This window comes from Cricetulus griseus (genome assembly GCF_003668045.3).
Source record: "Cricetulus griseus strain 17A/GY chromosome 1 unlocalized genomic scaffold, alternate assembly CriGri-PICRH-1.0 chr1_1, whole genome shotgun sequence".
Lineage (NCBI taxonomy): Eukaryota > Metazoa > Chordata > Mammalia > Rodentia > Cricetidae > Cricetulus > Cricetulus griseus.
The window spans coordinates 193027919-193100007 of NW_023276807.1; the positions used below are offsets into that span (position 1 = coordinate 193027919).

Consider the following 72089-nt stretch of genomic DNA (forward strand, 5'->3'; position numbering starts at 1 on the left):
TACATGTAACTTCTAACTCCTTAAAAGGGTGCTAGGAACTGAACGTAGGCCCTAATGCTTGTACAGCAAGTGCACTTGCCCACTGAATTCTCCAGTCCCTTGCTCTTTCCAATAGCATCTAACTTCATAGCCCAGAACTGACCTCAAACTCAAGTTCCTTCCGTCTCAGCTTCTCAAATACTGGGGCTATTACACACCTACCTGTAATTAATTATTCTTTATAAGATCTCTTTACTTACAAATGTAGTCCTTTGGATTTAACACTGGAAATATTTCTACCAACTGTTCCACTACATTTAAACCTATTTAAGAAACTAGCAGGGTGCTGTGGTACATAGTCTAAAATCCCAGATTGTTTGGAGGCTGAGATAGGAGAATTGTGAACTCAAGACCAGCCTTAGCTACATAGCAAAACCAAAAACGTTACAAAATTTCTCTTAAAATTTTAAACATTTGAAAGAATACATACTATAGTGCTAATATCTAATAGCAGTAATAAGTAGTTATAAAGTATTACAATATGCCAAATATTGCATTTAACATACATTATCCCATCAATCTTCTTACTTTCCCTAGTGGTCACATAACTTGGATAGCATGCATGAGGCTCTGCTCAAATTCCAGTACTGCAAGTAAATAAAACTTAATCTCAATATATACCACTCACTGTTCAGAGAATACAAGTGACTCAGTTCACTAATTAGTTGCACAAACAGCAAAATTTTGCCCTTGCTTTCCCTGGGCTCTGTAAACTGTATCATCAATTTCATTGTCTGATTTTAATCCATTAATCGTCTTTTGAAAAGTCACAAGGCTGGGCAGTGGTGGTGCACCCCTTTAATCCCAGCACTCAGGAGACAGAGGCGGGCAGATCTCTGAGTTTGAAGCCAGTCTATTTACAAAATAACTTCGAGGACAGGCTCTAAAGCTACAGAGAAACCCTGTCTTGAAAAATGTTTTTAAAAAGTTACTTCTTCTGAATATTATTTATCTTTAATAGTAGAAAAGTATCCATGGTACTATGAAGAATCTTACCCACTTATTTTTTCTTCTGTAGGCATCAGTGTGGGAATTTTCTGGACTCATTTTTGGTTGTGAGCCTAGCCTTTAACGGCTGAGCTATCCCTCCAGACCAAATTTCTGGAGTCTTTAGGTAGCCCAACTTGTTACTTTCAGTAACTCTATGAATCTGTTATACAGTTAAACCCTCCCTTAGTTTTCATGATTTTTATAGTCATCTCTCTTTGTTCTTTTTTAAAATTTCTTTTTTATTTTATGTGTATGGGTGTTTTTGCCTGCATCTATGTCTGCTCATCATGTGTATGCCTGGTATCCAGAGAAGCCAGAGGAAGGTGTCCAAGCCCCTGGAGCTGGAGTGACAGCTGGCTGTGAGCCACCATGTAGGTGCTTGGATCCCATCTCAGGTTTTCAGAAAGAGCAGCTGATGCTCTTAACTGCTGAGCCATCTCTCCAGGCTCCACTTTCTTTACTCCTCTTTTAGCAAGATGTTTTATTTATTCCACATGATCTTGGGAGAGGGTTATATTTATCTGGATCTGAGCTTTCCTGGAGTCAAGGTTGTGTTTGCTCTTTAATAATTTTGGGAAATATTGTTGACTTAGAATAATACAGTCTGTTGACTTTACTAAGTCCGAATTTACCCACTTCTCCAACTGAGGGGAGGTACTAACTCTTACTGCTTTAGGAAGAGATGTTATATATGCATTAAACTGTTTTAACATTTCTTAGAGGATGTTTTTTATTTAATAAATTATTCTTTTCTTTATTTTCTTTTGAGAAAGAGTTTTTATGTAGCCCAGACTGGCTTCAACCGTACCAGGTAGCTGAGGATGACCTTACTTGTGATCTTACCTCCAGGTGTCTAGACCCATTCCAGTTTATGCTGGGCTTGCTGCATGTTAGGCACCAGCTAAGCCACATTCTCAGCCTGGAAAACTTTTAAAAACAGAGTGCAACTACCAAGCTGTCTCCTTTTAGAATTTATAGCAGCCACATCCTGACTTCTAGAAGTTTCCTCATGTTTTAAAGTAATCTTATAAAGAGTATACCAACTGAGGCCACTGTTTCCAGTATTCTATATGCCTCTATAAAGGTTCCAGTTAGCCAGGTGGTGGTGACACATGCTTTTAATCCCAGCACTTGGGAGACAGAGGCAGGAAGATCTCTGTGAGTAGTCTGCCAGCCTAGTCTACACAGTGAGTTCCAGGACAGGCTCCAAAGCAACACAGAGAAACCCTGTCTAAAAAAACAAAACAAAATAAAATAAAGGTTCCAGTTAAAGAAATGGAGGCAAGAGGAAAGAAGAAAGGGGGGGCAGGGGAATCAAACCCATGCTTTGCACATTAGGTTGTTCAAAGCTAAATGTCGAAATCTACTTACTATGGACCATAGCAATACTAATGAAAGGAGGTTATCTCTCAAAGCTTCCCTTCCCACAAATCTATGACCTTTGTGTGATATGGATGTTTTCTTTTGTTTTTATTTTCACTTATTGTTTGAGACAGGGCAACACTGTAATCCAGGCTGCCCTCCACCTCATTATTTAGCCCAGGCTGCCCTCAAACTCATAGTAATCTTGCCTCATTACAGGTGTGAGTCACCATGCCACCCAACACAAATGTTTTATATGCTTCCAATTATTGAAAATATCCCCTATGCTTCAGAAAAATAGGAATAAGCTACCTAACAAATGTTCCCCAACACTCAAATTATATTTAATGAGTCACTAATCCTGTCTGGTTGTGACAGTGAAACAATTACCTCATGTTAACAGGATGTGGTCGTGCAGATATGTAGTCCTGACATTCAGAAGGCTGAGGCAGGAGGATCAAAAGTTTGAAGTTACCCTGGGATGGCAAATTCCAGGCCAGGCTATATAGCAAGTTACTATATTTTTAAAAAATCACTTACTGTTAAGTTTATATGTTCTCAAATTTTAAAACTTCTCAAGCCCAGAAGCCCATTAAAACTAGATTGCTAGGTCTTCTTACTAGCAAAGATCAAGGAACAAGGATCAGATTTATCACCCAGAACAGCACAAACATCAAACCAGCAACATATGTAACAGTGGTTTTAAGATGCTGCATGATCCCTAAAAGACAGGAAGCAGGTACTGGAGACATGGCTCAGTCTCCAGTGCTTGCCACACAACCAATGGCATCTGAGCATCAATTCCCAGACCCACATGAAAGGTGTATGTATGTTCCTAAGGGAGAGGAGAGGTAGATACAGAGCATCTCTGCAAGCTCAGTGGCCAGCTACCCTGGCAGATCTACCCCACATGTGTGAGTAAGTGTGTGCATGTACACACATACACACACACCCCAAAGATAAAAAATTAAAAGAACCCTATAATTAGTATTGTACTTGCTTAGAGACTGCATATTTTTCTTTAAGACCAGGAAGAAAATACCCTTATCAATAACGTTCAGTATTGTACTACAAATACTAGCCAATACATTTAGGCAAGAAAAATTAATAAGCCATCCAGGCTGAAAGAGAAGTAAAGCAGTCCTTATTGTATATGGCATAATCTTTATATAAAAAGTCTGAAGCTATATTAAAACTTTATAATAAAGGAGTTGTCAGACTACAAGATCAGTATATATCCAAATCAGCTACTCTTCCACATTAGTATTTTAACTGAATTTTCAGATGAAGAATTCCAAGTTGAAAACTAAAATTTTGGGGGGGGAGGGGCATGTTTTGAGACAGGGTTTCTCTGTGGCGTTGGTGGCTGTCCTGGTACTAGCTCTTGTGGTTCAGGCTGGTCTCGAACTCATAGAGATTTGCCTGTGTCTGCCTCCCGAGTACTGGGATTAAAGGTGTGTGCCACCACCACCTTGCCGAAACTAAAATTTTAAGAATAGAATTTGCAACTTCAAAAATATGACAGGCTTAAAGACAAATCTGACAGAAATGGAAAGACTGCATCCTGAAAACTACAAAATATTTCTGAGAAAAATTAAAGAATACATAAATAAATAAGAGACACTCTGTTTGTGTTTCAAAACCTTAGTGTTAAGATGTCAAGTCCCTGTCAGTTACTTTTGGAATCCCAGAACTTAAAAGGTAGAGACAGGAAGATCAGAAATTCAGTCATCTTTGGTGATATAGTAAGTTTGAGTCTAGTCTGAAAAAAAAGATAAAGACAATTTTAATAAATGTTAATAAAATGGGGGAGTTACAAACCCAGGAGAAAGGCAGGATAGCTTATAAAATGCATCTGTAAACTATAACTAAAATTTGTCTTTTGGGCCAGGCATAGTGGTTTATACACACCTTTAATCCCAACACTCATAAGGCAGAGTAAGGTCTATACAGGGTGTTCCAGGCCAGCCAGCGCTACATAGTAAGACCTTGTCAAAACAAATAAACCAAAACTGAACTGTATTTTCCAAGCTGGTAAGATGGCTTTTCAGACAGGCATTTGCTGTGCAAACCTAGAGACCTGAACGTCATTCCACCTCATTGAACCTTACAGAACCTACATAAAGGTAGAACCAGTTCAACAAAGTTGTCCTCAGACTTCTGCACACACACAAACACACCCATACATACAGAATCATTTAAAAATTTAAAAAGAAAACAAACCCTAACCCAAAACTTTGTCTTTGGGGGCTACAAAGACAGATCAGAGAGTAAGAATGCTGCCTGTGTAAGCAGGACGACACATGTGAGTCTCAGCACCCATGTAAAAGCCAGGCATGGCCTTGCACAACAATACCCCAGCACTGGGTTAGAGACCCTGTCTCAAAAAATTAGGTGGAGAGTGATAGAGGAAGACACTGAAAGCCTTCCTCTGGCCTCTCTATGTGCTCATGCAAGTGCAATTGCACACATGGATGTGCATGTACCACACACACACACAACACACACACACAATCAGAAACTGTCTTTTTGTTTTCACTTGCTCATAACTTGATCCATTTGTTTCTACACATCTGAATTTTACTTTTTCCAATTTCCTCATACCTCAGAGGGAAAAAACATACTAATTTTTTAATATTAGTTCCCCAAAAAACAAGTAGTTAAAGGAAGCAAAGGGCCTCTGTAATTACAGATAATTTGTTTTAGACAAGGTCCTTCTGTGTAGCCAGGCTGACCTCAAACTCAAGATCCTCTTGCCTCAGCCCCCCAACTGTTAGGGATAAATATTTTAATGTAATAGATTAGCTTTTAAAAATATTTATTTATGTATATGAGTGTTCTATCTGCATGTATGACTTTATGCCAAAGAGGGCATCAGATCCCACTATAGATGGCTGTGAAATACCATGTGGTTGCTGGGAATTGAACTCAGGATCTCTGGAAGAGCTTAACTGCTCTTAACCGCTGAGTGAACTCTCTAGCCCCTAGATTAGCTTTTTAATAGAAACCAAGTTATCACATTGTTTAACATTTAAAATACAATACTTTATTTATACACCCAACTTGGCCCAAATATTATGATACCTCTATATTTTATGTAAGTGGAAGTCCGCATTTTTTAAATAAAAGAAAGCTCATAGAAGTTTTTCCAGTCACACTTGCTAGTTTTCAGTAGGTGAAGCAATTTGACGTGATACAGAATTATAAGCCAGGTGTGGTTTTGCATGCCTGTAGTCATAGCGTCTGGGAGGCTGATTGGGAGCTCTGAGATCAAGACCAGCCTGCCTAGTGAAGCCTTGCCCCCCCTCCAAAAAATAAACAAAAAAAGAACAGAATTATAATTTCTAGTAGGAATTTCCTATCTGTTTGGGAACAAACTTTAGGGCTAATTAAATAGGCTTCTTTCATAGCTTCTCTTATGATATATAGAGGCCCACTGTACCTTTTTCTCTAGTGCTTTTCTTGGGTTCCTAAGACCCATCCTTTCTCTGCTGTTGTTTGAATGCCATGACTTTCTCCATAACTGGCTCATAATGTCTCATATTGTTTTACTAGTTTCATTGGCAGGCTTGTCTGCTTTCTGCCTCCCTGTTTTCTTGATCATCAGAATAGTATTTCTGATTAGTCATTAGACAGAACTTCATGGATCTTTGTTTTCAACAATTCCTTGGTTTTTGTTTGTTTGTTTTTATTGTTTCACCAATTCCTTCTTTTTGTTGTTGTTGTTGTTGTTGTTTTTCACTCAGCCAGAATACTTTGTAGTATGAACTGCTTCTATGGTAGCTCAATTACTTTTTGAAAAACAGAACTTTACATTCTACATTAGTAATTGTGTTCCTAGATCAATGAATTGTGCTTCAGAAGGAAAGTGTTGAAATGATTAATTTTATTTAATGAGGTTTTTGTAGAAAGGTTCTGGTTATAGTATCCAATGTACTGTGTTTTTAAAACCAAATTTATAGACATAGAAACGGAATATATTTAAAGTATGTGGTTTGTTAAATTTCATTATTTTACTACTTTCCCATAAAACTATTGACACAGTTGAGATAATGAGCATACCCATTACCCCCAGTGTTTCCTTTGTTCCTGTGCACACCTTCCTGACTCCTCCCAACCAACTACTGATGGCTTTGATCACTACAGTTTTGTATAAATGCAGTCATACACCTTTATCCCAGTGTTTTTTAAAGACAGGACTTCATTCAGGATGTCATCTTTACACTAGATACAGTCAAAGATGATCCTGAACTCTTGATCCCTAAAACTCCACCCCTCAAAATGCTATAATTGCAGACATGCTCTACTTGGATTTTACTAGTAATCTTTAAAAAATGATGAAAGCCAAACAATGTAATGATTATCTTTTTAAAAAATGTATCAACTTGTGGAAGTTGGTTCTCTACTTTCACCATGTTGGGCCTACGGATCAAATTCAGGTCATCAGGGTTGGCTGTAAGGGTCCTTACTCACTGAGCCATCTTGCTTGTCCATGGTTACTTTTAAGATTCATTTTTCTTTCTTTTTGGTGATTCTAGGGATCAAACCTAAGATCTTGTATATGGGGGGAAAGTCTCTACCACTGTTATATCATAGTTGCTAACTTTAAAAAGAATAAGAAATGAAGGCAAACTAAAATTTAAAGGTGTTTATATGTTGTATTCATGTATGGGTACTTGGGTTTGGGGTTTGTTTGTTTCTGAGAAAGGGTTTGCTCTATGTAGCTCTGGATAACCTCAAACACATTAAATAGACCAGGCTGGCCTTGAACTCACAGGGATCCTCCTGCCGCTCCTTCCTAAGTACTGGGATTAAAGGAGAGTGTCAGCATGCCTAGCCTTATGTATGGGTGTTTGTATGGGTGCACATCAGTATGTGCATGTGTAAGCCAAAGATCAACCTTGAGTGCTGTTTCTCAGGAACCATCTATTTTGTTTCTTAATAGTTTTTTTTTTTTTTTTTTAAGAGTTTATTTATTATGTATACAGTCTTGGGCCTGCACACCAGCAGAGGGCACCAGATCTCACTCAAGGTGGTTGCAAGCCACCATCTGGTTGCCGGGAATTGACCTCAGGACCTCTGGAAAAACAGTCAGTACTCTTAACCGATAAGCCATCTCTCTGGCCCTATTTTGTTTTTTAACGACAGAGTCTCTCATTAGCGCTCACGGTGGCTGATGAGAAGGACACAAGGATCCACTGTCTCCATCTCTCCAATACTAGAATTAAAGGCATATGCAATTGCAACTGGCTTTTTAAATGTGTCCTTATGTTTGCAAAGCAAGAACTTTATCAAATGAGCTATATTCCCAGCCTCTAAGGGTATTTTTTTTATTAAAGGTAAAACAAAAATAAAATAATCTAACAATACCTAGGTAATGAAACTAAAGATTTTTTTTCATCCAGGCAAGGTCGTGCTATGCTGCCCAGGATACTCTTGAGCTCCTGAAATCAAGCAATTCTTCTGCCTCAGCATCCCAATTAGCTGGAACTATTGGCATATGCTACTATGCTTGGTTAAATTACTTACCAGATTATTTCATAATCTGTAATGTTGGGATGTTAAATTTATTAATCTCTTAGGACTAAGATACTAATCTTTTAATTTCACCCTGTTCATAGTAAAATAAATAGAAAAAGATTTTGATTTTAATTTTGTTTGAAAAAATCATCTAGAAATAAAATGCTTTTATATGTACAAGTTTTATTATGCATATTTTCCCAAGTATTCCAAATATAAGAAATACAAGTTAGGGCTGGAGATACAGCTTGGTTGGCAGACAGCTTGCCTAGAATGCATTAAACCTTGGGTTCAAACCTCAGCACCACAGAAACCAGGCATGGTAGAACAAGCCTGTGATCCCCAAACAGAGAAAGTGGAGGCAAGAAGATCAGTTCAAGTTCATCCTTGGCTACACAGAGAGTTTCATGCTAGCTGGGACACAAGAAAGCCTGTCTCCAAAACAAAAAAATGACCAGAAGAGAAGAGACATAACACAAGCTGTCCAAGTGTTTTAAAATCCAAGGCTTTAATTCAGCTTTTAGTAATGACCATAAATGCCTCCACAAAACCTCTTTTCACTGTAAATAGAAGGCACTAGGCATTACGTAACACTCTAAAAGCACTGATTCCTTCTTATGCTGGTGGATATAACAGATTAAATGGCAGGGTTTGAATATTAAACTCTTAAAAAAAAAAAGACAATTCTGAAAATCACATAAAAAATTAAGTTACCATTGAGTCTTTCTTGGGTTTCCAATGCAACCTTAAGCTATTCTTGCAGGTACATAATTTGAAGTTAAGAGATAAAGTAGTTGAATATGATTTGGCTTTCAACATGTGTTAAGTTCTGTTATATGTGGGAAATGTAAAGACAGCATTTTCATGCTAATTGACATCTCATGTTATTCTTTAGGTGTGAAAAATAAATTTCAAATGATATATATCATAGAATTACATTTCAAAATATCCTTGATATAACACTAATGACTTTCATATTCATGTCACAAACCGTATATAAATTGTGAAATTATTAAAATACATTGTTTTAAAAAATAATAAGATGACCATTTCTACCTAAATAAAGTTTCCCAGAAAGTTGTGAAGTACTTTAGCATATAAAAGTAGTTGCCCTTTTTCTGAAAGGTCAGTATTGTTTCACAAAATAACCCATACGATCCACACAAATGATTTCAATCAAGCGCCATTCTCTTTCTATGACAGTGGTATGCTTCAAGAGACTGTATCCATAACTAAAGGACACACTTGGATATGAGACCACAGTCACAAGCACAGGGAATCGTTCTTAGATCAGGAATGCCCTTTAACATCAATAGACAACAAGAGATGGATGCTGAAGCCATTCTTTGACAAACACATACACCTAATTTTGGCTGTTCAGAGGGTACTTAAGACACAGCTATTTACATATGTGCTACTTCCTGTGTGCCTATTTGAACAGTGGCTTCTGCAGACACTCCCATTTAAACATAAAACAAACAATCTTAACACACCAAATGATACTATTCTACTTTTGGCAAGGTAGTATACACAAAACAAAGAAACAGACAAAACTATAATATTGATTTAGACAAAGTTTTCATATCAAACAACAGCAGGAAAAGTATTCTGAAAATCATTAATTTAGGGGAAATAGTATCACCCAACAAATAATGTTGAAAATTAAAGTTAAAATTCTCATGTAATTATTACATGAATGGCTTATGAATACTTTTGACATATGAATAATTATTTTTTAAAAACAACTGACTATGACGTTCAAAGTGAGAATGTCTTCAAAACACATTCAAGCTAATTAATTTATACAGGCCCAGTTAGTAAAAGGGAAGAGGAAGTTCTGTAACTAGAACTACATATGTATGCCTCCTTTCTCTGGAAAAACTCATAAGACTTCATTTTGAAAATGGTAAGGAAAACAGTGAAATGAAAACCTACATGATACTTTAAAACACCCATCAATAAACATGAGGGGTAACAAGAAACAATTTTCAGCAAATCATTACTTGAAATAATGCCTCATAAAGTTGTATATCATAATTAAAAAAAGGAAAAGCTTTACAATTAGCAGCTGGACCCTGTGAAACATATAGGACAATGGAAGGCACTACATAAGCCTCAGTTATAACTAACTATAATTGGAAAATTCAGTTATTCCTTCTTAAGAAGACAGCCAGTGTGAGAATTATTTTTATATTCCCCTGAGTTTCAACATGATTGGGCAAAGCAGCACCAATTTAAAAAAATACCTGCAATGCCGGCACTGCAGCTTGGAGTCATTTATACTGATGGCCCCACAGGTCTCTCATAAGAGCACTTCAGAACATGATTAAAAATATGGAAATGCCTTTCGGTATTTCAGTATTGTGGAACCACCACAGAATGCACTAAAATGTCTTTATACAGCTCAGTCCTTCCACCTGTATCTAGAATTGCTGCTGTTTTCCATGTTCCTGCTGCTCAGAAAGCTCCTTTGTGCGTCTGGATGAAATGTCAGTTTGCTTCATGGTACACAGCCTGGCTGGAAAACTTTGTATCATGTCATGCCAGTCTTGAGCAGTATGCCTTGCAGGTCCTCTGGCAATGCTAAGATAATTGCATCTATATGTGTCCGTAACTTCGCCACAGTGTCAGGTTTCACAGGTAAATTCTCTCGGTCAGCCTGCAACTACATAAAGAATAGTTTAAGTAAACCTGTAATAATGCATTGTGCTTACTATATAAAACCTCTTTTACAGCCTGATCACTTGAAACTTTAGATCTTAGTCTAGAATTTACAGAAAATAAAATGTAGAGAACATTACATTAAGTGGGGAAGTGGGTATAAAGGGACCTCAATAAAAGGTTATTATTCTATAAATTCACAAATGATGCCTGAGGATATCATGTGCATAAACTCTGAGATGATAGTTTTGTAGCTTTTAAAAGACTCCATTATAAGTATTTTTAGAGGAGAGATAGCTCAGCAGTTAAGAGCACTAGCTATTCTTGTAGAAGACCTGGGTTCGGTTCCCAGCACATACATTGCTTCAAGGTTCCAATGGATGGGGTGTCGTCCTCTGGCCTCTGTAGGCACTGCAAGCATACAGTGCACTTACATAAGTGCAGGCTGAACACTCATACATGTAAAGTAATTTTAAAAATTATTTAAATATCTTTAGAATAATTTGGATTCATTGTGATCTGTTTGAGTGATCAAATATTTCTAGTGAGACCTACCATCAATTGTGCAATCTCAAATCTTCTCTAAATGTTACTTCTGTGGTACAAAATAGAGTCAGCTCAGCTGAGAAAAACATTTTCACAAAAAGGTCCATTTTATATTATATCTTCATCTCTTTAGTACATACCAACTTATTTTTCAGCTTCAACACAAGGTCTACTGTTTCTACTTCTGTGTGTTTCTGGATCCAGAGAAGGAGGTCCTAGACAGTAAGAAAATCTCAATTTGGCACATACTCAAAAAAGACTTGAGCCTCTTTATTTCAACCAGTGAGGCTAGTAGAAAGGAAAGACAAGACAGGAAGAAAGACAGGGCATACAACTCCAACACACCAGTACAGTGCAAGAGAAATTTTCATGAAAATCTAAAAACTGTTAAGTAGATAATTTCTAACATTAGCCAAAACAATTGTAAACAAAATGTAAGAAAACTCCTTTCTGAGGTGGCCCCTAATCAAGAAGGAAAAACAGAACAGCAGCTCAATGCAATACTAATCTTTATTATAGGAGTAATTTATAAGGAATTTTTAACTAACAATCAAGACAACCAAATGTGAATGCACTACTCTATATAAATTTGTGTCTTCAAATAAGATTTTCATAGGGCTTACTTGTGGCTGCTTTCATCACGGTATTTTTCTAAAAGCCACAGTCACTAGGAGTTTATGATTAGAAAAGATAACACTATGACCATCCCACCTCAACATTTAAAGCAAAATACAAAAGAAAGTAAGATTATATTGTCTTAAGAAGTTGACTTTGAAGCAGGCTGGTGGTGAGTTACAAGTATAAAATGCAGCCCGACCATATGAACAAAACTGTCAACACTAACTGGAGATGGTGATTAAGTCACACTGGAAACAGCTGGAGTGAGATTGCAGGGACAGGAGTCCTGATCCCAGGTGTACTCTGCTTTATAGAATTTGCCAATTTCTGTGGTATAATACTCCCACTGCAGGTGACTTGATGCTACTAATTGAGGTCTGAACACAAAACTGGGAAGAGATGTGCACAATTAGTTCATGTAGACCAAAAAGTTCACAATTGGGGTGGTGCAAATTAAGGAAAGCTCAGTGAATCTAAAACCATGGCTGCAGCATAACACAGATCACAATACCCTTACCTCAATGAATTTTTGTGACAAGAGAGTCCTGGCTCATAGGACAAGATATGAGCAAGTTAGCTATGGGCACTATTTATAATAAAGCAGGGCTCAGTGGATAAAGACATTACTGCCAAGCCTGACACCCTTGTTTAGACCTGGGACCCTCATAGTAGAAGGAGAGAATTGGTTCCTGAAAACTGTCCTCTGACCTCCACACTCACACACACACATGCACACACACACAAGTAAGTAAATGTAATAAGGTGGATTCTAAATATTATTTTCAACCTCTAAAAATATTTTTTGTACTCTTAATACTTGTATCATACTAACATAGTTTTCTAACCTCTTCACAAAGAGCTTCTAGATGAAGTGCCTCCAATTTTTGGGTCATTTCTTTCCGACGGGTCTTGAACCAGCCATCAAAATTTGGAGACTTTAGAAAGTGCCTACAAAAATAAATTTTAAAAAAGCAAAGTTTGGTTAATATTTATTTCTTCTTTCAATACCCCCCTCTTTAAAATAAAACAAAATAACAACTACAACAAAACAAAAAACAAAAAAACAGGGTCTCAAGCAATCCAGGCTGGTCTTCAACTTGTTATGACACTGAGGATGACATTACAATGTGCCACCATGCTAGCCTTTCAGTCTTTTTGTATAGTTCAGAAATACATGTTACATGAATAATGTACATTTTACAACTAGTGTTTTCATTTTTTTTTAAAGTAAAGATCCACAGATGGGTTGAAAATAAGTAAAGAAATTAACCGATAAAGTCCAATCCAATCGCCCTTTATTCCAGATGTGAGCTGAGGTCCCGTTTTCTCAAGTGTTTTCATAAATTCTTCTGGAAGGAACTGTCTTAACTGCGGTGGACTCTAGAAAACAAGGCATACTATATTCAGAGATAAGGAACTTCTCTATTCAAAGAGAGTAACTATAGGTAGACAGCTTGAAGAGGAAATTTCTCGACTATCACATACCTTCCATGGAGAAATACTTTTCTGCAAAGGCATCAAGCTTGCCACGTATCTTTCCTAAAGCCAAAATAAATCAAATAAATAGATAAGATAGAAAGATAGATAGATAGATAGATAGATAGATAGATAGATAGATAGATAGATAGATAGATGTTAGGAGTTCTTACAGTCTTACTTAAGAGATCTTACTTTTTAATAAAATGGTTTTCCAAGTGATACTAGGACAGACACAATTTTTTTCACCCAGTTTCTGGCTTATAACTCCCTACTATAGGTAGTTTATAAAAATTAGAATTTCTCTTCCCCACAGTAGGTTATAAAAATCTCTTGTGTTCCCTGGCCTTGCTGATCATGAGTTTTCCTCTGTCTTGTTTGAAAGTAGTTGTTAAGACCTCCTTTTCAGAAAGGGTCTGAATCACATCTCAAGGAAGAAATCTGACAGATGGGCTTTGCTGACTTTCACCACCCAGTCTGATAGCATCCACCAGAATATGCAGTCTTTGTACCAATACCATTTGGACACAGACATGCATGCTTCAATCATGCTTATGCAATGAAGTCTCAGTAGCAATCCAAAGGACATGGGTCGGAGAGTCTCAAGATAGCAGAATATATGACATTTATAGAGGGTGGTACATTTAGAGACATCATGCAAGCTCTATGTATCTCCCTCAATACCCTATCCTATCTTTATCTGTACTCTCTGTAATGTTCTATATAATAAACTAACATCAAATGTTTCCCCAAGTCATTCAAGTAAATTAGTAGAACTCCAAGAAGGGGATTATGGGATTTAGAGTGGATCAGTAATAAGCACATTCTAGAGCTTGTGACTGGCATCTAACATGGAGTAGAGCAAACTCAAGAATCCAGCCCTCAGCAGTTGGGATGTGAAGCTGTCAACAGGTATATTGTCAGAATTGAATTAGGGGATACCTTGCTGGTATCTACTGCAGAACTGATTGCTTGCTTGTTGGTGGGGTACAAAACTGCACACGTCATAGAGTCACAGAAACGATAGGTCCAGTGAGTATATAGAAAGAAAAAGTGAGTCCCAGTGTTTTGTTTATTTACTGTGTGTGTTTTAGCATACATGCATGCACATGCACACATGTGGTAGAAGCTCTCTTCCCTTCTACCATGTGGATTTCAGGGATCCAGGGATGGAACTCAAATCATGAGGCTTGGCAGCAAGTGCATTCACTCGGTGAGTCATCTTGACAACCTGAACCTGAGTTTTCCTATCCTGTTCCTTCAATGATTTCATATTTTCCTACGAAAGACTGCTCCAGTTAAATTGAGTTGGGAAGTGATATTTCAACAAAATTTAACTAAGACTTGGATACTCAGATTACGATTTCTTTGTTTTGCTTTGTTCCTTTTTGAGATTGTTGGCTTGCTGTATTGCCCAAGCTGATCTTGAACTCATGGCTCAAGTGATCCTTCTGCCTTAGCTTCCCAAGTAGCTGGTATATGGCACTGTGTCCAGTTCATATTTTTGTTTAAAATAATTTATGAATGAGTGCACAATATATATGGGCTTGTGTGCCACAGCACACATGTGGAAGTCAGAGGACAGCTATACGGGCTTGGTTCTCTCCTTCCACTTTTACATAGGTCTCTGGATTTGAACAAATTGCCAAGCTTGTCCAACAACTGCCTTTACTTCTCAGCTCTCTCACCAGCCCTTGTTTGGTTTGTTGCAACAGGGTCTTGCTATGTACTCCTGGCTATCCTTGAAACCATATCCTCCTGCCTCCAGACAAATTGTTGGAATTACAGGAATTACAGGACTATGTTATTCTATCTGGCTCTAAGCTCAGGTAAGTATGTATGTATGTATGTATGTATGTATGTATGTATGTATGTATTTTGGTTTTTCAAGATAGGGTTTCTCTGTGTAGCTTTGGAGCCTATCCTGGCACTCATTCTGGAGACCAGGCTGGCCTCGAACTCACAGAGATCCGCCTGCCTCTGCCTCCCGAGTGCTGAGATTAAAGGCGTGCGCCACCAACGCCCAGCTAAGCTCATATATTTTTAAGGTTTTGTGTGTGTGTGTGTGTGTGTGAGAGAGAGAGAGAGAGAGAGAGAGAGAGAGAGAGAGAGAGAGAGAGAGAGAGAGAGGAGAGAGAGAAAAGGAGGATCTCTGTGAATCAGAGGCCATCCTGATCTACATAGTGATTTCCAGGCCAGCTGGGGCTACATAGTGAGATACTGTCTCAAACAAAATAAAACAAACAAAAAAACAGTATCAGAGGAAGAAACTCCAACGTGACTTTTTAAGGTACAAAATATAGGCATTACATGAAATCTCACAACAGACTAGTTCAGTAGATGCATGTACCAGGACAAATGCACTCCCTAGACCAACTTGGGCCAAGGCACAGCACACTACCCTGCACTGGCCTTGACCAGACAGAGACAGCTACCCCCTGGGTCCCTGTCATAGAGCAGCCTTTTTGCTATAAGAGGGAAACTTGCAGGGTTGCTGGTATATGCCACCAATAAGGGGAACAGGAACAAACTCCCAGCTTTGGTTTCTATTTATAAGGGTGATATCAGGGGAAAAAATACTTTCAGGAACTTAGTATGAATCTGACTACAGAAGTGCCACAAGCTCTCACTAAAGCAGACTCCTCACTCCCAGGAACAAAACAGGAATAAAGCTTCTGAAACAGCTTCCCCACATCAGTGGAAAAGATAAGAGCTTCTAGTCTGAGGAAGATGGTATTTAAGAGAAGGAAAGAAATAGAAAGCATCATGAAGAAAACCATACAGGATTGGTTGAATCATCCAGAAAACATCTCCCTACCCGACTCAAGAAGTTCCTCCTGAAAAAACCAATGAGTACAGCTCCTCTCAGTATAAGAAGCAGCAGTACTATGGTGAAAGAGGCATTTTTTTTTTTTTTGGCAGTTTTTTGAATGGTTTTTTCTCTTTGCTGTATCTGACAACCTCTACCAGTAACTTCCAATGAACAACTGGATCCAGCTTTGCCCACATAGTGGGGATTTCTATCTGAGTCTAAAATAACTAACACAAACCTAACCTCATCCTTGGGTGTCTGCATCACTTGTAATTATTTGTCCTATGAATGCCGTACTATAAATTCATAGAACAATCACCAAAGCCAGGTATGGTGGCACACACCTTTAATACTAGCATTTGGGAGGTAGAGGTAGGGGAATCATAGTGAGTTCCAGGCCAGCAGAACTATATATAAAGACCCTGTCTCAAAAAAATCAAACAAAAAATAATCACCAAAAACATCTATTATGCCTAGAGGATAAACTGGTATGCATGTTGGACTGGTTAATATCTAATGTAGCAATTTGGTAGTAAGTTGTCTTTGGATAAGTGACATAAGTATCTAAAAAAAAAAGTAGCTTCATTACACTAGTGAAGGTATACATAGTGATTTAAAAATTAATTCAGTTGAAACACTTCACTTCCTAAAGAATGAGTAACACTGGTACTAAAATCACTACACTCTGTGGTTGGATATAAAGTATTCTGCCAAAAAGATTCAAATATTGAAGGCTTAGTCCTCCTAGCTAGTGATGAAGCTGAGATGTGATTGGATCATAAAAGTACTAAATTCATCAGTGGGTTAATTCACTGCTAAGTTTGTATGGAATGGTGTATGTATAAGGTAGGGTCTGGCTAGAGGTTATTAACAGCACAACCCTGGATGTACACCCTGGCTCTGGCCCCTTTCTCATGAAGTGGGCATCCTCTGTTACAAGTTCACACTGCTGTGATAGTCTACCTTACCTCATGTCTAAAACAATGGTGACAGGCTGACCTTTCACTCAAGTCTCTAAAATTTAAGAGCCAAAATAAATGCTCTTTTCTAACTTTTTCCCCCCTCAGGAATTTGTCATAATGATAAAACCTCTGAATAATACAGGATTTATTGTTGTGGGATATTTGTACACTGTGTAAGAAGTAGTGATGTGACTGGTGTAATAAAAAGCTGAATGGCCAGTAGCTAGGCAGGAGGTATAGGCAGGAAATGGGTTAATTAAAAAATTACAAGAGCTAGTTGAAACAAGCCTAAGCTAAAGGCTAAGCTTTGGTAATTAATAATGTCTCTGTGTTGTTATTTGCCAGATGGCAGTCCCGATGAAAACGTACTTCTACAGTTTGTCTAAAATATTGTGGCTTTATAGTGATACATCTTTAATAATAATGTATTTAATGGGCCTTGGAGTACCTAATAAACAGTATACTTGGCCAGGTGTGGTGGCACAAACCCATAATTGCAGCACTCAACAAGGCCAGCCTGATCTGCATAGCAGATTCCAGAGCAGTCAAGGCTAAGGACCAAAGGAAGGACAGAGGGAAGGGAGACAGGGAAACACGGAGGGACTATACTTGATAAACAGTTCTTAGGTAACAAATACAAATGAAGATATAGCCACATGCTCCATTGTGCAATTTATAAACTAATCTGACCTTGCTTTTGCAGAACAAGGCCTTTTTTGTTGGTTTTTTTGGGGGGGTTTTGGTTTTTTTAAAACAGGCTTTCTGTGTATAACAACTCTGGCTGTCCTGGAACTCACTCTGTAGACCACACTAGCCTCAAACTCACAGAGATCTGCCTGTCTTTGCCTTCCAAGTGCTGGGATTAAAACCATGTGTGGCTCTATAAGGCCCTTTTTGTGGGTATTGGTGTTTTTTGTTTTGTTTTTGTTTGTTTTTAGAGGCAGGATCCCACTATGGGGCCTTGACTGACCTCTACTTCTCAATAATCCTCCTGCTGCTGGGATTATAGATGTGGACAATAATGTTTCACTTCAATATCTGATTGTTAGGTAATCACCTTGAATGATCAGTTTCTTCTTCTTTTTTTTTTAAAGTTTGTTTTTCAAGACAGGGTTTCTCTGTGTCCTAGCTATCTTGGAACTTGCTCTATAGACCAGGCTTGGAACTTGCTCTATAGACCAGGCTGGCCTCAAATTCAGAGATCTGCCTGACTCTGCCTCCCAAGTGTTGGATTAAAGGCGTGTGCCACCAATGCCTGGCCAATCAATCAGTTTCTTATAGGTACCTAGCTGGTATCTTGTATTGTTTATCACCTGAAATTATGGATCTTCTTGTTTGTACTCAATATTCTCATCTATTCAAGTCAGTGGTATAGTGTTAGGGATGTAGCTTAGTAGTGAGTGTTTGCTTTGTATATGTATGGCCTTGGGATCAATCCCCAGCACCATCCTTCCTCATACTGCTCCCCACATTGGCTTAATTCTATGCATTCTGTGTGGTGTTGGTGGTTGAATGAGAATGTCCCCAGAGGCTCACATACTTAAATACTTGGTCCCAACTGGTGAAACTATTTGGGAAGTATTAGGAGGTATGGCCTTATTGGAGTCAGCTTGAGGTTCCAAAAGCCCATGTCATTCCCAATTAGCTCTTTTGGCTTCAGGATTGTCAATCAAGACTTAGGCTCTCAGCTAGTGCTCTAGCACCATGCCAGTCTACATGCTGCCATGCTCACCTCCATGATGGTCATAGATTATAACCCTCCGCAACTGTAAGCTCCAATAAACTCTCTCTTCTATAAGTTGCCTTGATCATAGTCTCTTATCATAGAAATAGAAAAGCAACTCAGACAATTGTCTATTTAAAAAAAATGGGAAATAAAAAAATAATAATTTTTATGTCAAGTTATAAAAATTGTATCAGGATCTCAATTAAGACTTACAACACGTGACTATCCTTCAACAGGCCCACAGTCATGTTCTTAGGGATGTCTTTCTGAGTACTATTCTTTCTCTCTTAACCCTAGTGCTTGAAATGTATACTAAAGGTCTTTCAATAAGCTCCTACCCTACTTAAAAAAATTCACAACAAACTTAAAAGGTATTTAGGGACCATAGAAGCCACACATGGACAAGCAAACTGAGGATCGAGTGACTTATCAAAGTGAATGAGAACTAGAACAAAGAATCCAGGTTTTTAATAAACAGCTCTATTTTAAATCAATAAACACAACAACTGGTAAAGCATATAACTTAAGATTTGGAGGATAGAAATCACTATTTATATAGCCCTTAGAAAATCATTAAGATTAATAACTTACTAATGGAATGATGAAACTTTGTGTGAGTTCCAAAAAATAGCGTCGGAGAATAACACTTTGAGCCTCAGAAGGACGTTTCTGCTGTACACCCTTGAAAGGAGAAAACAGAAACCCATATTTTAGTGTGAGGGAATGTAAGATAACAACCAAGTCCAACTGCTTTGTAAATTGGCATTTAAATTTAATACCAACCAACCAACCAAGAAAAAAAAACAAACAAAAAAACCCTAGAATGTTCTATTGAAGGAACTTAATTAGAAGTTCATTTTGTAAACTTTGTAAAAGGATGTTTTAGCTGGAGGCTAGGGAGTTAGGATGGGGAGCGAAAGGCCTACCTGTAACTGTATTAAGTTACAGTTGAAGCAGTTTTGGTGTGTTATTATTGTATAGTAGGGTAACCACAGAACATTTATGTACTAAATATCTCAAAAAACATAGAACAAAGGATTTTAAATGTTTCACCACAAAGAAATAATAAATGTTTGAAGAAATAGGTACATTTAAGCAGATTTAAACATTACACAATGTATACATATCAAAATATCATAGTACTATACTGATACATATAACTTGCTCTTATCACTCAAATATAAATTTAATACCCTATAGATTTATTAATATTTATTCCATACTTAAGAACGTCAGTTCACAGTGAAAATAATCTTTATTTTGCATATGCTGCATTAATACTACTGACATCTTTAAAAAATAATCTTTTACTGTTAGATGCTACTGGAAATTTACAACAATGTCTAAGTTTCCAGAATGACTGCTGTTTTTCTATAGCGACAGAACCAATATTCAAGTCTATGACTACTGCCGCATTGGTGTCTTGATTATGTGTATGTGCACCTTACCAACTAAGCCATCTCTGCAGCTTCTAATCTTTTAATTTTCTTAATTAAAAAAGTTTTATTGCACTTATTTGTGTATATGTGTGCATGTGCACATGTGTGCCAAGGAGTGCTTGTATATATCAGAGGACAACTTGCAGGATTTGGTTTTCTCATTCTCCCATGTAGAACCTGGGATTGAACTCAGGTTTATGCATTTATTCTGTGTGAAGCAGTATGTGTGTATGACTTGGGAGGTAGGAAGTGGCACATATGAACCACAGCAAAATGTGTGGAGGGCAACTTGTGGGAGTCAGTTTTCTCCTCTCTACTTACATCATATGGGCCCCAGAGATTAAATTCAGGCTGGCAGCTGGACAGCCAACACCTTTACCTGTTAAGCTATCTTGCCAGTTCTATCTATTTTTGAGCCAGGTTTGTCTAGAACTTAAGATCCTCCTGTCTGAGTTTCCTAGTGCTGGTATTACAGGCATGAGCCACAACATCCAGACCTAAAGCTTGGGTTTAAAAGTAATTGAGAACTGAGGTGTGCAAGGCAAAAACCAAAAGTGATTTAGGGATAGCAAGATGGCTCAGTGAATAAAGACATTTTCCCCTGGAACTCACATAAAAGGTGGAAAGAGAGAATCAACTCTACACTACAATGTTTCCCTGACACCCCCCCCACACACACACCCATATGCCCACCCACCCCCTCACACACAGAATTTTTAATTTTTCAAAGAGAATCCAAGCCAAGGCACGATGGCACATGCCTATAATAATTCAAGCCCAGCCTGGTCTTCATAGTGAGTTCTGCCAGGTGACATTATAGGCTAGGGATATGCCTCAATGGTAAAGCACTTGCCTAGCATGCATGAGCCCTGGTTCAACCAATGGTATTGTTTTTAAGAAGTGAGGTTCCATTTTACATTAGTATACAAAAAAAGCCATACACTGCCTAGCTAAATATTACATACCTCAACAAGGAGATTTAAATTAATAATATGAGCAAGTATTTACCTTCTGGAGTTGTTTTATGATCTCCTCATCTCTGTTTAGATATGGCTTGTAAGAAGTATAAACGCCTAAAAAGATAAACAGAAAACCCAACCTAAATGAATACATACTTAAAATTAGTAAGTCTGGACCAGGATGACTTAACTGGGAAAGGTACTTGCTATGCAAGCCTCACTACATGAGTTCCATTCATCCCTGGAAACCATGTTGGAAGGAGAGAAATGACTCCCAAATACTGTCCTCTGACCTCCACACATGCACTATGACACTTTCATGCAGACATTCACAAATATACACAAAATAAAAGTCATTAATAAAGTCAATACCAGGTTTAGAATCCAGAGTTTTTAGGTTCTTCAATTTTTTTACTTTAACTTGCTTAGGAATTTCACCTGAAAGGAAAAAAAATGGTAAAAAATTATTATAAACTGGGCTGAGGATATAACTTAGTGGTAGAATATTTGCCTGGCATGCTCATCTTTAGCATCACAGTATTCTCAGTTACATTATACATGCTATAGAACTCATGTATTATGGCTAAAATGTTTTCTCTGTGTAACTGTGCTGGGGAGGGAAATAATTTAGCAGTAAGTTTTGTATTTCTTATAGTCACTAAGTTCTTTTTTTTATAATAATAGATTTTTTTCACTATGTGATTGCCAAGATATGCATTTATTTTTTTCTCCATTTTTATTTAAATTAGAAACAAGATTGTTTTACATGACAATCCCAGTTCTCTCTCCCTCCCCTCCTTCCCTGCCCCCCACTAACACCCTACCTATCCCATACCATTTCTGCTCCCCATGGCCTTCCATGGGGGTCTTCAAAGCCTGTCAGATCCTTTGGGATAGGGTCTAGGCCCAGCCCCGAGTGTGTAGGCTGAGGGAGTATCCCTCTATGTGGAATGGACTCCCAAAGTCCATTCTTGATAATAATGAAAATATACAGTCATCTGTATGTATTCTTTTAAAATGAGAAATGACAAAAACACACCAGTGCTGCAGGCTTCACTGTGATGCAGTGTAAGACAATATACTGAGCTCCAATCCTAGCCATTAGAGAAAGGAATGGCAGGTGGACTTAATCAAACACATTGTATGTATGCACAAAATTCTGAAGCAATTGTTTGAAAAACATAAAATAGATGCCAGAAAGCCCTGGGAAAAGGTCACAAATGTGAGGAAACAAACTGCAGTTCTGTGATTATAAATAATTTTAAAAGACCCTTATATTCAGGGTCTAATGTGAATAACAGACAAACAAGAGGGGCTTAACATTAGCAGAGTCATCTTAATGCACCTTTGCATGTTTGTACATAATCTAAACTTAGAGCGAACACTTCATCTTCCCAGTTGTGAAATCACCAAATTCACTTTCTCATTAGAAATGATTAGTTTCTAATTAAAGCCAATATAGACCAGTACACTTTGTTTCTTCCTTAGCGGACATTATTCTTAGGTTTTATTTTCCATTTAGTACAAAGTGGATAGTCCAAGTAGGTAAAACACAAAAAGAGAAACCTCTCAGCATTGGACTTAGGTCCTAATTCTCTTGCAGTGTTAAAACCAAACACACATTTCTAGAATAATTATAAACTTCTGAGCCCAAGAGACAAACTCTGTTTTGCCATGCCTTCCCGGGGGGGGGGGGGGGGGCTACAGGATATGCTTTTTCTGTAATTCTATAGATTCTGTCTGTTTTGAGTTTTCAAAGTCAGAATCCCCATCAGGGTTTTATGCTGCACAACTTGTGTAGCATATGTAGTAGGTCTGGTTTTGAGTTCAAGAAGCCAAACATTGATGGTTGTAAAGTTAAATCTGATTTCATGAATATGGCTCCAAATCCACAAGAAATAAAGGAAAAAATAGATATAATGAACTTCATCAAAACTAAAAAAGACAGTCCACAGAATGGTAGGAAATTTACAAAGCATGTCTGATAAGAGAACAGCACTGCCCCCCCCCCCCTTTTTAATAAAGGTCTCCCGATGAGAACTTGTTAAGAATATCAGGTTGGCCTTGAACTCATAGGGATCTGCTTGGCTCTGCCTCCCCAGTGCTGGGGTGCCGACATTAAGACATTGGCACAATGTCCAGCTCCCCTATGGTGATTTTGAAAACAAGTTTATCAGTTCATACTATGTCACTAATGGTTTCTGGAAAAAGTTTCCTACCTCTATCCCTAAGGGAATTTTTTTCATAGGAAAGAAAAATAAATAGCAACATACTGATTATACTCAATCAAAATCTAGATTAGTAAAAAACAAACCTGATGATAAGTATAAAGATAAAAAAAATTAAAAACCTCCCATGTCTTTTGTGAGTAGAGTAACTGCTGTTCTCTGAACTATCATTTGTATCTCTCAACAAACTAATGGAATGACAGGAGCATGACGATGTTAGGGGTATCATTAAATTGGCATTTAAATTAAACATCCAATCTCAGAATTCATTTATTCATATAATCAACACTTACTAACTTCCTACAACAAGCCAAACACTATATGGTTTTTTTCTCAAGGAAAGCATAACCTGTGAGGACTCCCTCAGTCAACACAATGAACAAGGCTACACAACACTTGCCTTAAGATCTACCTGAGACTTTCATGCCAAGTCTGGAATAATTCTAGCTTTTTGTTGTTGTTTTTGAGACAGGTTTTCCCTGTGTAGCCCTGACTGTCCTAGAACTCACTCTGTAGACCAGGCTGGCCTCAAACTCAGAAATCTGCCTGCTTCTGCCTCCTGAGTGCTGGGATTAGAGATGATGCACTACCACTGCCTGGCCTGAACTTCCTTATTTTGAGAGGAGGTCTCCAGTCTGTAGCACATGCTGGCCTAGAACTATGTAGTCCAGGCTGGCATTGAACTCAACAATCTTCCTGCCTCGGTCTCTAATGTGCTGTAATTATACACAGGCACTCTGACATCTGGCTATCATTTTAGTTTTCTATAAAACTTTCCTCAAGCAAAGTAGAATTCCCTATTGTATCTGGCTTATAAAATAAAATGCTCAATTTCCTTGGGCTTTATAAAAATGCTTTTGGGCGGGGCATATGCCCATTTAAGTGGGAAGCTGTAACTCTCCTCCAAAGGCACTTGTCTAAGCTGTCTCCAACAATGTTACCAATAATATAAACAGCAACAGAGGAACACAAGGGGAAATACAAGTAAGTGCTTAGTCCCATCACACACTGTGAACACCAAGTAGAAATATTACCTGCAGGTTTAAGATCTCCTATTCGAATAATGTGTGGCCAGTGCTGTAGTGTTTTAGCAAAAAAGGGGTTAGTTACTCCTAAGATGACTGAGGGCCTGGATAAAAATGAGACAAAATGAGGTGCAAAACAAAAAATTAAAAAGAATGTTAAATCACAGAAGAATAAGCAACAGTTTCTGAGTGAGCAATATACAGAATACATTATCATTCCCTTACTTGGTTTATTACATATCAACATAATAGGTAACATATTTAGTATTAGACACATGAAAATAAAAATATATGATTATTTTTATTAGATTTATTCATTAGATGCATTCATTTATGCATGAGTGTTTTGCCTTTATGTATGTCTGTGCATCACATGTATGCTTGGTACCCTAGAAGGTCGAAGAGGGCATCAGATCCCCTGGAACTGGAATTAAGGATGGTTGTAAACCACCATGTGAATGCTGGGAATCGGACCTGGGTCCTCTGAAAGAGCAGTCGGTGCTTTTTAACTGTGAGCCAACTCCCCAGCCCCCTAAAAACATCATTCTTAAAACAGCATATAGATATAAAGGTATACACACTCAATCATGATGACAACAATAAGAAGACATTGAAAAACAAAATGAGAATGAAATGCACAATAATCACAAGAACCTATGGTCTGCCAGGGTTTTAAAGGGCAGACGCACCAAAGATGTGATATAGACAAGACATGAAAGATGGGTAGTTTTTTGTCAGGTAGAGAAGAGAGGAGAGAGAACAATGCAGAATAGTACATGCCAAGCAATGAGGAGAGGTTAGTCTCTACCAAGAACCACACACATAATCACAGGTACTTCAGCACTCCTGAGTAGAATGGGGAGCATAAACAGAACAGTCAAGGGCAGCACCAAGCATGTACAATTAATATGTTATCTTGGGTTTTGGTTGGCTGGTTGGTTTGAATTTTCAAGACAAGGTTTCTCTGTATAGCCCTGGCTGTCCTGAAACTTGCTCTGTACACAGACTGGCCTCAAACTCAGAGGGATCTCCCTGCCTCTGTGCTGGGATTAAAGGCATGTATCACCACTGCCCAGCTAATATCTTATCTTGTAAGCAAAGAGAAGTCACAAAGAATCAAGTGGAGGTATGCCACATAAGGGTTATAGGTCACTGTTGGTGTGATTTGGAGGATGCCCTGTAAGGAAGGGAAGCTTGGGGAAAAATCAGCAGTGGACAGAGGAAAAACTAGTCTGAAGACGGAACTATGGAAAAAAGGCAATAAATAGGTTGAGAGATGAGCAGACAGAATTTAGTTAAGAGTTATTTCAGGCCAAGTTAAGAAGATGTTAATACTATGTTTTTGGTAACTAAGTCAAAACTAATACCATTTATCAAGAAAGTAATAGGAGATGAGAACAAAAAAGAGGGAAATCAGTTAAACATTCTTAGTATCAGATGCATTAAGACATATGGGTGTGAAATGGGCATGGTAGTATATGCCTGTAATCCCAGCACTTGGGAGGCAAAGGTAGGGGGACCAGTTCAAGATCATCCTAAACTACATTATCAAGTTCAAGGACACCCTAATATATAAGGTGAGTTCTAGCCCATCAGTGCTAGGGATTGAGATCCCATCTCAAAAAGAAAAATTAGATAATACATGTGTAACATTCTACACTACCAATAACATATGGGTCTGGGTGCTGAAGAGACCTAAGATACAAAGACATATTTCAGTCATTAGTATAGGATCTTTTAAGTTTTTATTCTGTAGTTAGTCCAGAATAGCCTTGAACTCACCTCAGTCTTCCTGCTCAACCCCTCAAGTATAGGAGTGAACTACTATGACAAGTTAATATAGAGTCTTTATTAATTAAAAAAAGAATGAGCCCAGGAGAGAGCACAAGATAGACAGATAGACAGATAGATAGATAGGAAGAGATAGATGGAGATGGAGAGAGAGAAACATACATGCTCTTGTACCATGGCATGCTGGGGTGGGGATGGTATCAGAAGACAATTTTCAGGAGTTGATTCTCTCCTTCCACCTTCCTGAAGCAGGGTCTTTCACTGTTTCTGCTGATGTAATGCATACTCCAGGCTGGCTAGCCCACAAGATTCCAGGGGTTTCTCCAGCCTCTGCCTCTCATCTAACTGTAGAAGAGCTTAGACTACAGATGTATGCCACTGTATCCAGTTGCGTACATGGGTTTGGGGGCTTGAGCCTCGATTGACAGCTTGTATGGCAAGTGCTTTTACCTGCTTAGCCACCTCCTCAGCCTTAGTATAGGGTCTTAACAGAGACCTTGGGTGCTGTTAACGTTATACAGAAAGTGATTTGTCTGAAAAAAGAACCCAGAAGACAATCTTTGATAACATCAACATTTAAGGGAATAGCAGAGAAAGAAGTCTACATAGAAGACTAAAATATACCACCAGGGAGCCAGGAGACAGGAGGATCAAGGATTAAGACATTCTGAAGATACATGTGAAGTAGGCCTTCAATCCTATGGGAGGCTGAGGTAGAAGGATCAAAAGTTCAAGGTCAGTCTGGGCTATTTATGGAAATTCTATCTTAACAATGGTATATCTGCCATCCTCATAGTTGGAACATAGCACCAGAAGGCTCAGAACTCCAAGGCCAGCCTATGTTACATGAGAGCCTGTCTCAATACACTAGGGCAATGGAGTTCTTGTTCATTACCTCAAGCAATGCAAATAAAAAATGTTGATGAATATTAAGAATTTAGCTTGGGGTTTGGAGAAACAGCTCAGAGGTTAAAAGCACTGTCTGCTCTTTCAGAGCTTCACTTTCATTTCCTAGTACCCACATGGCAACTCAAAACCATTCTGTAACTCCAATTCCAGGGGATCTGATGCCTTCAAGCCTCCATGAGCAGTGCAAACACATGGTACATAGACATCCATGCAAACAAAACACTCATACACATAAAATAAAAATAAATTTTAAAAAAGGAGTTTCTACCAAAAAAAAAAAAAAAAGCAGGCCTTTAATCCCAGTACTTGGGAAGCAGAAGCAGATGGATTTCTATGGGATTGAGGCTAGTCTGGTCTACAGAGTGAGTTCCCAGGACAGCCAGGGTTACACAGAGAAACCCTCTCTCAAAAAACAAAACAAACAAACAAAACCCAGAAGAGGAAGTTTGCCTGCAACAGATACTGTGACATTAACAGGAAAATCAAGAAGAAAGTAAATAGAAATTATTTTTGTTCTTCTAAAACTTTATCTAAGAAAAGAAGATAAGCAATTATAAAACAGGAGCTAAAATGAAGAAATACATTCATTTTTCCTTCCATAGATCAGAAGAAGTTTTCATACTCAAAGGAAAAATCTAAGGTAAAGTTGGGTAATTGTTAATAACAACACAGAGTCTAAAGTAAATGCTCAAAGAAAGTAAGCTGCTAATTCTTCAAATCTTACATTATTACCAACATCTCCCCAAACCTTGTTTTTTTTTGTTTTTCGTTTTTTTTGAGGCAGGTTTCTGGCACTCACTCTGGAGACCAGGCTGGCCTCAAACTCACAGAGATCCGCCTGCCTCTGCCTCCCAAGTGCTGGGATTAAAGGTGTGCGCCACCAACGCCTGGCTCCCCAAACCTTTTATAAAATTAATTTATCATTAAATCAAAATTTTAAATTAAGAATTTATTACACAACAAAATTTATTATACAATTCTACAAAATTTTGGAAATAAATTAATACTTAGTTAACAAAAGTTATTGTATTTACTCACGGAGCTTGAGTACGGGTAGTATATTCTTTGAATTCACTATCATGAATTGTGAAGTAAGGTCGAAAATCGCTAAAGTACTTCAATGGAGAAATACAGCTGTGGAACAGGAAGACACACAAATCAAGATTCTGCTCTACAGCCACGAGACATCCATATAAACAATATATACTTGATAAACAAATTATTCCAATATTGCCTTTAGGTAAGCACTGATGACTAATATTATTTGGAATCTATCTAATTTCATGTAAATGTATGAGTGTGTGTGTGTTTGTGTGTGTGTGTGTGTGTGTGTGTGTGTGTGTGTGTGCTATTCAAAGCAGCAGAAACATGGTTCTAGCTCTAACTGAACCTAAGTCAATCTTTTCTCCATTCTGAGAAAGTTGTTGCATGGATTAATGCAATGACTGGGGAACATCACAGACTGGAATACTTAAAGTATCAGCATCAAGAGCCCAATATACTTACTTAACAAGGGCCAGTACAGTTTCTGAAGACTCTGATGGTGACGGCGCCATAACCACAAGGGGCTCTCCCAACAGCACCAACTCCCATAGCATCTGACTATGAAGGAAAACTGGGCAGAAACACCTAGAAAGTGTTTACACAGTAGAAATACTTTGTTATTTATCCAACTTTGCCTTTCTAATCATTCTAAGAATTTCATATTGATAAAAATTCATCCTGCTACTGACAGCTTGACCTGTAAAATTAACCAAGAATGTGGTAATACATAGAAACTAAAGTCTCTCTCTCTCTCTCTTCCTCTCTCTCTCTCTCTCTCCTCCCTCTCTCTCTCTCCTCTCTCTCTCTCTCTCTCTCTCTCTCTCTCTCTCTCTCTCTCTCTCTCACACACACACACACACACACACACACACACACTCTCAAAGCCAGGTGTAAGGCACACTCTTGTAATACCAGCACTTGGAAGGGAGAAGCAGAAGGGTCAGAAGATCATCCTTAGATAGTGAGCTCAAGACCTGTCTCAAAAAACGAAAAGAAATAAAAGAAAAAGAAACCACCCCCCCCAGAAAACTAACCAATGTGCCAGTTTTATTTATTCCATTTTTTTATAAAATTAGATGCAACACACGTAGAACAGATGACAAACAATAAAAGCATATCATCAAACTGTGTTAATGTGGCAGGCCTATTTTGTTAGCAATCCTTTGTTATACTTGAATTTCTATTCCAAGTATTTTGAAGGGAACAAAATAATCTTCCAAGGGGACACTTACTGAATGTCCATAACTTACAATTCAGTGCTAAGCTGGGGGCACAGTTTTGCACAGAGTATGTGCTTTGCACAGTGCAAGGCCCTGGGTCCAATCTCTAGAACACACACGGACAAACATTCTATAAAGAGAAAAGCCAATTATTTAAAAAAAAAAAAAGTCAAGTGCAGAGAAAGAAAACGGAAAGAACAGAACAAGAAGTTCATCTGTGACTGATTCTGATTAATTGTACCAGCCCAAAAGCTGATGAAGCTTCCGATATCAAAGAATGATGATAACAAAACACAGGAGGACATCTAAGTAACAAAGGAATTAATTCCTGGACAAATCCTCTTCCAAAGAAAGACTGCCTATTTTTACAGAGGCCCTGGAGTTAGTGTGGGCTGTAAGGAGATAATTCCACTAGTGTGTTTCAGTCTCAACATTTGGTAACTTTTACTTATTTAGTTTTCTTCCTTGTTTGGTAACAATTTTTCCCAAGCACATTAGAGAAGAGAAAAAAGTATTTCTAAACATCATAACCAATCTCACTAGTTAAAAACACAAATATTCCCCCCAAACCAAAAAGAAAAAACATGTAAGTACAAAAGCATGAAATAAATTTATGAGATTAAAAAATAGACAGGCTAACTTAACTAATAATAACAAAAAGACAAATGCAAAGTAGGATCTCTTTTCAAAAATGGCTCAAGGATAAGGCAAGGAGCTATTCTTTTTCCCTTCCTAAGGGTCTCAAATCTAAAGCAGAACATAGTAGGCATCTCTGCCAGAAAAGCCTGGTGGTGGTGGTGGTGGTGGTGGTGGTGGTGGTGGTGGTGGGTGGTGGTGGTGGTGGTGTGTGTGTGTGTGTGTGTGTGTCTGTGTGTGTGTGTGTGTGTGTCTGTGTGTGTGTGTGTCTGTGTGTCTGTGTGTCTGTGTCTGTGTGTCTGTGTCTGTGTGCCTGTGTGTGTCGGTGTGTGTGTGTTGGGGGAATTTGAATAAGGAAAAGAGGTTATGGTCCATGAAGCTGGTGGGACTCAGCTGTGGTGAGGAGGGTGGGTATCTGGTTTGGAGTCCAGAGCCTAAGGCATAAAAATGAGCTCACAAACCAGAGGAGTGTCCTACTGTGTGGTATCATAGCTAAAGTGGACCAAGAGGGCCTGCCACGATGTACATATATGTATGTGTGTGTATCTAAAAGTACCTAATAGAAGCAACTTTAGATTTATGCAGTTTCACAGCAAAAGGAATAAAGTCCATTATGACAGGGAAGACATGGTGACTGGAGGTTCCATCTATGGGTAGGAGCTGGTGGAAGCTTTGTTTATTACTTTTCAACAAAGCAGGAAGCTGAGATCTCAGATGGTGAATGGGAACAGGCTCTAACTCACTCCCAGTGATTTACTTCCATCAGTCAGGAGACACCTCTTACAAGTTCTAGTCACCCAAAATAGTACCTACAGATAGGGCTCAAATGCCTGGGGTAAAGGGCATTTTACACTCATACTATAACAGTATGAGACAATCTGGCACAAGGGGTCAGAACAAGAGGAGGAAGATAACCTCATGGAGAGGTGGCTTGGAGTGGGAAAGTAGAGTAAGGAAGGCACTCGTGTGGCACTGAGAATCAGAACCCAAGTAAAAGAAAGCTGGCATTCACCTCTAGGTGGATAAAACATGCTGCATAGGGTGAGTATAAGGAATCAAAGACTGAGCATGGCAAGGAGGGTTTTCATGTACAAGGGTGGCTAGATGTGGGGTGACAGAGCCCAATGGAGAAAGGTATGTGCAGAAAGAAGGAACAGGATTACAGTGAAGATGGTAAATTGTTTACTAGCCAGGGGGTTGATCAAATCAGTAAATAAATTTTTACAATTGTAAAAGGTAATTTCTCAAGGAAAGGAAATACAAGCATGTAAAGGAAGTAAAAATAAACCCTATCAGATAGCATTGGAATTGAAAACATTTACTTTGACTGTGGTTTTTAATATATGTGGATAAAAAATACAAATATAAAAATTTATGTTTGTGTATCTGTTACATGTGCATGTATTATCAGACACTAAGAAACTCAGTCAGAGTCTGCCAAACTGCTTCATTCTGAGATTATGGGGGTGGGAGTGGGGGTGGGGTGGGGTGGGGGGTGAGGAGTAACTATATGCCTCCTACTGCACTAGGAATTACCTAGAGTATCATCAAGTAAAAAGTCCCTGACTTGAAGTGACTGTAGTAAGAGAATTGTAGTCTCTTTCATCTATTTTAGAAACTACCCTTTAATTCCTATTTCAACTTAAGAACTAAGAGGTCTATTTCTGTGATTCAGAGGAAAGTAAAATCAAAGGTCCAGTTCATAGACGGTAACATACGGAACAAGTCCTGACCTAGAGAGAGCAGGAGCATGGGCTTACCCTCAACTGCATCTCTACAACTTTAGGTTCTTTTAAGACCTCTGTCCTTTTTCTTAGTCTGAATGTAAAAATATCATTTCAACATAACGAATGCCACTTATATTAACAAACATAAAAATGAAAATTTGGGACAGGTACGCTGTAATCTCAGCAATTGGGAGGTGAAGATGGGAAGAAGACCAAGACCAGCCTTAGCTACATGGTGAGTTTGGGGTCATTCAGGGCTACTGGAGAATCTGTCTCCAAAAACAAAAACCAAAACAAAGAAAGAAAAAAAACCTCTACACACAAAGTTCTATTATAGGGAAGCATTGATGTGATCCTTAGATATTGTGCCTGAGATTATTTTTCATGGCTTAGGTTTTTTTTTTTGTAAAAAGATTTATTTATGCTATTTTATATGTATGAATGCTTTTGCATGGATGCATGCCCATAGAGGCCAGAAAGAGTGCATCAAAGCCCCTGGAACTGGAGCTATGGATGGTTGTGAGCCACAAGTAGGCTCTAGGAATCAAACCGGAGTCCTCTACAAGTGCAACAGATGCTCTAAACCACTGAGCCATCCCTTCAGCACCTATGGCTTAGATTTTTCTTTATTTCCTTTTCCCTTCTCCCTCTTCCCCCCAAATAAAAAGATTTAACACTCTGTGAAGTTCAAAAAAAAAAAAAAAAACTTTCTAGTACATCTAGGCACAATGGCACACACACTCTTAGCACCTGGAAGGCTGAGGCAAGAAGGTTATAGTGTCTCAACAAAACAAAATGAAAGCAACACCCCCACACAAAACAAAACAAAAACAAACAATAAAACCAAAAAGCAAAACAACAACAACAACAAAAACCCCACAATGACAAAAACATAGAAAACAAAAAAACTAGTAACTGAATTCTTAGTTAATTTATACAAATTATTCAAACTTATCCCTCAATGACTCAAGCATCAAAACAATCAACAGTATGTACTCTCCATGTATCTTTTCTGTAGTATTAGCTTATTTTATAGATACTCTTTTTATTCAGTTAAAACTTTTAAAAATCATAATTTTAGCCAGGCGGTGGCGCACGCCTTTAATCCCAGCACTCGGGAGGCAGAGGCAGGAGGATCTCTGTGAGTTCGAGGCCAGCCTGGTCTCCAGAGCAAGTGCCAGGATAGGCTCCAAAGCTACACATTTGCATATTTTATTTACAGCAAAACTGAGCCTTGCCAAAGATACAGAAATAGTTCTATCACCTTAAAAAATTCTCTCATTCTCAAGGTCCCTCTCCTTGGGTTTCTGACCCTGTAGCTTTGACTGTGCCAAAATTATGTAAATGAAACCATCTATTAAGTAACTTACAAAAGCCTGACATCTGTAGTTAGCATGCTGTCTTTGAAAGTCAGTTATGCTATTGTATCTATCAAAGGTTCATTCACTCATTTATTATTGCTGAGTAGTTTTCTATGTGCATGGGTATTTTGGGTTGTATACTATTTCATGCTACTATGAATAAAGTAACTTTTTTATTTACTGGCTTTTAAAAAGATTTTCATAATACGTATGTTTCTAAAATTTTTATTTATTCATTCATTCGTTCGTTTATTTATTTATTTTGAGACAGGGTTTCTCTGTGTAACCTTGGCTGTCCTGGAACTCCCTCTGAAGTCCATGCTGGCTTCAAACTCAGAAAGATCTGCCTATCTCTGCCTCCCAAGTGCAAGAATGAAAGGTTTATGCCATCACCCCCAGATTCATATGTTTTTATATAGGAGTGTTTTCCCTGTGTGCATCAGGTATGTGCTTAGTATCTGACGACGAGGTCATTAGATGACATTGGATACCCTGGGACTGGAGTTACAGGAAGTTCTGAGACGCCATGTGGGTGCTGGGAGTAAAACCTGGGTCCTCTGGAAGAGCAGCCAGTGGTCTTAACCTCTGAGCCATCTCTTTATCTCAATAGAATATATTTTGACCACATTCTTTCCCCTTCCTCAACTCCTTCCAGATTCTACTCACCACCCAACTTTATGTTCTTCCTTTCTCAAACAAACAACCCAAAAAGATAAAAAACAAAACACCAAAGCAAAACAACAACAAAGAAACATGCAAGTTGTGTTGGTCAGCTACTCCTGAGCGAGGGCCCTCCCCCAGAATGGGTGATACTCCCCATGAATAAAATAAATTACAATATGCATGTATCTGCATGCAAGTCTTTGTGTATAGGCTGTTGTTTCTCTATTTTCTTTTAATGAAGTTTTTTTAACTACGGTACAAATTTTGTGAAATTTCACCACAAAATTGAAAATTCAACTAAAAAAAACTTGACCTTTTGTAACATCTCTACAATATAACCAAATGAAACAAAAACTAATTGTCTTAACCATGTAGTACCCACTGTATATCTCCATTTTCCTATCTCATCAGATGCAGCAGGGATAGAACATGGGATTTACCATTAAAACGAGTATTTTCTTCTATGTTTGTTCACATTCTCCATAAATTAATAGCAATTATTACAAAATAAAAAGACAAAATAGTTAACAATTTTTTTAATCTTTACCTGAAAAGATCCACCTCATGAACAGTAGGTAAAATAATAGATGTGTGTGTGTCTGCCTAAAGGATTAAAAGAAAAGAAGCATATTAGGGGAGAATCACTAAATTTTACAGAAACCGTTTTCTCAGTTTTGTTTTTAAGACAGGGTCTTACGGTATAGTCTTGGCTGTCCTGGAACTCAATGTGTAGTCCAGGCTGGCCTTGAACTCACAGATTAGTACAGGGACTAAGGTATACACCACCACACCTGCCTATCTTAAGCCAAGTATGATACACTATGGTACATAACCATGCTGTAATACCAGCACTGAAAAGCAGAGGCAGGAAAACTGATGCAAGTTCAAGGTCAGCCTCACTAGCAAGTTCCTGGCCAGACAGGGCTACACAGCGAGATCCCCATTCTGTGTTTTTCATGAAAGAGAATGGGTCTTACCAGTCTCCCCTAATACAGAAGATAAAGAAAAATATGAAAACTGCAATTTGGCCTACAATTAACACTAAGATATACGAAACAAACACAATCAGTTTTCCTGCTGTTCTCAAGATTTACTCAAAGAACAAAGGAAATGTTAGGTAATCAAACCAACTGGTGAACAGAAACTGCTTCCAGAAAAATAAAAGTTCCGAATCCTTTTGACTGAGTCTTCAAAAATTAGGAGTCTGTTGGCTGCTGCTCTTCTTTTTTTTTAATTTTTTTTTTTTTTAGATTTGATTTATTTATTATGTGTACAGTCTTCTGCCTGCATGCCAGCAGAGGGCACCGGATCTCATTCAAGGTGGTTGTGAGCCACCATGTGGTTGCTGGGAATTGAACTCAGGACCTCTGGAAGAACAGTCAGTGCTCTTAACTGCTGAGACATCTCTCCAGCCCCCTGTTGGCTACTCTTCTAAGAGAAGACTTTTTTCAGAATCAAATCTCTTTTAAAAAGTATTTATTGTCCCTTTGTCCTCACAATTACAATATAAACCCTAGGTTTTCCAGTACCTACTGAGGTAGTAACAACAAAAATAATAACAAAAGCCAAGAAGTGTTAGAAAGTTCCTCACCAATTAACTAAAAAAATAATGGGTGTTTAAGTATGTTGAGAAATATGTAACAGGCCCCGAAACTACATTGTGATCATTTTAGACCATACTACCTGCTGAGTTAACTGCACCATCTGAGTGGTCCCAGGCTTGTCATGACACGTGGGAATCCGTACCTTAAAGACAAAGAGAGAAGGTATCAACTTTATCTGTATGAGAAGTGCTATCTGGCTGCTAAAAGACACACTCAGCACTTCTAAAATGCTATAAATACCAAGTATTTAAGTCGGATCTTAGAACTAAAGATATTCATTTTTAGTTACAGCATAAAGTAGGGAACAAAAGTTTCCATGTGTACAGAGATCACTAAACATCAAGAAGCAAATGTGCTGGAAACACAGTAAGGACATCAACCTCAGAGAACTTCCTGCTTATCTCTTCCAGTCTTTGCTTTCATAATGTACACACACCCAAACACACCCTCTCAAGCCTGCCAAACTGGTGTACAAATCCCACAGGAAACAATGGGAACCCTCAACACAGTGCTATCAATATTATTTTTTATGTTTGCCAAAGGAGTTGGAGGAGAATACAAATACTAAAAAAGCAAATCCAAAGAAGGAATACTGTGAAGACTAAGGCCACTGTCACAAACACATGAACTGCAAAGAACCTGAGTACATCCATACAAAATCTGAGAGAAAATTCAATTTCCTTAAATACAAACAATGAGTTGGGGATGTAGCTCAGTGGTAAAGCACTTGCCTAGCACTTGTGAGGCCCTGGGTTCAATCCCCAATACACAGAGAGAAAAACAATGAAAATAAAAAGCAAAAAAAACAAAACAAAAAAAACCTCACTATAACAGAGAATATTCCAAGATAAACACGCTTGGTCTGACATTAAATATTAGAAGATCATTTATACCTGAAAACCAATGGCTTTTCCAGTTTACCTTAATCTTCAGCAATTAACACTCAACACAAGTGTTCTGCTTCTGCTTACTACCTATATTGCAGAATTTAACATTCCTGTGCAAATTCTACAAGGTGCAGTGCCTGACTGGAGGGACCTGGAGTGGTGTGAAGGATTCTGTAAAGCAGGATAAACTGTGGTGTATCTGTAACACCTCACAGCAAAAACAACAACAAAGGCAGTAATACTATAGGATGTAAAAAACCAAAACCCATGTGTGAGCTTTCTATAAAGTTCTTTAAAGTGCAAACAAATGAGATGGTAAGTTGTTACCTTCATTAATACCCCCATGATAGGCAGATGCAATGTTTTCCCTGGCACTGGGGCAGGCCATCGGTCAACATCGTTACAAGCTGGAAATGTAACAAAATATTTTCTTAATATAAGTGAAAAATCAAAATTTTTAAAATGGACACTGCAAGTTAGAGTTCTTTTGTAACATGGGAGAAACATATTAGTAGTAACAGCAGATAAAGTAAAAGTAAAGACATATTGGCTTACATTTCTTTCAGAAATACTATGTTCTAGGAAATGTATTGGTTAATTATTTAATGGGAGCTAGAGATGGCTCAGCAGTTAAGAACACTTCCTGCTCTTGCAAAAGAGCTTGGATTTTTGGCACTGGTGTCAGGAAACTCAAAAACACCTGCAACTCCAGCTCCAAGAATCTGATGCCCTCTCTGGTCTCCCCACAGGCACAGGCACAGGCACAGGCACAGGCACAGGCGCACGCACGCACGCACGCACGCACGCACGCACGCACACCCACCCAGCCACCCATAACTTTTTTTTATTTGTTCATTTATTTTGATTATTTTATGTGCAGTGGTGTTTTGTCTTCATGTATGTCTTGGTGAGGGTGTCAGGTCCCCTGAAACTGGAGTTACAGATAGCTGTGAGCTGCCATGTGGGTGTTGGGAATTGAACCCAGGTCCTCTGGAAGAGCAGTTAGTGTTCTTAACCACTAAACCCTCTCTCCAGCCCAATGAAAACTTTTAATTAAAAAGAAAAACTTGTTGGATGACAAATAGGTTCAAGGGCAGTTTTCTTACTTATTTTTAACTACTAAAATGTTGCACACTAAGAATTTCTGTTCCACAGTACTCCGAGAACAATCAGTTCAAAACCTTATTCCTAAATCTAACAAATATCATTTATGTTGTTACAGGAGATAGGACCACATAGCACTTTGGGTATTAATAGGTAAAGATGCCAGACCAAAAATTCTTTATCTCTCTCACACTGTGTGAGTCTTATCCTCTTCTGATTCTTTAGAATATCAACTTTCATTTTATTAAAACTCCTTCGTTAATTGGGGAGGGAGGTGTGAAGAGATGATTCAAATGTTAAGAGCACTAACAGCTCTACCAAAAGACCACAGTTTGGTTCCCAGAACCCATGTCAGGCAGCTCACAACTATTTGTAACTCTAGGCCCAAGGGATCTGATACTTCTGGTCTCCAAGGACACCTGCACATATATAGCAAACACACACACACACACACACACACACACACACACACACACACACACGCACACACAAATGATGAAAATAAATATTTTTAAAAGAGTACATAACATGGACTGAGAAAAGTCAGTTAGTAAAATGCTTGCTGACAGAACTCACAAAAAAGTCAGGCATGGAGTGATGATGCATGGTTGTAATACAAGCACTGGGCAGGAGAAGTAGGCTCACTGAGGCTCACTGTCAATCAGCCTAGCCTAATTAGAAAGCCCGGGTCTCAGTAAGAGACCCTATCTCAAAAATCAAGGTGAATGAGGCTAGAGAGATTGCTCAGAGGTTAAGAGTGCTAACTGCTCTTCCAGAGGTCCTGAGTTCAATTCCCAGCAACCACATGGTGGCTTACAACCATCCATTATGAGATCTGGTGCCCTCTTCTGGTGTGCAGATATACATGGAAGCAGAATGTTGTATACATAATAAATAAATAAAGTCTTTAAAAAAAAAAATCAAGGTGAATGGCTCCTGAGGAATACTACAAAAGATTGACCATTGGCTTCCACACACATGCTCACACATTTGCATGTGCAGTTGCACACACACGTGCATCTGAAAACATGTGGATATGCACACAAAAACAAATATACATGCACACAGAATATACAATCATGTAATATTTAACTTACCTGCTTCCAAGTAAGGTTCATTTTTTTCAAAATACTCTGGTGCTATCTGTTTGAGTACGGTGTGAAAAAAGTGAATGTAAGGTAGTTTGCTGATTAAAACCAATGACTGAAGAAAGAAAGACAAAAGATTTTTTTTAATGCCTAATAATTATGATTTAGGTTTGCTATTTATGTTTTGCATGAACGATAACTAATGAGCTAAAATTCAACAAAAAAGTATGGACTTTGAAATTAAAAGTTTTTGACAGCATAAGGTTAAAAGAAAATACAAAGCCATAACAGAGGAATGCAAAAAGTTTAGTTTTATTATTATGCTTTAAGAACTAAAGGCATATCACAGATATTACTGCTCTTCAAGTAAAAGAGCTTCCCCCCACTAATATAGTGGACAATTTTAAAAGCCCAGTATAATGGTTAGTTTTAACTGTCAACATGACACAATCTATAACCACTGGGAAGAGAGAATCAGTGAGTGACCCTCTGTGTCAGGCGGCCCATGTCAGTGGAGATTATCTTGATGTTAGATGAGGTAGGAAGACCCACCTAGGCAGGTGATCCTGAACTAAGAAAACAGGCTGAGCATGCTATGGATGCAATCATATGGGGAGCCAGTCATCAGTGTCTCAAGCTAATATCACGGTGACCTCTCCACAAAGAAGGACTATAACCTGGAACTAGTGCTAACATAAGCAACATTCTCCCGCAAGTTGTTTGGGTCAGGGTATTTTATCACAGCAATAGAAACAAATTAAGATAGCCACCTATTGTCTACAACACAGCAATATCAAAAATTAGCTACATGAAGTCTTTCTACTAAGGAAAGTACAAATTGTGATGTTTGGCCCAAATTCCTATGACAGTTCTGTGGTTCAGTTGTCCTAACCTAGCTACACACTTAAAAATTGCAACTTTCAGTATCATCACTTTAGATACAAATTACACTGATTTTAAATATTTTTCCCTTGAAAGAAGCTACTTTTTTTCTTTTAGGATTTCATTTTTATTTATGTGTATATGTGTGGGTGTCCACAGAGGCCAGAAGAGGGCTTCAGATCCCCTGGAGTTGGAGTTATATGTGGTTGTGGCTGTCCAGTGTGGGGGCTGAGAAGTGAACTGGCAACTCTGCAATTGCAGCAAATCCTCTTAACAACTGAGCCACCTCTCCAGCCTCCAAATTACTTTCTACCTGTCTATCCAGCATCAATTAATGGGCACTGAACATTCTGATCACAGATGGAGAAGGTATGTCCTAAAAGCTTACATTAGGCAGGACTGATTGGTATTCCTTTAATTTATAAAAGAGACTGTATACTTAGGTTGGAAGCAATAATTGAAACAGGTTCTCATGTAGCCCAGGTTGACCTCAAATTCCTAATTCTTCTATCTCCACCTCCCATGTGTTCAAGTCCAGTCCTCACTTTTCTAATCACGACATAAAAAAATGTAACAATTACCTTCTGAAAGTAGCCTCTTTTAAGAGTTTTATCTCGAACTTGTCGAAAATACACATATCCATAAAAATATGCAGGATCTTTCTATGATAGAAGAGACAAAAATTATATGTGTTCATGTACATATGTATATACATATGTATAGATATCCATTAATGGTAACACTGAACTTCCTTAACAACCCAAGTCAATATGTGAGCAATACACAAAAGCTAGTCATATCTTCCTACCTATAAACAAAAATCTGGAGAATACAGAACCTGCTAGCTTGTCCAAAGATTAAAACTATAGCCTAAGCACTAGAGGCGGGGCTGGGCTTCCCTAGGAACCCATCAGCTTATGTTCTTTATTCACATCTAGACTAGCAAACTGAAATCAGAAAACCACCAAATTCAGTATTTTCCCCAATGCTACATTGTTTCTTAAATTTTGCAATAAATACCTATAGACACAATAAAATCTGAGGTACTGTTACAGGGAAGACTCCTCAAATATGATGGTATTTACTATATAATGCCAATCCACCTGCACATCTCAAAAGATCACAACAACAAACAAAGCACCTCACCATGCTAGTCCAATTTTACAATTCACAATGGCATCATTTCCAGAATAGTAACTTCATAGTCAATACCATTCAATACTGAATCCTTATCTTTTAGACTTTCTTTGAGAAATCCAGATAGATAATAAAACAAGGCAAACAATAATGAAATGTTATCAAAGGTATATACTATCTCTAAAGCAACAAGTTCTAATGTTTCCTCTCACATGGACATTTTTCCATGACCACTTTTCCAACCTTTAAGTAAACTGGTAAATCTTTGTCAAATTGATCGAGAAGACAATGCAGTGACACCCTCCTCCCAGAAGACTGTCGGAATCTAAAACAAAACTGGGTATCTCCAAGACAACCTAATGAAAACAAAAAGAACAGCCAGTCAGGACGACTTAGGGTGACACTGATCCAGTTTCGTCAATATTAGAGTGAAAGAACTTTACAAATAATTTAAACACAATTCTTATTGTTTAAGAGAAGAAAAAAAAAGACAGTTTAAAAATTCTAGGACTTAGGCAGGAGTAGTGGAACAAACCTTTAATCCTAGCACTAGGGAGGCAGAGGCAGGTGGATCTCTGGAGGCTGACGCCTGGTTTACAGAGTGAGGTCTAGAATAGCCAGTGCTACAGAATGAGACTGTGTCTCATAAACACAAAATAAAAAAATAAACTAACAAATAAATTCTGGACTTGTTCAAGGACACCTTGCTAGTTAGAGGAAAAATGCACATCTTAATTCCTAAGGGTCTCTACAATTTTTTTTGGGGGGGGGCTTCGAGACAGGGTTTCTCTGTGTAGCTTTGGAGCCTATCCTGGCACTCACTCTGTAGACCAGGCTGGCCTCAAACTCACAGAGATCTGTCTGCCTCTGCCTCCTGAGTTTTAGGATTAAAGGCATGCGCCACCAACGCCCGGCCAGGGTCTCTACAATTTTTCCTGCTTCATTTTCCAGTGTTATTCGTTGTTTTAATTTGTCTGCATGTGATGTCATCTCACAAATATAAACAAATGAAGCTAAACACAGACACACACACCTCTTGTTTAAATCTACATCTATATGAACTTTTGTTTTTCTGTACAGGGTCTCACTGTGTGGATGCCCAGGACACTATGCAGACAAAGGCTAGTTTTGAATTCAGCAACCCTCCTGCCCTGCCTCTACCTCCCAAGTGCTGGGATTAAAGGCGTGTGCCACCATATCCAAGTATATAAAAATCTTTAAAAATCTTTTTGAGATAGGGTGTCATGTAGCTCAGGCTGACCTCGGAGTTGCTATGCAGCCTTGAAGTCCTGATCCTCCCGTCCCTACCTGAAGTGTTGAGATTAGTTATGCCAGTGCCAATTTTATGTAATGCAGAGCTGTGAACATTGGGACTCTTGAATGCTAGCTAGGTAAGCATTACATCCACTAAACTACAGCCCCAGTTTCCAAATACAGAAACTTTTAAAAGTAGGCAAAACTGTAGTGTTTGAAGATATATGACCTAGAAATGAAAAAAAAATTTATCCTAACAATCCTTTATCCTAACAATCAGTGGTCACACTTGGAGAAGGGAGTGGATGAGTCAGAAGATGCTTCAGGAGGTTTCTGAGGTGCTAGTAAAGTTCTATTAATTGGTCCTATATGTGTTTTACATTTCACAATGGGAAGCGCTTTTAAAAATACATAGTATACAAGATTCAGTAAGAGTCCAAGTAATCAACTTATTATCTTAATCATCCAAATTAACAATTTTCAGCTTTAATCATTTCAGCAAGCCTCTTAAAATGCAAATTTTAATTAAACTTTTCAGGTAATAATTACTTTCAAAAACTATTAAGCTCTAAAATTCAGCTTATTAAAACACATGAAAGCTGGTGAAATGGCTAAGCCAATGAAATGACTCGGCAGGTAAAAGTACTTTCTACTCAAGCCTGATGAACGAACAGAACCCATTGATGAAGCAGAGAACTGACCCCTGACAATTGTCCTCTGGCCTCAACGGATGCATGGCAGCACATGTTCACCAACATGTATATGTGCACACATACACACAGAGTAATAGTTTTTTAATTATGTTAAATTAAAATTTAAATACTTGTAGTAATATCACTTTGATTTTTCCCAATACATTAGAATTAATACAATAATGCTCAATATTTTTACTACTGTGCACATAACTATTTTTTGTATGATATTCTAAACAGGAAACATAAACTTCACGTTTGTTCAACCTTTACAAAAGTCAAATTAGGTAGGTATACTACAGGCATTTATAGGCACTAATATTTATTTGCTGTTAGAGGGAAGAAATGAAAGAAACTGAGTGTTTTTGTGGTTTGAAACAAAGTCTTGCTATGTTTCGCAGGCTTGTCTGAAACTCACCATGCAGGCAAGGCTGGTGTCAAACTCAAAATCCTCCTGCCTCAGTCTCCTGAGTTCTAGGATTATAAGTATGTACAACACATCTGGATCTAGTTGTACTTACCTACTAAAACATGGGGGGAAATGCTCTGGTCTAGTATTCTTTTAGTTAAACATATATACCAATGGCTCAGATTTTCTCTTTAGAAAATGCTGGTTTGAATATCATGTTCCCAGAAAAGGCTTGTCCCAGTGAATGGCACTATTTTGGAAGGTTTTGAAAACTTTAGAAGGTCGAGCCTAGCTGGAAAAAAGCAGGTCACTGGGGCAGGTATCTTTGAGGATACCTTTGCATCCAGGTCCTTTCTTCTGGGCTCTCTGCTTTCTGTCTCAAGTCATGAAATGAGCTATTCCATCATACAGAACTGTGCATTTTATGAGTGAATTGCACGTTATATGAATTGCAATGTGCATGCACACACACATATATATATGTTGTGGACATGGCAAGCTCTTTACAGACTGAGTCATCTCCTTAGCCCCAAGCTGTTGTTATTAAGATTTCTTTTATTTTAATTGTATGTGTATGAGTGTCAGCTTGCATGTATGCATGTGTAGCACAGAGGCTAGAAGAGGGCATCAGATCCCCTTAAACTCGAGTGCCAAACAGTTTCAAACCACCACTGGGATGCTTGAAATAGGATATGGGTCTTTTATAGGAGCAATGCTCCTGACTGCTGACCCCCATTCAGGCCCAGCTTCTGTTTTTAATGTCATTTCACTGACGGTCCGGATGGATATTGAAGCGGCTTTTCTTCATTTAACAAAAGCCTCTCTCAAAAGCAAGCTCTTCAGATCAGAGTTGTTCCATTCACTGGTCTCTGGCCAAACTGTCTATTCAAAAAGTACCAGTACATTCAGTCATGGTTCTTTCTACAAGAGTGTCAGGGAGATGGCAGAATGATCTCCTTCCCTTTTAAGATTACTATAGAATATTTTTAAGTTTCTTTTACACGTGCCACTAAGATGGCAAAGTTAAAGGCAAACAAAACAGTTTTTCAACAAAACAGTCTCTCAAAGACTTAAGAAAAAAAAAATTTCCTGATGGCAAAAGACAACTTTAAAAGATTATTTCTACATTATCACAAACATGGGTATGGTATGGCTCAGAATACATATGACTAAGATAAAATTTCAAGGCTAGCTCCTTGCACTGCACAATGGTTCATGCCTATAATTCCAGAACTAGGGAAATGAGATGGAGAGAATATCACAAGTTTCCAGGCCAGTCTGCTTCATCAGAAGACCTGCACAACAACAAACAAGAAAGAAAAACACAAAGCCTACACTGTGGCCTTCAGATCTTTGTAGCCACTCATCCTGCTGTCATTAGGGTGGCTGAGATGGAACTGCTCAGAGACAGTATTTTAGGTCAGATCCTGTCAAGTGCAGAAGTTTAGAAGAAATGTAGGAGTGTACACATAATAGAACTGTACAAGTGTAGAAGTACAGAAGTATAGAAGTTGAGAAGTGAAGAAATGTAGCAGTATAGAGGTACAGAAGTTTAGAAATGTAGGCATGTGCAAGTATAAAGGCAAGTGCAGAAGCAGAGAAATGCAGAAGTGATCTGGAGAGATGGCTCAGTGCTTAAGAGCACTGACTGCTCTTCCAAAGAACCTGGGTTCACTTCTCAGCACCCACATGGCAGCTCAAAACTGTAACTGCCAGGGGATCCAACATCTTCATATTAACATACACTCAAGCAAAACACCAATGAACATAAAATAAAATAAATTTTAAAAGTGTAAAGTGTGTAAATTTAGAAATGTAAAAGTATAGAAGTGTGTAAGCTTGTAAGTGTAGAAGTATAGAAGTGTATTGTAGAAGTACAGAAGTGTGTAAGTTTAGAAGTATACAAGTACAGAAATATACAAGTGTGTAAGTGTAGAAGTGTACAAGTACACATGTGTATTGTAGAAGTGTGTTAGTTAGTGTATCCTTGCACTAACATCAGTCCATAAACTTGCTACTGACACATGACCAAATAAATATGTAGGGTGGATACACTTAAAAGCTTTCCTAGCAGTCTGATAGTAGTGTGACAAATTTAGTTTTATTGATATTTTTAAATTTCCCTTTTCAAATGTTTTGTTTAGTTTGCATTTTACAGAAGTATTGGTCCATACAAACATTAAAAAAAATAGGCCCTTTAACATAATTTAAGGAGTATACCATAGATTACAGTGTCCTTGCTGCTTAACACAAATACTGTCTGCAGCCAAGTCTACCCCCAAGAACTGTGTCTTTCTTGAATTCATTGATACTTAAAATTCTCTCTAACTGAAACTAGGTTTTTTTTTCTGTTGACATGTTTAAAATATGGAGATTACTGTCCTTGAGTATTCAACATAGCTTAAGCTTGAGGTACACCTACATTCAGATAGTGATAATGGTAAGCAATGAGGGAAAGACTGGCATGTACAGCTGAAGGCAAGCACACTTTAAAATCATACTCAGATAAAATGCACTCAAAAGGCAAGAACAAGCCCAAATTGTTTTTTTTTTCTAAAAGCATAAAGATCCAAAGTACACATGAAGAGAGATTTGTAGGATTGGCAAAGTATTTCACTGTGAATTCTAAAAGCATTTTTCTTCTGTATAGTTTTCATACAGTCTAAAATGTTATTCTACTTTTTTTTTTTTTTTTTGAGCAGGGGTGCATTGTAGAAAGGAAATCTTGATTTACAACTCTTTTCTAAAGTCTGCTCTATTGTGCCAAGATTCCCTTCCACAGCAATAAAAGCAATTTTGGAAATTTTATATCAATCTCAAAGTTGCCACAGTAATTATAACTTCCATTTGCAGGACACAGAGGAAAACCAGCGGTTTGGATAACCACCATGGGCTCTGGGTTGAGATGTTCTCTAGAGCATGCTCATTAGACTATCAAAATGCTGCTTTCAATATTATTTGCCAATTTCATTTATATGCTCCAACTATGCTTTGGGTAAAATAAACCACAATTAATTTGATGGGCAGCTTATTAAAAAGACATTTAAAAAAAACTCTGTAGGTCATTCATATGCCTAAAATATTAGAATTTTTTATTTACATGGATTTACACTTGAATTTAAACTTACAAAAAATGACCCACTAACTATTAAATAAGTTATCAAAAGGGCTATCAAGTGCCAGGTGTAGTGGGGCATGCCTTTAATCCCAACACTTGGGAGGCAGTGACAGGTGGATCTCTGCAAGTTCAAGGCCAGCTTGGTCTACATAGAGAGGTCCAGAACAGTCACTGCTATATAGTGAAACCCTACCCCTCCTCAACACTCCCCTCCCCCGCTCAGTGAGAGAATGCTCAGTGGTTTAAGAGTGCTTACTACTCGATGGGCATTGGTGGTGCACGCCTTTAATCCCAGCACTCGGGAGGAAGAGGCAGGCGGATCTCTGTGAGTTCGAGGCCAGCCTGGTCTCCAGAGCTAGTGCCAGGATAGGCTCCAATAGCTACACAGAGAAACCCTGTCTCGGAAAAAAAAAAAAAAAATAGTGCTTACGACTCTTCCAGAGGACCAGAGTGGCTCATTAACTGCCTCTAACTCCAGCTCCAAGGTACCTGCTGACCTCTTCCGGCCTCTGAGAGCACTGCACTCATGTGCACAAACCCATTTTCACATACACACACTAAAAACTATTTTTACTGCCTTTGCACAGTTCCAGGCAAATTCCTAAGTTCTGAACTGAAAATAAACTATATACTTTAGCCAGGCAGTGGTGGCGCACGCCTTTAATCCCAGCACTCAGGAGGCAGAGGCAGGTGGATATCTGTGAGTTCAAGACCAGCCTGGTCTACAGAGTGAGTTCCAAGTCAGGCTCCAAAAAAAAAAAAAAAAAAAAACAGAGAAACCCTGTCTTGAAAAACAAATGAACAAAAAAAACTATACACTTTAAGTTACCAAATATACTATATTATCTTTATTTTAAGAATTTATTGCTCTTTGTGTATTTTATCTCATCATGCTTTAACATTTACCTAAGAGCTGAAAAAAGTGGCATCAACAATGACAAGACTAGGCATCATTAAACAAAAACTCAAAATCATTGATATGTTGAACTACAATTGAGTGTGCCATATTGGTTACCTGTCATACATGAAGACTATAACCTATATTATTACAAGATTCAAGAGAAACATCATATGATAGTTACCTGAATTTGAGTCTGGAAAAGACAAATAGCAAATATTGGTTTTCTGAAAAAGAAAATGAGAGCTATCAATGCTGACATATACCCCAATAAAAATAGGCAAAATATAACAGAAGGCTATACAGAGAAACATATTTACTTACTTCTTTATCAGTAAGTTTGGAATGTTGAGGATAAATTACCTGGAAAAAAAAGGTTAATTATGTTAGCTATGGCCAAAAGTTTTTAAGAAATCACTTGATGTTGTGGTGTCATCTACAGTCACAGCTCCTTGGAAGGCTAGGTCAAAAGGCTACCTTGAGCCTGGTGGTTCAAGAACAGCCTAGAAAACATATTGAGACTGTCTCAAACATAAATACATATCTTTTGGTAACAAAACAAGAAAGAAGGTAGGAAAACTAAGTAGAACTTGTATTAGATCTAAAATGAAATCTGAACTCATTCTCTTTTTCTGTTTGAAACTTGAAATGTAAAGAAAACAATCTATATTTCAACTTATACCTGTTCAAGAAATAATACTTTTCGATTCTATGCAGTAAATAAAGTGACAAGGAAAAAATTACCTAAAATTAAAAAAATAAAAATAAAAACTCTACCGTAAAGCCTATCCTAACCACACATCCATCATTCCTTTAAATAACTATTAAGTCTTTTCTCCTTGTTTAGTACCTGCAGGACCACAGAACCCTCTGAGGGAAAACAACTGTCCATCAGCCTCTGTAATAAAAGAGGGTCGAGCAGCTGATGCCAAAACCAGCAACAGTCAACAGAAGACTCAAGGATATTCATACTGCAGATCAACCATTTAGAGGAGTGATTAAAAAGCAGGTTCTAGCACGGTGTGGTGGCATAAATTTATAATCTCAACACCCATGAGGCTAAGGCAGGGTTTGAAAATAGTCTGGGCTGCATAGTTTCAGGGTAGCTCGGGCTATAGCACAACTCTGTCTCAAAAAAAAATTCTTATCTCCTCAAGAGAGTAAGTATTCAATATCTGAATACTTCTTTATAGTTTGTTATTGTTTTGAAACACAATCTCGTATATCCCACACCAAGCTGAGATTGAGATGCCCACAAACATATACATAGGCCCATTATTTAATATTTCCTATATGCTGGGCATTATGACTCAGATGTTTGAAAACTTTCCAATTTCAAGTAGTTTGTAATTTAGTTTTTGTTTGTTTTGTTTAGCATGCTGGAGGCCCTGGGTTCAATTTCCTGGCATCACAGTAAAGTTTAACAGTAATATGTACTTACTTTAAAGTGTATTAGGGAACAAATTCTAACACTAAAAAGTCAAAATGGTGAAGGTGGTATCAGTAGGTAGAATGCTTTCCTAGTGTGAGTGGAACCCTGTAGAGTCAGACTTTTTCGTGGGGACTGTCGGCTCCCCGGTAATGACAGAGACTTATTACTAATTATGAAAGCTTGACCAATAGCTTAAGCTTGCTTCTAATTAGCTGTTATAATTTAAACTAACCGACTTCTATTAATTTACTTTCTGCCTCGTGGCTTTATTACCTCATTTTCATAATGCCCATCCTGCTTGCTCTGTGTCTCCTGGCCTCCTCTTCCCAGAGCTCTCCGTCCAATACCTCCTGCCTAGATATTGGCCAGTTACTTTTTACTAAACCAATCACAGTGACACATCTTCACTCAGTGTAAAGGAATATTCCACAACAACCCTGGATTTTACCCCCAGAACAACACAGTGGCACATGCCTATAATTACAGAACTCCAGAGACAGGGAAAAGAGGGTCAGAAATTCGAGGTCAAAGTCTTCCTTGGTAACAAGAGTTCAAGGTCATCTTGAGATACTTGAGACTTTGTCTCAAAAAAAAAAAAAAAATACAAGTGCTAAATTTTAAAAAAAAGTGGAATAAAGAGTTCTGTTAAAGAAAAACATTTTATAAATATGACCAGAAATCACTGGAATTCAGGAAACAACATCTTCAATTTTTTAGTACTTACTTTCTTCTATTTTTTTTTTTTTTTAGGCTTATTTTTTATACAGTCTTCTGCCTGCGTGCCAGCAGAGGGCACCAGATCTCATTCAAGGTGGCTGTGAGCTACCAGGTGGTTGCTAGGAATTGAACTCAGGACCTCTGGAAGAACAGTCAGTGCTCTTAACCGCTGAGCCATCTCTCCAGCCCCTTCTTCTAATATTTTAAGAGCTTTTTCTTATTTAATTCTGGGCCAGAGCTCAAATTAATTTGTTTTCAAATTTCTTCAATAAGCTTTGCTTCCAATAAAACCTTTTCCCACTGTAGCTGGAATATAGCTTGGTATTTAGAGTACTGTCAGCATGTGGACGGCTTTGGGTCCCATGCTTAGCTTCAAAATAAGAAAATAAGTACATAAATACATTTTTAAATATTTCCTATTGACAACATGATACTCTGTGTTGTCTTCTAATAACTCTGTTGTTCATATTTTATGTTATTTTAATCAAGCTACAAAAAAGGAGAAGGGTTTTCCTGGTGAATTTAAGTGTGCTTTGGGTCACACCTAATTATGAATTTTGAAACAGCATTCATCAATAAAATTGTTTTCTCAACTAGGTCTGGTGGCACAGGTGTATAACCAGAACTACTTGAGAAGCTAAGGCAGGAGGATTTTAAGTTCAAGACCAGCCTTTACTACAGAGAGAGTTCAAGGTCAGGCTGGGTAATTGAGTGAGACATGTCTCAAAATAAAAAGTAAAAAGAGAGTTGGGGATGTAGTCTGAGAGGTACAGTATTTGCCTACTATTAGTTGAGGCCAATACAAAAGAAAATTGTATTTCCTTATGCTACTTTAGGCTAAGGTTTTGTCACTCCTAACAACAAAAACAAAAAAATCATAGTTAATTTTTTTTTTGCTTAAACAGGAATTCATAAAAGAACTGTCTTGTTTATTTTACCACTGTCTTTAAACTTAGAACAGTCTCTAACCCAGAGCAGATACTTCAAAAACAAAACAAAAACCCCCAGCTTTGCTCCACCAGAGGATACAATCTCAAATTAGTTTTCATTTCTTATGTATACAAAAGTCTCTTTTTCTTCATGCTCAGATTATTTCACTTGCAATCTTTAAAGCATAAATAACACCTAAAAACCATTACTACTATGTTCTATTTAAGTCATGGTTTATGTAACTGTCACTACAAACTGGGGGACTTGGTATGTGCCTGTAATCCCACTATTTGAAAAGCCTAGGAAGGAAGATTTTAAGGTCAGCCTGCACTATATACATAGATTCCAAGCCAACCTGGACAACATAGTGAGGCTGTCTCACAAAATAATGTCTGATTACAACTAAGTTAATCTAGAGTTGCTGGACTCAATCATGCTAGCAAATTTAGTGGCCTATACAACTTATTTTCAACAACTCTACCATCAGTTTTAGGGGACTATCCTTTCTATGCTTATTTATTACACACACACACACACACACACACACACACACACACACACACAAATTTTAAATGTTAAGAGTACAGGAGAACATCATGGGTTCTGTTAACTGTATTGGACTCTTCTGAGTTGCAACAAATAAAGGAGGTGTGATTATACAAGACAAAAATAAGGACTAAGTGTGATAACAGAAAAAACATTTCCCAGAAAAAAATGCTCATATATATATATATATATATATATATATATATATATATATATGAACTGCCTCATTTTATTTACTACTCTGTCTTTACGCTGTGTGTGTGTGTGTGTGTGTGTGTGTGTGTGTGTGTGTGTGTGTAATACATATTACACCCCTAGCCAAGAGTGGTTTTAAATGAACTATCTTTACAAAAGGAGATGTATCTGCTATGACCTGCTATGACCCTACACATCTACCTTCCCACCTGAAGACTAGTCTCAGAAGAGAGATAATTAAGAACATGAGTTACTGGTGGTATCACATGCACACACATGTAAAAACAGGGCTGGAGCTACAACTATCATGCTATCATGTGGAACATTATAGGTTTAATCCCTAGTAGCATCAAACAATAAAAATTTCAACAACTAATAAGGACATAAAGACACTCAACATCATTAGTTGTTAGAAAAATGCAAATGAAAGCAAAATACAAGATCACTCCTACCCATCTGGATATTCAAACGAACAGATGATAAGAATGACAAGGATCAGGAAAAACTGAAACCCTTTTATGTTGCTGGTAGAAACATTTTGGTAGGTTTTTGTTTTTAAAGCTACATCACATATACTGTGGTGGTTTGAAAGAAAATGGTCACCAAAGGGAATGACACTATTAGAAGGTGTGGCCTTGTTGGAAACCTGAAAACTTGCTAAGTGAAGACAGACAGAAATGGCCACATGTGTGATTTCATTTATGTGACATGTACACAAGAAGCAAATCCATAGTCAAACATAGATTTGTGGTTCCCAAAGGCTGGGAAAAGGTATTGGTTTTCTTTTAGAAGTGATGAAAATGTTCTGCAGCTGGACTAGTGGTACTAGTTGTGTGATTCCAGAAAGCACTAAAATCGCTGAACTGTGAGTTTAAATGGGTAGATCTCACAATATGCAAATATTTGAGCTAAAAAAGCAAACCCCTAACATTCTGTGCCTGGGCAGAGCTAATAATTCACCTTAAAATCATGAAGTGGAAATTATAGTCTTTCTCCCAGTGACCTCAAGATTCTCCCTCTTCTAATATAGCCATCATTAAACATTTTCCTTTCAAAGAAAAATATTCACTTTTTTGTTTTGTTTTGAGATAGAGCCTTACTGTGTAGCTCTGGCTAGCTGAAAACTCAGTATGCTTTGTAGATTGGGCTGGCCTTGAACTCACTGAGATCTACTTGCCTCTGTGGGAGATCAAGACTAAAGGTGTACACCACCATGCCAGGCTAGCTATTCACTTATCTTTAACCTGAATTACATTGTATCACATCCTTCTATTTAACTGAAAATCATAACATTTCAGTATAAAGTCTATTCACTAACTGAAATATGCTTTGGATTTGCCTGCAACTTCCTTTGGCCATACTTAAGAACACTTAACTATTTTGATTTTGCCTATCAATTTTTATCCAGGACATAGAACAAGTGGTTTTTCCTTTCCTCTTTTCTACAGTTTTTCTTAAATGAATATACACATAATTTTTATTATGTGAGGAAAATTTAAATCTTCTAAGTTTTAAGATTCAGACTAATTCTCATCTTCCATTGGAAAAATTTCACTGTCTCTAGAAAACTTACTGCATGCTCTTATTCAATTCTTTCATTACATAATAATGAAGCGTTAAATAATAATTACTCCCACCATCACTTCACAGACACCTCACAGAGAACAGGGCACAGGAGCCTGTGTCTGTGGTCCTGGTATTCAAGGGACAGAAAAGAGATGATCACTTGAGCTCAGTCAGCAAGAGCTCAACTGTTTGCTCTTGGTTTACTGGGTGTGTGTGTATGTGTGTGTGTGTGTGTGTTTTGATAAAGGGTGTCATGGAACCCAAGCTGACTTTAATAACTAAGTTCAAACCCAGTAGGAAGCTGAGGTAATCTTCAACTCTTAATCCTCCTGACTTCACCTAAGTGCTGGGAAAAAACAGACATGCACCACTACGCCTGGTATGAGAATCCTGTCTTTAAAAAGATACTCAACAGGGATAAAGCAATAACCCAGTGGTTAAGAGAAGTTGCTGCTTTCCAGAGGACCCCAGTTTGACTTCCAGCACCCATGCCAGGTGTCTCACAAACACATGTAACTCCAGTTCCTGGGGGATCTGATGCCTCTACCCTGAGGGCACCTGCATTCTTGTGCATATACCCACACGCATATACATAATTAAAAATATCAAAAATAATTTTAAAACATTAAAATTAAAAAGGTATTTGACAGAATCTGCTGTTTGTATGTGGTATACTATATTATGTTTCTCCATATAAAATTCCTAGGAAGGAAGCTTGGTCCCCAGTGTGATTTGACACAGTGGCCTAGAAAGGAATAATGGTGGTCTTAAGGAGATTAGTTTCTGTAAGAGGGCTGTTAAAAATGTAGTTTTACATTTTAAGAAGGAACCAGGACTGTCTCCCCACAAAGTCTCTCGCTATCTTTCTCATCATGTGATTCCCCTTTTATAAGTTCTCACCATAATGCCACCCCCTAAAGTCATGGAGCCATAAGACCCTCCCTAACAGAAGTTATGGCCACACTACTGAACATCTAAGGCTGTGAGCTAAATAAATGTCTTTGCTCTACATATCATAGTGTCCAGGACTTTGCTATCATTACAGAAAACATACTAATACAGAGTTTTCTGCACATGGTGGGAAAAAGACAAGCCAACTATTATGGCTTCTCCAAAAAGCCTCGATGTTCCTATTACAAAAGGTACCAAAACTTTATAACACTGCCCTCAAAATTGAGCCTATAGTACTTAGTGGGACTCTTATGAATTGATTAAATGAGAAACCTAAAGCTCTTAAGAGTTACGATTCATTCTACTTTAAGTTTTAAGATTTTTGGAGCATTTAGATTTCAGATTTCCAGGTTAGAAGTGCTCAGCATATTTTATTTAGTATTGTGTAAAGGGGGAATATCTTGGAGAAAACAAACTATCATTGCCAATAACTTAGGAATCTCATTTTAAGTTATCACTGGTATTTCACAGATCTGCATTGCTTCAGTTTTCTATGAGTAGCTTCATTTTTCACTAAGGATAGCTTGCATATTAGAGAAAAATCAAGCTTTTAGAGTCAGAAGGAATCAAAATCCTGGCTTATTAAACATTATGACTTGGGATAAGTTGGTTACATTTCAGTTTCCTTACTGGAAAAAAAAAAAAAAAAAAGAGCCGGGTGGTAGTGCTGCACGCCTTTAGTCCCAGCACTTGGGAGGCAGAGGCAAATAAACCTCTGTGAGTTCAAGGCCAGCGTATCTATAGAGCAAGTTCCAGACAGGCTCCAAAGCAACACAGAAACCCTGTCCAAAAGAAAAAAAAAAAAAAAAAAAGAATTCTAGAAAAATAAATGCCACCCCAAACACACTGTTAAATCTCAAATATCATTCTGAATGCTTTTCTAACACTAACTTACCTGACAAAGCAACAGTGTATGTACTACTGTTATCCCACGAATACAGCAATGTGTAGCTCAAACTGGTATGCGCGACTGTTTATCCACGCTGTCTCTTACAAGTGATTTAAAGTGGCTCCAATGCTGCACTTTGTTATTTTTTAAGAAGGCTGATGTCCCTGCATGGCTTCAATTATTCTGTATAGATTATTCATATGGATCTCATTCTGATTGGAGTATGTATCTCACCTCCTCTTTTGTCACATGACTCTCTAACTGCCTATCCTGCATGTTTAAGAAACAAATACAGCCTTTTTGGCATAGCAGAAGAGCCACTGGTCTTTCCTGACTTTGAGACCAATAACATTAGTGGACTCCAGGATTTTACTGTTCTAATTTGTTTTATTGACATTCTTTAATCTTCTTTGTGAGCCTCTCTGGTAGTAGTTTACGGACACAGCGCTGGAGCCACTTTATATGTCACTTCCAACACAAGTCTGCATTTCTAATCAATCCCATCCTAACTACTCTTCCTGTCTATTTCCAACACAAGTGCAGCTTCAAAAATGCAAAATATATCTTCAACTATTTTCTATTAGTTACTGCCTTGTGTTCACTTTTAAAAAGAATAAAACAAAAAATAATCTGTATTTCTCCTTAATTGATAAAAGGTTGGGCATAGTGGTATACACAGGAGGCAGCAAGATACAGATCTCTGAGTTTGAAGCCAGCATGGTCTACATAAGGAGACCCTGTCTAAGAACAAAAGCCAAGGACAAGTGAGATGGCTCAGCTGTTTAGAGAAAAGGAATTTGCTGGCTGCTGCCAACCCTGAAGACCTGAGTTTGACCCCAAGGGCCGTCATGGTGAAAGGAGAGAACCAACTCTTCTTCTTGCCTATGTTCTACCATGCACAAGTATGCACCCATGCAGGCGGGAACACACAGGCACACACATTACACACATTACACACACACACACACACACACACACACACACACACACACACACACACACACGTAATTTTTTTTAAGGCAATCAAAACAAAATTATGTAACTGCTAATCCCAGCACTGGGAGGTGGAGGGGTGGTGAGGTGAGGGTGAGGGTATAGACTGAACTGGGAAGACTGCTGTGAGTTCAAGGCCAGTCTGGACTACATGTATTCCAGGGTCGAGTGAGATCCAGTCTCAAAACCAAACAATCATTTTGCATCTTATTATGTTTATCTTTCTTTGGATCCTTTATAAAGGGATCTTCCCGACTCTTATCCTTACTTCTAAAAATAGTGATCCTTCACCTGGACACAAATGAAACACAAGATCCAAGGATTAGTTCAAATAGTCTACTTAACTAGAAACAGAATTTTGTCTTCATTTTCTAAAGGAGTTCATACTGTTGATACTTCTGTTGTTGTTGTTTTGAAGGTTGAAGAAGAAAAAAAGCTAAGAACCACTTCATTCAGAAAATTGCTGTGCAATGTGAACTATGGGAAATAAAACTCAGACTGCCCCTTTAGCGATTCATATTTTTTCAGTATCCCAACTATGTTAATACATCCCACCCATTTGAAAAAATACTCATATTAAAAGTAATGTTCCAAATGATGAGATTATAAAACCAATCAATGGGGCTAGAGCAGCACTTGCTGCTCTTTCAGGGGACCAAGTTCAGTGGCAGCTCACACCTATCTGTAACTCCGGTTCAGAAGACCCCTTTTTCTGGCCTCCACAAGCATAAGACACAAATGTTCTGTACATACAAACATGGAGGCAAAACATTCATACCCATTAAATAAATGAACAAATCTTAAATGTCTTTAGTCTTTGGTGACTGTTACTCCTGACACAAATCAAGTAAGAAATTCTCTATGTACTAACTCAATCTATCATCAACAAATATTTACTGAATACCTGTGTCAGGCAGTAAATCTGATCCTATGGACTAACAAGATTAATTCTTGAATCTCCACCTTATTGTCTCAATCTACAAGTACCAGTTATAACATTCTTTTACTCGTATGTCCACTACCTTGCATAATGCCTAGATCTTAGTGAAAACTCAGCATTCAATGAACTGTGTAATGATACAAAAGACAAAGAAATGGGTGAAATACAAAAGCAGTAGTTTTTCACTTGGAACAACCTCCCTGGCCAATTTAGGCCACCAAAGTTAGAATGAGATTAGAATTTTTCATTGACACCAAAAGTAGCAACAAAATGCCAAAAACTTTAGAATGTGTTTCTTTCTAAGAACGTTTCTTGGATAAATAAGACAAATCTCTTACACTACAAAAAAAGGGGGGGGTGTTAAACAATGCCAAAATGAGTGAGATTTGAAGGCCGTTAGGTAAGATGCTATAAAAATGGAAACTGACAGATTTACAAGCAATGATTTTCCCTATGACATTAGGTTTCAGGCCAACTCTTACAGAATCAATATTAAGAAACAACAGGGGATGGGATTACAACTCTTGGGTAGAGAGTTTGCCTAGTGTTCAGAAGTCCCTGGATTCCATTTGTAATGGGAGAGAGGGAATTGGAGAGAATGGGTGCCCGGCGACATGCCAAAACAGAAAGGGGAACAAAGAGAGGAAAAGGAGAAAAATGCATGCTGAGATATGCATTTTGGCTTGGTCTTAGTGGAATGATCTATGAGTTAAAGCAACTGACAATACAATCTGTGCGCCCACACGCTCGGACGTGCACGTTTGGCTACTATAATTCACCATATGGCGGGGGTATTGTTCCTTTCTTCAAAGTCTCAAGCAAACATCCTGTCTGCTGCAGCCTTTTCTGGGTGCCACAAATCCTTCAGTTATTGCTGTGTTTTTAAAAACAGGAACATCAACAAGTATTTAGGAGGGGCCTACAAAGAACTTTTCACCCCTAGCCGCAGCCCACGATCCTCCCACTGAAGGGCCGGAGGTGCGCCGCCCAGCTGAGCCATGCAGGGGCTGCAAGCCACGCCCGGATGCGCCGCTGCCAGGACCCGGCCGCCCGGCTCGCGGGGCGAAGGGTGGAGACAGGGTGCGGCCCGGCCTCACCTCCACCGCCTGGCCCAGCTCCAGGTCGAAGCCCACCACACACACGCAGTGTAGCCAGGCCGAGAAGCCGTCCCAGCGCAGCAGGCCCCGGCGGCCATCCTCCTCATCATCGTCCTCCAGCGCGACTCCTGCCGCTTCAAGGGCTGCCGCCTCGCGGCCCTCCGCCCCGGCCTCGTCCAACGACCCTCGGGAACCGGGTCCGAAGACCGCCGGGCCCCGCAGAGCCATCCGCCACCCCCTCTCAGCTCTGGCCGGTCCTCTTCACCGCGGACCGCGCCGCAGAGCGCGCAAGGCCTCCGCGCACGCGCACCAAGCGCTGCTGCAGACGCTTAGGAGACGCCGGATAGGGGCGAGGCCGCGAGTCACGTGACCCTGGGAGCGAAGCTCAGTGCGGTTTCCTGACAACCAGGCTCCTCCAACTGGAGGGACGCTGTATAGCCTGCTGATATTACAGATATTACAGTTCTTTAAACTGAAACAGTGGCTCAGGAATCATCATCGCGCCTCCACAACGAAGCAATGAATTATTCTTGGAATGACACCGTTCATTATCAAAATATTACTAAAACAGAATGGTAACAGTAACTAGTGTTTACTAAACTCTTACTCTGTGCCAGTTGATGAGCCAAATTCAAATACAAGTATTAAGTTTATTGAACATATCATCGCGAGTAGGTGGACATTATATCTCTATCTTGTTTGTTAATGCTGGGTAGGTTTTTCCTTTTTTTTTTTTTTAAACTATGTCTTTTGTAGTCCCGGCTGGACTCTACCTTGTGCCACTCCTGGCTCAGCCTCCCAAGATGCTGGGTTTAGTGGCATAGGCCACCACATCTAATTTATTTCTCTTCACCGATAAGGAAACTGAAGTTCTGAGAGGCTACATGACCAGTCCCAAAAGTATAAGAAGTCTAATGCAAGCATGTGTTCACTCCTACAGTCCACTGATAAAGAGATGTGTACTTTCACTAGGCTGTACCCACTGTACCAAGACAACTCCCATCTTTATTGGTCTGGCTGACTCACTCAGTTCTCCTAAATCTCCAGACCTTCTTGGAACTCTAAGTTGGTCAAGTCACCTTTGGAGCATGCTCTCTGAACACTAGAGAAAGGGCCTGGTTTCAAACTACTTTGTCAGATATCAGTCAGCACTAAACTGGGCCTCAGGAGGTACCTGCCCTGGTCAACTGCTATTGACACAGCAGGAAACCACTGACTTAAGATTTATCCAGTACTAACTGGGATTTATTCATCGAAAGTAATTAGAAAACACAGTAACACCCAATAGGAAAGTGTGTAGAAGACAACTGATAACACAATGTATTTTTCAAAAACAGCCTAGTATATGTGCTTTTGCACTCACTCCCATACCTGAGCCTCTTGACAGCCTCAAAAGACAGTGCTATTATTGTTTTCATTTTACAAGAACAAAATTGGGGCTCCAAGTGATGATGCCTTCATAGCTATTAGGTGGCAGAACAGATTTAAACCAGGGTTTTTCTGATGGATAAGAGTTTCACAACAAGCCAGGCAGTGGTGGCACAAACTTTAATCCCAGCAGTCTGGGAGGCAGAGGCAGGCAGATCTCTGAGTTCAAGGCCAGCCTGGTCTACCAAGTGAGTACCAGAACAGCTAGGACTACATGCAGAAAAACCCTGTCTCTTAAAAAAAAAAAACAACAGAAGGATGGGGAATGAGTGATTAGGGGTACTTGTGGCTTTTGCAGCAGACCAAGGTTCAGTTCCCAACACCAATGTGGTGGCACACAAATATCTGTAACTCCCGTTCCAGGGGATCTGATGCACTCTTCTCATTTCTGAGGACACCAGGAACATATGTGGTACACAGACATGAATGCAGGCAAAACATTAAAACACATAAAAATACTTGACCATTATCAAGTAGTCTCAGACATGAGTAGCAGAGTATGCTGAGGACTTTAAAAAAGACTTATGCATTATTTTTATTTTTTATGTATAAGGCTTTTGCCTTTATGTATGTATGTGTACTAAAGTGGAGTTTGGTGTACAAAGAGGCCAGAACAGGGTGCCAGAGCACCTGGAATCGGAGTTAAAGGGGGTTGCAAATTCCTGTGTGAGTACTGAGAACCAATCCTTAGTCTTTGCAAGAACAGCAAGTGTTCTTAATTGCTGAGCCATCTATCTCCCTAGCCCCACTTGGAAACTTTCTATAGCACAGAACATTAACTAGGGACAACACTTAAATTAGAAGCTGTCTCTGACCAAAACAACCTGCCGGTTACACAGAACCAATATAGTTCTGAAAGAAAAACATAATCTGCATTCAAGTAAGGCTCTAAACCTAAGGTTTGAAGAAAACAGTACTGTTTTGTATTAGAAAGAACAGTAGGCTAGCAATAAAAAAAAATGTGATCCAGGAGTAGCTCCATCCATTATCATGGTAGGCAAGCAGCTCCAAGAACTAGTTTCTGGACTGATAAATGAAAATGATAATAACTAACTTGCCTCACTGACCATTAAGAAGAGACAAGTGATCCCACGCACACACTTTACTGTATGTCACTTTATTATTAATGATTAATAAGCACTAATGACCAGCTGTTCCACAGTGCTGGATCTTTGACCTGTGGGCACAAACTACCATTCTTTGAAATACTGCCTTTGTTTGTTTGTTTGTTTGTTAGAGATAAAGTTTCTTGGTGTATTCCTGGCTGCCTTGGTAGCTCTGTAGATCAGGATGGCCTTGAACTCAGAGATCCTGCCTCAGCCTCCAGAGTGCTTGGATTAAAGTCAGACACCACTGTTCCTGGCTGAAATAATATCTTGCATAATATTTGGTGAAGGGCATCTTGTCCAAATGGTGCATTCTGAAAACCACATGTTAAGATAGCCATAGGTCTAATGAGAAATTTGGCACACTAAGCATCTGGGTTTTGTGAAAAAAAAGTACATTCATACTACTACTTCATAAACATTTATACAAAAAATTCTATAAACGCCAGGAGAAACTACAATTAGGTATGGGTTTGTTTTGTCTCCATAACTTTGACACTCTCCCATGTTGTCTGTTTATAAGATTTTATTGTGTTTATTTATTTTTGTGGGTATATCTTATATAGTGGATATACACACTATATCTTGTGTATGGTGGTTGTGGGATAACTTTGTGGAGATGTTCACTCCTATTCTGTGGGAATCAGGTTGCCAATGTGGCAGCAAGTGCTTTGACCTACTGAGCCATCTTGCTGTGTGATCCAGCATGGTTTCTGTGATTAATCCTTGCATGAGCTGTAGAAGAGGGAATGGTAACACCTTCTTTCTTCTCAAAGGTTGTCATTAGAACCTTGGAATCAGAAATAATCTTGAGTAGGGTACTTTCTCCACACTTCCCATCTTATTTGTGAATCAGATTCTGGTTCAGCAAAGCCCTTTTACAATGCACACATGTACTTGCTCTTAAATGTAAGTCACTGCTTTTCAGAGCTGCTCTTTTCTGAATGTTCATAGGAACTAGGAAAGTCTTCCTCTCTTTGAGTCCAGCTCTTCTAAATGAAAGTCCTGTGGATTGTTTCAGAATAGTCATCCTATACTCTCACATCGTCTAGTTTCCAGGTTAAATTACCCCAAATTCTCCACCTGTTTCTCAAAGGATTCCAGCAATTCATCATCCTGTCATACAACTTAGATGAACTTAATTTGTTCAATCATTTTTAAGACACAGAAGCAGATTCCATTCTCTGGGTGTGAGCTAACCCCAAGCAGAGTGAATCCTGGGACTATAACCTTCCTTATCCTGGCCAGGAGTCTTATATTAGTGCCACTTCAGATCACATTTGCATGGTTTGGCAGCCAGGTCACATCCCTGGCTCAGGTTGTTTTTCCTGTCAACAGAAGCCATGGGTGGTAGGCTTTCTGTTCTTGGTGGTGTTTTTTTTTTTTTCCCCATGTGAGAAGCAGTTAAGTCAGGGTAGGTTACTTGAGCCAAACAACTGATTGAGTTCATGGCTTTGCTGCTCTTCTAATGTTACCAAGAATACTGCATACAAGATTAAAAACATTCCAGACTTCCCCACTCACCCCTAACCAAATTCCTGGTATTTAAGCAATTTTCATAGCTTAAAAAAAAAAAGGAAAGAGTGAACATGAGACACCATGTAATTTGCAATGTCATGTTTTAGAGCTAATTTTTACCAAAAGAGCCTGAAGGAAGACTAAATGTCCTAGACATTTGCTTACCTGGATAACTAGTAGTTTTCCTTCTTGCTTTTCAACTAAATCCATATATATATATATATATATATATATATATATATATATATATATATATGCAGTGAAAAACAAAGACAAGAAATAGGGCTGTCTGATAGTTCAGGGGTAGAGCACTTGACTGGCATTCATGAGGTTCAATTCCCAGGACCAAAAAACAAACAAACACCACCAAAACAGCAACTAACCAACCAACCAAAGTCACCCTGGACTTAGTGGTTCACTTTTATAATTCTAACACTTGAAGGTGGAGACAGGAGCATCAAAAATCCAAGGTCATCCTTGGTTACATAAAAAGTTTGGGGCCATCTGGGCTACATGAGAACCTATCAAAACAATAGCAACAAAATATAGAGAGGTCAACTATCATTGTGCTATCATTAGTAAGCTGAGTTTCAGGCTGGAGAGATGGCTCAGAGGTTAAGAGCACTTGCTGCTCTTCCAGAGATCCTGAGTTCAATTCCCAGCAACCACATGGTGGCTCACAACCATCTGTAATGAGATCTGGTGCTCTCTCCTGGCCTGCAGGCATGCATGGAGGAAGAATGTTGTATACATAATAAATAAAATCTTAAAAAAAATAAAAGCTGAGTTTCCTGCAACACGTCTCTAAAAGACATGCAGATTTTGAAGGGAAGATTAGACAAAAAAGCAAGTATAAAATGCACTACTAGGCACTTCCTAAACAGCATCTGTGAAAGTTTTTTTTTTGTTTTGTTTTTGTTTTTTGAGACTGGTTTTCTCTGCAGCTTTGGAGGCTCTCCTGGAACTAGCTCTTGTAGACCAGGCTGGTCTCGAATTCACAGAGATCCACCTGCCTCTGCCTCCCGAGTCTGTGAAAGTTTTAAAAGGGCTAGAAGAATGACACAAGCAGCAAAGTTCTTGTCATATAACTTTGTGGAGCTGAATTCAGATGCCCAGTACCACACAAGAGCCCAGAGTGACATCTCTTCCTGTGACCTACTGTTGAGGGGGTAGAGAATAGTAGATCCCCAAAGCTCACTGCCCACCCAGGCTAGTCAGTCATTGAACTCTGGATTAGGTAAAGCACACTGTCAAAAAACAAACAAACAAACAAAAACTGAAGAGAACCCTGATATTGACCTGGGGCCAACGTGTGCGTGCGGGCGCGCGCGCGCGCACACACACACACACACACACATTTAAAGAAATTTTAATATAGATTTTAACCAGGAGCATTAGGAGAAAGAGGATGACTAGAATGAAAGTGAGAGCAGAGCTATGGGTTTTTCAAAGGAATTGTTCCAAGACATGGTGGCAGGCATGCCTTTAATCCCAGCACTTTGGGGTGAGGCAGGCAGATCTCTGAGTTTGAGGCCAGCCTGGTCATCTACTAAGAGTTCCAGGACAACTAGGACTACACACAGAGAGACCCTGTCTCAAAATAACCAAAAGAAAAAAAAGAATTGTTTTAAAAAGGCCATGTGCCTAAATAACCATTCGATAAGGAGGTTAGTGTGAGTGTAAGACCCAGAGATAATCAGCTCTCCAGCAGGAATGTCAGTTTAACTGAAAAGGACATACACAGACAAAATTAAGCAAGATTTGTTTTGTGTTTGTTTTTGTTTTCTGATACCCTGGGCTTCCTTACTCTGTCTCTCTCAAGCCCTGTGGCTCTTCCTGCCATGTGGTGGACCTCTTCTGTCTTTCAGTCTCCTCCTCCATGAAGTTGTTGAGATTTAAAACTCTTCTGTCCCAGAGTACTATTCCTTTAAATTCTGTTTCTTTTCTCTTCTTCCCTTCCCTTTTCTTTTCTTTTTCTTTTCTTCCTTCCTTCCTTCCTTTCTTTTTTTTAAGAGGGGGTCTCATGTATTCTAGGTTGGCCTAGAATATAACTTAAGATGATCTTAAACTTAAGATACTCCTGCTTCTACCTCCCAAGTATGCATACATACAAGTACATATTAGGAATGTAGGTGTGTGTTACCAGGCCCAATTTGGTTGGTTGTATATAATTTATAATATAATTATAATTTATTTCTTTAAAAATGACCAAGGCTCTGCTCTGCCTCAGTTTGGCTTCATCTTTTTTTTTTTCATGGCTTTTCAACTCATTGACTTTTGACTTTTATTAGTTTAACCTTGAACATATAGCAAAACCTGCTGAACAAAAATTCCAAACAGCTTTGTTTTCACTGTTCTGGGCAAACCAAGGGAGTCTGCCAGTACAAACTAAAAGAATTACCTAAATTAAGCTTAATCCAGGAAGTCTTCCATGACTACCCCAGCTAGTCAGGGCCAGCCTACACAACTCTACCTTACCACAAATTTGAAATCCATTCTGACTAAGAGGTTTGTCTATCTAGGAAAAGTGTAGGATAAAGGAAATTTCCAAGCTAGGGTTGCTTAGATACCTTCTTCTCAAGAATTTACAGAGAACCTGAGGGGTAGAGTGCTTGCCTAGCATATATGAGGCTAAGATTTGATCCCCAGCTCCAGTAATAAAAATAAATAATAAATTATGGTGAAAAGTAAGGGTTGGAGCAGTGACTCAATAGTGAGTGTGCTTGCTTAGGATACACAAGGTCTCTGGTTTGCTTGTCAGTGACTTAGATAACAACTAACAATTTACAAAGATTAGTTCTAATTACAAATAATTACTATGATATAATATATATATATATATATAATATTACAATGTTACTGAACTTGCAATCCTCTAGGAATAATGTGAGATGGTGAATTATACAGGATTACATTTTGTTTTTGAAAATGAAGTCAGAAGACTCACACCCCCTGGTATCAAAGCATAATACAAAACCACAACAGTAAAAATAGTATAGTAGTGGCAGAAAAACAGACATAAAAATCAGTGGAATAGAATAGAGAGATCAGAAATAAGTCACTGTATATGTGGTCAAATGGTTTCTGGAAAAGATGCCAAGAAAATTTGTTGAAGAAAGGCCAGGCTGTTCAACAAATAGTGCTAGAAAACTAGAAATTCACAAGCAAAAATAATGCAGTTAGATCCTTATCTAACACTCTATGCAGAAAATAGTTCAAGATAGATTAACAATCTAACCCAAAGTTAAACTCCTAAAGCTCTCTGAAGAAAACACAGAAAAGAAGCTACTTGATATTTGATTTGGCAATAACTCCTTGGGTGTTACACCAAAAGTATGGGGTGGGGCAACCAGTTGTACTATGCTTTATCACCACCAAAACTTTTTTTGGGGGGTGCCCTGGGATCAAATCTAGGACACTTTACATGCTAGGAAAGAACTTTAAAACTTTTGTACATCAAGGACACGACTGGCAGAGTTAAAAAGGCAACCCACAAGATGGGAGAAAATATTTGTATATCACTTTTCTGATAAGAGGAAAATATCTAGAGTGGATATATAATTATTATACAAATTATCAACAAACAAACAGCCTGATCTAGTTTGTTTTTCTGTTGCTATAATAAAGATCATGACCAAAAACAACTTAGAGAGTTTCCAAAGGGTTTATTTGATCTTACAGGAGACTATCAAGGAAGGTCAAGGCAGAACTCAAGGCAGGAACCTGAAGCAGAGGCCATGGAGGAACACTGCATACTGGTTTGTTTCCTGTTGCTCAGCCTGCTTTCTTACACAGCCTAAGACCATTTTTCCAGGGGGGGGTGCCCACAGTAGGCTGGCCCTCCCACATCAATCAGCAATCAAGGAAATGCCCTACAGTCATGCCCATAAGCCATTCCCATTTAGGGAATTCTTCAGTTGTGGCTCTCTCATCCCAGATGGCTCTAGGTTTGCACCAAGTTAGTTGAAACTGATTGAATACTGAGCAAACAACTTGAAAAAAGTTTCAAAGTAGGTATATAAATGACCATTTAACACACAAGAGACTCTATATTAATACTGCAAATTAAAACCATGGGTAGGCAAGTCATTGTGGCACAAGTTATTAATCTCAATACTCAGGAGGCAGGGGCAGGAGGATATCTGTGAATTTCAGACCAGCTTGGTTTACATGAGTCAGGACAGTCAGGACTACATAGACAGACCTCTACCTAAAAAAATAAAAAAGGAAGAAAGCATGAGTAGATATTATTTCACATCTACTAGGCTGGCTAAGAAGAAAAAAGTGAAAACAGAAAGAAAGGGAGAGAAAAAGCAAGGAATGACCAGTTTGGGCTTGGGTGTGAAGAAAATGGCACACATACATTGTTTATAGGAATGTAAAATAGTCCAGCTTCTACAGAAAACAGTACGGTGGTTCCTAAACACAATTAAACATAATGGGGCTAGAGATGCAGCTTTAGTAGTAAAGTGATTGCCTATCAAACAGAAGAATTATATCCCAAACACTACACAACAGTCTAAAAAATCAGTTATCTTATGATCCAGCAATGATACTTCTAGGTATAAGTCCAAAGAAGGAATATCAGGGAACCAAACAGATATTTTGGACACCATGTTTCTAGCAGCTTTATTCATTATAGCCAAAAAGTGAAAACAACTTAAAAGTCTATTTGCAAGTGAATTGATTTTAAAATATGCATTGGCCACAGCTCATGTGTTCAATGGCAACATGTGTTCAGTGGACACTGTAGAATGGTCTCTTTTTTATAGAACATCTGCCAGGCAGAGGTATTCTAGAAACTTACAAGCCAATGTCTTAGATACTTTACTATTGCTGTAAAGAGACATCACAGTCAAGGCAACTTATAAAAGAAAGCATATAATTAATTGAGGACTTGCTTACAGTTTCAGAGGGTGAGTCTATGATCATCATGGCCTGGAGCATGACAGCAGGCAGGCTGGCATGAGAGCTTACATATGATCCAATAGCAGGAGACAGGGAGTGAGACTGGACATGACATGGGCTTATGAAACCTGAAACCCCCCCCCAAGGGACATACCTTCTCCAACAACACATTTAACCCAAAACAGTTTTACCAACCAGGGACCAATCAGTCAAATACTTGAGCCTATGGGGACATTCTTATTCAAACCACCACAGCCACCAGGGTTAGAAGGTGATATTGAGAGTATCCTGACATGAGTTTGGAGAGGAATATAGTTTTGATATTGGTAGGAAGTTGTACAGTATAGGAAAGTTTGTATCTTAGTCTAACACATACAAAATAGTATACATTTTAAAACAATATCCCTCGAGTTATTAACAAAAGAACAGGTTAGAAAAATTAATTAAGATAGTAGACTTGGGGCTGGAGGCATGGTTCAGTGTTGTGGAATATTAGTTGAAGATGTGCTAACATTCATTTATGCTGTGGAACATTTGTTTAATGATGTGGAGATGTGTTGCACTCTTTTATGTTACATTTATTTAACATAGTGAAACTATGTTACTTTGCCTGTCTAAAACACCTGTTGGTCTAATAAAGAGTTGAATGGCCACTAGCTAGGTGGGGCTGACAGGCAAAGAGAATAAATAGAAGGAGAAAAAGAGGAGAGGGGAGTGCAAAAGAAGGCGAGGTGGACATCAGGGGGTAGCCACCCAGGTACACAACCTGCAACAGAATAAGAAAGAAAAGTATATAGAATGGAGAAAGATAAAATTCCAGAGGCAAAAAGTAGATGAGATAATTTTATAAAAGCTGGCTAGAAATAAGTCAAGCTAAGTCAGGCATTCATAAGTGGGAATCAGGCTCCATGTATTTATTTGGGAGTTCAGTGGTGCTCCCTAAATAACCCCCAACTACAGTTCAAGAGTTAAGAGGACTCAGTATTCTTGCAAAAGACTGGAGTTTGGTTCTCACCTCTCATGTTATGTGCTTACAACAACCTACAACTTCAGGTCCAGGGAACCTGATGCCCTCTTCTAGCAACCACAGGCACCTACACACACACACACACACACACACACACACACACACACACACACACACAATAAGTCTTTAAAAAAAATAGCCACTTGACAGCTATCCATTGAAAGCCCAGATGACTATATTGGCTCATTGGCTCAAATTTGAATTGAGGAAAGCCCCTACCATCAATCTAAAAAGAATGGTTCATTATGTCTAAATTGCACAATGGACTTCATGACTTGATCTTTGTGGACTGATTTAACAAAACACCATACACAGAGAGGCTTATTTCTCACAGTTCTGGAGGATGGAAAGTCTGAGGTCAAAGCCCTGGCAGACTCCTTCTAGGCTAAGGACCTGCTTCTCCAGTTCATAGATGCCATCTTTTCATTGTATTCAAATTGGTAAAGGGTGGACACTACCTTTTCTATATGGGTAGAAATCACATTCATGAGAACTCTACTCCCATGATCCTATTGTTTCTCAAAGGCACTAATGCCATCACTTTGTGAGGATTTTAACATATGAATTTTAGGAGGACAAAAATATGTAAAGATCCAAGTGTGGTGGCTCATCCCCATAATCCTAGTATTCGGGAAGCAGAGGCAGGAAGATTGCTGTAAGCTCAAGGCTAGTTAGTTCCAAACTAGCAAAAGCCACATAGTATCAGGAAAAAAAGACTAAAACCATAGCAATCTGGAATCACCTACCTTCCCTTTAGGAAGCCAAAATTTTGGTACTTGCCAGTCAGATGGTGATTGACTAGCTCTGGAGTAAAAGCCCTGGGTGTGAGTCTGGAACCAGATTCCTTGATCAGTGGCATTTCACCTAGTGTCACAGTGCACTGATGGGGATCCTAAGCACATCAGTGTGACTCCACTAGGAGATAAACCTTAGGGATATGGTCTGATTTCCTCAGACTCTGCTCCATGCCCTTTCTGCCATTGTTAATTTTGCTTTGGGTCTGCTATAATGAATCACAGATGTATGATAATATTCGGAGTCTTGTGAGCATTCCTAGCAAGTTATTTGAAACATAGTGGTTTTAGGGAACTCTGACTGAGATGATTCAGAAGTCAAGGTGGCTGCTCCCAAGGCTGGTCATCTGATTTTGATCCCTGGAACCCTTGTGGTGGAAAGAAAACCAACTCCTGCAAGCTGCCCTCTGACCTCCACAAGCACTGTGGCATGCACATGCACATAAATAAATAAGTGGAAACATTTAATGAGAGAAACAGATCATGATTTCTAAAATATGTTCATTGTAGAAATTCAAATAGAGACTGGAAATCCCCTTCTGGTATGGAAAATTTGGTGCTTTCTCCCTAATTCCCCATTCACTTTAGTTTGTTAGCTTTGATCAACTTTATTATTAGCTTGTCTATTGTGTTCCAAGGCATCCACATTTATGTTTTCCCTTTTGCTGTCATTTGCATCCCTCTGTTTTGTTTTTGTTTTGGCACTACTGTAGTTCCAATACTGCATCTCTTAAGGTGTGTATTATTGCATTGGTTTAGAAAGCCATCCTTCCTAGCACAAGGTTCCACACCCTCAGCCACAGCACATAATCTAATCTTCCTTAATTACCAATCCATTCCCATTGTCATCACACTAGATTCCTTTCCAGGCTTTCTTGTAAACTAGCCCCATTCAATTTAGTTTAGCCTCCCATGGTTGTCATCCATGATGCTTACCCCATCTCCTCAAGGCCCTGCAGACACAACATGCTCATTGCTAACCCCAATGCTTTAGTCATGTACTTCTTGCACTTTTACTCTATCTTTTTCTGACTCATACAAACCTCATTTTACTTATAAAGCTTTCTCTGACTAGCAGCCCTGACTAGACTATTTGGTTCCTCTCAAAACATTCAGTATGATCATACCAACAACAGACCAAAAGACAAAAATATGCATATCTGTATCAATTGACCCAGAAAAGGCTTTGATAAAAATCTAACATCCATTCTTGGTGATATAAGATAAAATAAAAGCTCACAGCAAACTACAAAAAAAAAAAATTCAGTATGTGCCACACAATTCAGAATTTATGTATGCATTCACGAGGGCTTTTTGGTAGCAAGTAATAGAAAACCAAACTCCAAATAATTTATTAAATGCAGATCCATGTATATTGAAATATCAGATAATACATATTTTTTTTTCGAGACAGGATTTCTCTGTGGCTTTGGAGGCTGTCCTGGAACTAGCTCTTGTAGACAAGGCTGGACTCGAACTCACAGAGATCCTCTTGCCTCTGCCTCCCAAGTACTGGGATTAAAGGCATGCACCACCACTGACTGTCGATAATACATATTTTTAAGATTAAAAACAAAAAACTATGTGACCTGCTGGTGGTCACATAATCTCAGCACTCTGGAGGCAGAGGCAGGTGGATCTCTGTGAGTTCGAAGCCAGCCTGGTCTACAGAGAAAGTTTCAGGACAGGCTCCAAAGTAATACAGAGAAACCCTGTTGGGGGAAAAAAACACTAAAAAACCAACCAAACAAACAAACAAAAAACTATGTATATGTGTGTGTTCCTATGTGTGCATGTGAGTGAGTGAGTGAGTGAGTGAGTGAGTGAGTGAGTGAGGAGTGAGTGAGTGCCCTCAGAGGCCAGGAGAGGGTATCAGATACTCTAGTGCTAGACTTACAGGGAGTTGTAAACTGTCTGATATGGGGCTGGGAACTGAACTCCAGTAAGTTGTCTTAGCCAATGACCCATCACTCCATCCTAAGAATATGTATTTACTGCAGATTATATTAGTGACTTGTCTCATGTTGTGACAACATACCTGATAAAAGTAACTTAAGAAAGTGCAGGTTTATAGTTCCAGGAGACACATTTTATCATGGCAGGGAAGGTATGGCAGCAGGAACAGGAGGCAACTGATCAAATGGTATTCACAGTCAGGAAGCAGAGAGAGATGGATGCTGGTGCTCAGCTCACTTTCTCCTCTTTTGTCCAGTCCAGGACTCCAGCCCATGGGATGGTGCCATGCATAGTTACAGTGGGTTTTTTTTTTTACCTCAGTTAACCTAACCTAGTTAATCCCTCACAGGCATGCCCAGGGCTTGTGTCCTAGATGATTCTATATGCTGTCAAGTTGACAATAAATATTAACTATTACAGCGCTCTATTCAAAGGCTTTGATAATGTCAGCCATATTTTTATTTCTTTTCCAATTTTTTAAAATATTTTATTTATTTATTATGTATACAACATTCTGCTTCCATGTATATCTGCACACCAGAAGAGGGCACCAGATCTCATAACAGATGGTTGTGAGCCACCATATGGTTGCTGGGAATTGAACTCAGGACCTCTGGAAGAGCAGTCAGTGCTCTTAACCTCTGAGCCATCTCTCCAGCCCTCTTTTTCAATTTTTCATTACACTTTTGTGTGTGTGTGTGTGTGTGTGTGTGTGTGTGTGTGTGTGTGTGTGTGTGTGTACATGCCACAACACAGGTGTGGAGGTTAGAGAATAACTTGTGGCAGTTGGTTCTCTTTTTCCACCATATGGGTCCTTCCTGTGGATCACACTCGCATCTTCAAGCTTGGTGGCAGGTGCCTTTACTTTCTAAGCCATCTCACCAACCTCTTGTTTTTCTCCTTCTTTTCCTCCTCCCTTCTTTCCTCCCTCTCTCCCTTCCTTCATTCCTTCCTCCTTTTCTTGTGGTCCTGTTGATTGGGGTCAGGACCTCACACATACTAGACCAGTGTCTATCTTTGAGCTACACTCCCAGACATTAGGATTTGTCTGCTCTCCATTTTTTAGGTCTGCCTTCTATTGAGATGGATGCTCTGTATACCTTAAAGCTTCAGCTTTATATGTATACAGGGAAAACAGCATGCCATACTAGTATCAGGGCACTGGCTCTTGGTTTCTCTGGGGTGATGAAGGGGATCTGGACTCCCACAGTGACAATGTACACCACACCCCTACCCCATATGGAGCAAGAGGCTGAAGAACTGAATCAGTAGCAGTTGTGCTCCAGATTTCCCTGGATTATGAGAAGTCCACCTTGGCTATGTCTCCATTTTCTGGAAGCAGTAGAGTGAACACCTCTTAAAACCATGACCCGCTAGGCAATCAACACTTTTCTCAGGGCCCAGAGATGTTGAGGACCCGTCTGCCTCTGCTGAAGCACCCAGGAAGAATGTGATTGAAGCAGGGTCACAGTTCAGTATGCTATTACCTGTGCAGGGGATAAGCTACTGTTCCCAAGAAGTAATAGGGATTACTTCCCAGATTTGCTGTCAGGGAATGTCTTTCTTCTAGTCCTGAAGATGATCTGCAAGGGATGTCAGATGAAGCAAAGAAAGCCTGATATTCTGGAAGGACTGGTCATGACCTTCACTGACAGTTTGATGTCCCCCAAAGAGCAATTAGTCATACCTTTCAGTAGAATCTTAATGATGTCTCAAGGGAGTGCCTAACAATGTCTTATTCTGATACCCTGAAAGTACCTCCCACACAGGCTCTTTAACAAACAAAATGCTACTAGCACCAAGCATGCCTTTCACTGATGCTCAGGTTATGTTCTCCTCTATGGATCAGATACCACTGCCTCCTTTGATGCTGAGACCACAACAACCTTGGGATGCTCACCAGTTTCCAATCACTGCTGATTTCAGACTTCCAGGACTCTTGTGAGCCACTCAAAAAGCAGAAAGGGTTCTTTTGCCTGCACAGCCCACATCTGCTCCATAGACAGCAGACAGCACCAGGGCTCTTGGAAGGAGAACCCAGGAGGAAACCCCCAGTTTTTAGGCCTTATTTCTGCAAGTATGGTAACTGTAGGAAAGCTTACATCAAGCATACCCACTTGATGAGTCACCTGTACAAACACACAGGATAGCAGTTCTACAGATGCCACTAGGAAAGGTGCCATATGTTCTTTTTGTTTGTTTGTTGCCTGTTCTGATGAGCTTGGATACATAACAGACACTGACCACATAGATGTGATAGGGTCAGCCAGCAGTTTATGAGACAGACAATACCAAAGTGTTCATGGAGC

The 72089-nt window shown here is 38.8% G+C and overlaps 1 protein-coding gene across 2 annotated transcripts; it reads right to left on the reverse strand.

Moving 5' to 3' along the window:
• Positions 1-8394: 8394 nt before the first annotated feature.
• On the reverse strand, positions 8395-57356 carry Dennd6a (DENN domain containing 6A). Of its 2 annotated transcripts, XM_027389630.2 has the most exons (20): positions 57044-57356; positions 47112-47150; positions 46972-47014; positions 40660-40772; positions 39861-39941; positions 38407-38512; positions 36533-36612; positions 35398-35460; positions 34262-34317; positions 28570-28692; positions 28102-28197; positions 24373-24467; positions 21483-21548; positions 21160-21224; positions 19304-19393; positions 13222-13275; positions 13007-13116; positions 12582-12684; positions 11259-11333; positions 8395-10576 (listed from the first exon to the last, which is right to left on the reverse strand). In XM_027389630.2, the coding sequence occupies exons 1-20, from the start codon at positions 57269-57271 to the stop codon at positions 10445-10447; spliced, it is 1818 nt and encodes a 605-aa protein (XP_027245431.1). In that variant the 5' UTR covers positions 57272-57356; the 3' UTR covers positions 8395-10444. The 2 variants fall into 2 exon arrangements, with proteins under 2 accessions (XP_027245431.1, XP_027245432.1); XM_027389631.2 differs by lacking the exons at positions 40660-40772; positions 46972-47014; positions 47112-47150.
• Positions 57357-72089: the final 14733 nt, after the last annotated feature.

Bases quoted from the DNA above. Each gene is read 5' to 3' on its own strand.
- Dennd6a (XM_027389630.2), bottom strand. From the start codon at position 57,271: ATGGCTCTGCGGGGCCCGGCGGTCTTCGGACCCGGTTCCCGAGGGTCG. The intron at 38,513-39,860 runs GTAATTGTTACA...TTCTTTCTTCAG, and splicing joins AAAGAGGCTACTTTCAGAAG to TCATTGGTTTTAATCAGCAA. The intron at 28,693-34,261 runs GTAAAGATTAAA...AACACTTTCTAG, and splicing joins CATGAGGTGGATCTTTTCAG to GTGTTTCTGCCCAGTTTTCC.